General features: G+C 43.0%; 2 protein-coding genes across 3 annotated transcripts; one reads left to right on the top strand and one right to left on the bottom strand.

The window, feature by feature from the left end:
• Positions 1-6,659: 6,659 nt before the first annotated feature.
• Positions 6,660-26,142, bottom strand: LOC115109727 (endoplasmin-like). Of its 2 annotated transcripts, XM_029635002.2 has the most exons (16): positions 26,016-26,142; positions 25,259-25,361; positions 20,981-21,122; positions 17,235-17,351; positions 16,631-16,962; positions 16,297-16,408; positions 15,932-16,036; positions 15,669-15,785; positions 15,253-15,468; positions 15,011-15,076; positions 14,495-14,764; positions 13,798-14,043; positions 10,098-10,234; positions 9,832-9,910; positions 7,140-7,373; positions 6,660-7,051 (listed from the first exon to the last, which is right to left on the bottom strand). In XM_029635002.2, exons 1-16 carry the CDS (start codon positions 26,062-26,064, stop codon positions 7,028-7,030), a joined length of 2,349 nt encoding a protein of 782 aa, XP_029490862.2. In that variant the 5' UTR covers positions 26,065-26,142; the 3' UTR covers positions 6,660-7,027. The 2 variants fall into 2 exon arrangements, with proteins under 2 accessions (XP_029490862.2, XP_064865971.1); XM_065009899.1 differs by lacking the exons at positions 6,660-7,051; positions 7,140-7,373; positions 9,832-9,910; positions 10,098-10,234 and adding an exon at positions 11,440-11,613.
• Positions 26,143-28,775: 2,633 nt separating this feature from the next.
• On the top strand, positions 28,776-53,313 carry LOC115109005 (5'-nucleotidase domain-containing protein 3-like). The gene is made up of 14 exons (XM_029633548.2): positions 28,776-29,386; positions 30,205-30,389; positions 32,856-32,930; positions 33,689-33,744; positions 35,008-35,098; positions 35,461-35,598; positions 41,834-41,894; positions 42,289-42,391; positions 42,878-42,979; positions 43,184-43,265; positions 43,368-43,454; positions 43,594-43,734; positions 49,056-49,120; positions 49,404-53,313. The coding sequence occupies exons 1-14, from the start codon at positions 29,074-29,076 to the stop codon at positions 49,666-49,668; spliced, it is 1,764 nt and encodes a 587-aa protein (XP_029489408.1). The 5' UTR covers positions 28,776-29,073; the 3' UTR covers positions 49,669-53,313.
• Positions 53,314-54,322: the final 1,009 nt, after the last annotated feature.

The following is a 54,322-nucleotide window of genomic DNA, read 5'->3' as shown; positions in this document are numbered from 1 at the left end:
CGCAGGGGACGTAAACAAAATAATTAGCATAGTCGGCGCTACACAAAACGCACAAATAAAATATAAAACATTCATTACCTTTGACAATCTTCTTTGTTGGCACTCCTAGATGTCCCATAAACATCACTATTGGGTCTTTTTTTAGATTAAATCGGTCCATATATAGCCTAGATATCGATCTATGAAGACTGTGTGATCAAGGAAAAAAACAGCGTTTTATAACGCAACATCATTTTTTTAAATTAAAAAAGTTGACGATAAACTTTCACAAAACACTTCGAAGTACTTTTGTAATGCAACTTTAGGTATTAGTAAACGTTAATAATCGATCAAATTGATCACGAGGCGATGTATATTCTATAGCTGTACGTCTTGAAATAATGTCCGGGTAAATCTCAACCAAAATATCCGGTCGGAGACCGGAAGAAATGGGCTGTCTCTTGTCCGTTTGACCAAGAAACAAATCCTAGGCAAATGACAAGACTGTTGACATCGTGTGGAAGCTAGGTATTGCAACCTCTGCTCCAGTTAATGTGGTTTCTATTCAACAATACATTCAAGTGGCGCATTGATATATTTTCCAGTTTTCAGTGATCAGATTTTCCTGCGCTTTTCGATGAAACGCACGTTCTGTTATAGTCACAGCCATGATTTAACCAGTTTTAGTAACGTCTGAATGTTTTCTATCCACACATACTAATCATATGCATATACTATATTCCTGGCATGAGTAGCAGGGCGCTGAAATGTTGCGCGATTTTTAACAGAATGTTCGAAAAAGTAGGGGGTAGGATCAACAGGATAAATTGTTTTCCCCCCTCATCAATCTACACACAATACCCCACAATGACAAAGCAAAAACAGGTTTTTAGAAATGTTTGCAAATGCATAAAAAAACTGTCACATCTATATAAGTATTCAGACCCTTTACTCAGTACTTTTGTTGAAGAACCTTTGGCAGCGATTACAGCCTTGAGTCTTCTTGGGTCTGACGCTACAATCTTGGCACACCTGTATTTTGGGAGTTTCTCCCATTTTCTTCTCTGTAGATTCTCTCAAGCTCTGTCAGGTTGGATGGGGAGCGTCGCTGCACAGCTATTTTCAGGTCTCTCTAGAGATGTTTGATCGGGTTCAAGTCTGGCCTCTGGCTGGGCCACTCAAGGACATTCAGAGATTTGTCCAAAAGCCTCTCCTGCGTTTTTTTAGCTGTGTGCGCTTAAGGTTGTTGTCCTGTTTGAAGGTGAACCTCAACCCCAGTCTTAGGCCCTGAGTGCTCTGGAGCAGGTTTTCATCAAGGATCTCTCTGTACGTTGCTCTGTTCATCTTTACCTCGATCCTGACTAGACTCCCAGTCCCTGTTGCTGAAAAACATCCCCACAGCATGATGCTGCCACCACCATGCTTCACCAAAGGGATGGTGCCAGGTTTCCTCCAGATGTGGAGCTTGGCATTCGGGCCAAATAGTTCAATCTTGGTTTCATCAGACCAGAGTATTGTGTTTCTCATGGTCTGAGAGTCTTTTAGGTGCCTTTTGGCAAACTCCAACTGGGCTGTCATTTGCCTTTTACTGAGAAGTGGCTTCCGAACTGGCCACTCTTCCATAAAGTCCTGATTGGTAGAGTGCTCTAAAGATGGTTGTCCATCTGGAAGGTTCTCCCATCTCTACAAAGGAACTCTGGAGATCTTTCAGAGTGACCTTCCGGTTCATGGTCACCTCCCTGACCAAGGCACTTCTCCCCCGATTGCTCAGTTTGGCTGGGCGGCCAGCTCTAGCAAATGTCTTAGTTTTTCCAAACTTCTTCCATTTAAGAATAATGGAGGCCACTGTGTTCTTGGGGACCTTCAATGCTGCCCTTCCCCAGATCTGTGCCTCGACATAAGTCTCAGAGCTCTGCAGATAATTCCTTCAACCTCATGGCTTGGTTTTTGCTCGGACGTGCACGGTCAACTGTGGGACCTTATATAGACAGGTGTGTGCCTTTCCAAATCATGTCAGACCAATTGAATTTACCACAGGTGGACTCAAATCAAGTTGTAGAAACATCTCAAAGATGATCAATTTCGAGTCTCATAGCAAAGGGCCTGAATCGTTATGTCAAGGTATTTCTGTTTTTTATTTTTGATGAACTTGCCAACATTTCTAAAAACCTGTTTTCGCATTGTTATTGTGGGGAATTGTGCAGTCGCAAAAACTGTCTCTGAGGACCGCCACAGGAAAAGAAGACCCAGAGTTACCACAGAGGATAAGTTCATTAGAGTTACAAGCCTCAGAAATTGCAGCCCAAATAATTGCTTCAAATAGTTCTATTAACAGACACATCTCACCATCAACTGTTCAGAGGAAATTGTGTGAATCAAGCCTTCAATGTCAAATTGCAGCAAAGAAACCACTGCTAAAGGACACCAATAAAAAGAAAAGACTTGCTTGGGCCAAGAAACACGATCAATGGACATTAGACCGGTGGAAATTTGTCCTTTGGTCTGATGAATCCAATTTTGACATTTTTGGTTTCAACCGCCGTGTCTTTGTGAGAAGCAGAGTAGATGAACGGAGGATCTCCGCATGTGTGGTTCCAACCGTGAAGCATGAAGGAGGTATGATGGTGTGGGGGTGCTTTGCTGGTGACACAGTCAGTGATTTATTTAGAATTCAAGGCATACTTACCCAGCATGACTAACCACAGCATTCTGCAGCGATACACCATCCCATCTGGTTTGCGCTATTAGTGGGACTATCATTTGTTATTCAACAGGACAATGACCAAACACACCTCCAGGCTGTGTAAGGGCTATTTGACCAAGGAGAGTGATGGAGTCCATCAGATGGTTTGGGATGAGTTGGACATCAGATTGAAGGAAAAGCAGCCAACAAGTGCTCAACATATGTGGGAACTGCTTCAAGGCTGTTGGAAAGCATTCCATGTAAAGCTGGTTGAGAGAATGCCAAGCCTGTGCAAAATCTGTCAAGGCAAAGGGGGGCTACTTTGAAAAATACTTTTTGGTTATTACATGATTCCTTGTGTTATTTCAGTTTTGACGTCTTCACCATTATTCTACAATGTAGAAAATAGTACAAATAAAGAAAAACCCTGAGTAATGAGTAAGTGTGTCCAAACTTTTGACTGGTACTGTATACAGTTTAAGTTGGAAGTTTACATACACCTAAGCCGAAGACATTTAAACTCAGTTTTTCACAATTCCTGACATTTAATCCTCGTAAAAATTCCCTGTCTTAGGTCAGTTAGGATCACCACTTTATTTTAAGAATGTGAAATGTCAGAATAATAGTAGAGAGAATGACTTATTTCAGGTTTCATTTCATTCATCCCATTCCCAGTGGGTCAGAAGTTTACATACACTCAATTAGTATTTGGTTGCATTGCCTTTAAATTGTTTAACTTGGGTCAAACATTTCAGGTAGCCTTCCACAAGCTTCCCACAATAAGTTGGGTGAACTTTGGCCCATTCCTCCTGACAGAGCTGGTATGACTGAGTCAAGTTTGTAGGCCTCCTTGCTCGCACATGCTTTTTCAGTTCGGCCCACAAATTTTCTAATGGATTGAGGTCAGGGCTTTGTGATGGCCACTCCAATACCTCGACTTTGTTGTCCTTAAGCCATTTTGCCTCAATTTTGGAAGTATGCTTGGGGTCATTGTCCATTTGGAAGACCCATTTTTAACCAAGCTTTAACTTCCTGACTGACGTCTTGAGATGTCATCTATTTTGTGAAGTGCACCAGTCCCTCCTGCAGCAAAGCACCCCCACAACGTGATGCTGCCACCCCCGGACTTCACGGTTTGGATGGTGTTCTTCGGCTTGCAAGCATCCCCCCTTTTCCTCCAATGACGGTCATTATGGCCAAACAGTTCTATTTTTGTTTCATCAGACCAGAGGACATTTCTCCAAAAATAACGATATTTGTGCAGTTGCAAACCGTAGTCTGGCTTTTTTATGGAGGTTTTGGAGCAGTGGCTTCTTCCTTGCTGAGGAACCTTTCAGGTTATGTCGATATAGAACTCGTTTTTACTGTGGATATAGATACTTTTGTACCTGTTTCCTCTAGCATCTTCACAAGGTCCTTTGCTGTTGTTCTGGGATTGATTTGCACTTTTCGCACCAAAGTTCATTCATCTCTAGGAGACACAGCGTGAGCGGTATGACGGCTGCGTGGTCCCATGATGTTTATACTTGCGTACTATTGTTTGTACAATTTTTTTTCTGAGGTCTTGACTGATTTCTTTTGATTTTCCCATGATGTCAAGCAAAGAGGCACTGAGTTTGAAGGTAGGCCTTGAAATACAGCTACAGGTACACCTCCAATTGACTCAAATGATGTCAGCCTATCAGAAGCTTCTAAAGCCATGACATCATTTTCTGGAATTTTCCAAGCTGTTTAAAGGCACAGTCAACTTAGTGTTTGTAAACTTCTGACCCACTGGAATTGTGATACAGTGAATTATAAGCGAAATAATATGTCTGTAAACAATTGTTGGAAAAATTACTTGTGTCGTGCACAAACTAGATGTCCTAACAGACTTGCCGAAACTCAAGTTTGTTAACAAGACATTTACAGTGGTTGAGAAATTAGTTTTAATGACTCCAACCGAAGTGTATGTAAACTTACGACTTCAACTGTATATACCAGGGGTGCAACTTTTGTTTTAGAATTCGGGGGACAATTATTCTGATAAAAAAAAATATCCTGTCGGAAAAACACTCCAAACAGCCTACCCGACCGCTTGGAGATGCCCATATTGTCCGAAATCCCAATTTAATTTCCATCCCTGCCTATACCCAATTAAATCAACACAATCCTGAGTCTCTCCAACACAGAAAAATACCAGGCAAATCAGACGCAAACTCGGTCTCAAGCTTTAAATCTTTACTGAAGACTCATCTCTTCAGTGGGTCATATGATTGAGTGTAGTCTGGCCCAGGAGTGTGAAGGTGAACGGAAAGGCTCTGGAGCAAAGAACCGCCCTTGCTGTCTGCATGGCTAGTTCCCCTCTCTCCACTGGGATTCTCTGCCTCTAACCCTATTACAGGGGCTGAGTCACTGGCTTACTGGTGCTCTTTCATGCCGTCCCTAGGAGGGGTGCGCCACTTGAGTGGGTTGAGTCACTGACGTGATCTTCCTGTCTGGGTTGGCACCCCCCCTTGGGTTGTGCCGTGGCGGAGATCTTTGTGGGCTATACTCGGCCAGGATGGTAAATTGGCGGTTGAAGATATCCCTCTAGTGGTGTGGGGGCTGTGCTTGGCAGTGGGTGGGGTTATATCCTTCCTGTTTGGCCCTGTCCGGGGGTATCATAGGATGGGGCCAGTGTCTCCTGACCCCTCCTGTCTCAGCCTCCAGTATTTATGCTGCAGTAGTTTATGTGTCGGAGGGCTAGGGTCAGTTTGTTATATCTGGAGTACTTTTCCTGTCTTATCCGGTATGAATTTAAGTGTGCTCTCTAATTCTCTTTCGGAGGACCTGAGCCGTAGGACCATTCCTCAGGACTTCCTGGCATGATGACTCCTTGCTGTCCCCAGTCCACCGGCCGTGCTGCTGCTCCAGTTAACTGTTCTGCCTGCGGCTATGGAATCCTGACCTGTTCACCAGACGTGCTACCTGTCCCAGACCTATTATTTGACCATGCTGAACATTTGAACATCTTGGCCATGTTCTGTTATAATCTCCACCCGGCCCAGCCAGAAGAGGACTGGCCACCCCTCATAGCCTGGTTCCTCTAGGTTTCTTCCTAGGTTTCGCACTTTCTAGGGAGTTTTTCCTAGCCAACGTGCTTCAACACCTGCATTGCTTGCTGTTTGGGGTTTTAGGCCGAGTTTCTGTACAGCACTTTAGATATCAGCTGATGTATGAAGGGCTATATAAATGAATTTGATTTGAAGTTAATTAGATTTCTTCATCTTGCGAGATAGCTTGGTAAAGCACTTAGTGTTGTGTGCATTGTGCTGCACTTTGTACCCCATTTGTTTCATATGAAATATACCGAAGTGACTTTTTCATAGCAGTTTAGGAGACTGAGGTTAAGGTTAGGAGAAATGATCTAACCTGCTATGAAAATCCCTTTGTGACAAGCCCCCCCCACCTCTTTAGCTAGCGAACTAATGAGCAGGTGCACATTATGAAACTGAACCTAAAAGAAAGTTCCTTCAAGCGCAAAACTCAATCCCTAGATATAAATGGTCAAGAGTATAGCCTATTCTTATTGCCAGATCTGTTTTGTGTCAGCCACTGCATGTGCTTCTTAAAGAGTAAAAAAAAATAGAGGGCCTCCAGAGTGGTGCAGTGGTCTAAGGCTGTTGGGGAAGCTATTCTTAAGAGCCGTCACTACAGATCCAGGTTCGATCCCGGGCTGTATCACAACCGGCTGTAATCGGGAGTCCCATTGGGAGGCGCACAATTGGCCCAGCGTCGTCTGGGTTAGGGGAGGGTTTGGCCAGGGTAGGCCGTCATTGTAAATAAGAATTTGTTAACTACCTAATACACTTTTTTTTTTTAAACAAAATATAAAAAGTCACTCTTTTCCCAATAAATATTTATTTAACGGGATCAAGTGACAGTATCGATCACATCTTTCATCTTTTCCAAAGACAGCTCAGTGAAATATTAACAAATTTACAATCATGAGGAATGTAACAAAACAAAACCAAAGCCTTAAATAAAAAATTTATTAAAAAAAATCAGATCAGGACCTTGAGTGAGTGAAAGGTGGCCAATGGCCATCAATGTCTTGACTTAGCCTGATCTGTTGGGCAAGACCACACAAACCGATCTGGGACCTGGCTAGTCTTCACTGACCATTGGTGTTCTTGGCCAGCTGGTGGTGGTCTTGGCTATCCAGACTGAATCACACGGTTTCACTGTCGTAATGACTAATTCATAGATAATGGAGTGAAACGTACAGAATGAAGCTCAATTCGGTCTGAATTTCAAGGCTAGGACTTGGTTGGCCATGGGTGGTCTTGGTTGTGGCTCAGCTCCAGGATAGGTCCATCATGATACCCACACTCATTTAATGCTTTATAATTCATCTTTATCTGTTACCTGTATGGGAAAGAGGAAGGAAAAGTTAGTAACAGGACTTAATGTGTGGATACTGGCCTAAACATAGTTGTGGTACTTAAAAACATACCACTTCATCCTCATATTGAATTTCCTCTTCTTCCTCAGCCTCTGCGGCCTCTTCAGGCTCCTCCTCTGGCTCCTCAACCTGTTCGTTGAGATCTACGTTCATACTGAGCCGCAGCATGCGTTCAATCCTGTCTCCATAGGCCTTGGTGTCTTGAAGCTGGTAGCCTGAACGCAGCGTGGCCGTCTCAAACAACACCATGGCCAGGTCTGAGGCAGTCTGGTCTGAGGCATCAGTCTATGGGGCGAGGAATACAAATAAGTTATATTTACAGTTCGAGTCATTTAGTAGCAGTGTTGGGGAAGCTATTCTTAAGAGTTTACCAAGCTACCAATTACTTCACACTGAAAGTTTAGCTTAACTAAAGCGAACCTTAAAAGTAAACTATTTAACTGAAATTCTCTTTGAAAAAAAAGCAGTTTACTACATCCAAACGACTTAATTTAACCATCATATGTTGATCGGAAATGTCAAGACTACAAATGGTCACTTTGGGGCCATATGTTAACAGAATGTGTAACAACCTAAACACCAAAAACAAATGGACTAAGTGAGAATTAGGCAGGGCCCGGTTTCCCAGATAGTGACGGAACTTAGGCTCACAAGTGTTTTAAAGATGAATCGTTCCTACAACGGCCCGAAGACGTAACATGCGTTACCCAAAACACCACACAGATAGAAAAGTCAAAGTGAGTCATTGGAGCATGTGTCGATGCCGACAGGTTCGAAAAGGGAGCGCTGCCCTCCGATCCACTTTCTCCATTCAAATCTTACCTTTACATTATTTCACAATACTGACGAGGGATCAGCTCCTAGAGAAAAACTACCAATATTAAAGCTTATTATTATAATGGCTTATTATAATACTTAATTTTAAAAAATGCACTAAATCCCCGATTTGGCACATGTTCAGCTACACATGAAATATATTGGAGACAAATTACAGACATAGCCCACAAGTAGCAAAATAGAACATGAAATGCATTCCAATATGACATAAATAGGCCTATATTCTAGCGTTCTATATTCTAGCGTTTATATTTTAATTCAGCCATCTCAGTTGATTTGAAGAATCTTTTTATTGGTTGGTTGTAATTAAGACATTGACAACTTTCTTTTCTTGTCAATTTTGTTCTGAAGTTAAGCAGTCAGAGAATCACATGGTTTATATTTGATTACGGGCATTTTCAAGAACGATAATAACGATGATTTTGGGAAACAGCTCTGAGATTTAACGATGCTACTACGAAGGTTCTAACGACCAACTTAGCCTTAAATATGCTTTTGGGAAACTGGGCCCGGGTCTGATGCAGAAAAAAAGGAAATAGCCTACTTCACAACTTTTTTAGCAGTTTGTAGTTTGCTACACTGTTACATGGAGAAAATTTTTAACTACTGAAAACACTACCTAGATATGAATTTTGTTCAACTACCGCCAAGCTACTGCAAAATTAAGTTAAATTACATGTAGTTCACTACTCCAACACTATTAGCAGACACTTGTCTAGGGTGACATCCAGTTAGTGTATTAAACAAAAAACTGTAATACCTGCCCACAGATCAGACTGACAGCAACATTTACCATTTCAGTTGTCAGTGTCTATCAGTGAGCTCCAAAAGTATTGGGAGAGTGACACGTAATGGAAGGATAAAATTAGGTTAAAGTGCAGACTCCGCTTTAAATTGGAGGCCATCCATATCGGTTGAACCATTTAGAAATTACAGTACTTTTTGAACCTAGTCACCATTTTAGGGGACCAAAAAGTATTGGGACAATTTTACTTGTGTATTAAAGTAGTAAACCATTTAGTATTTGGTCCAATAGGCATAGCACACAATGACAAGATCAACCTTGTGAGTACAAATTTGTTGGATGCTTTTTGTTTTTTCAGATTGTGCCCAAATATAAATTAAATGATTAATTATGTATTGTGTAATTTTGGAGTCACTTATTGTAAAGAATATATGTTTCTAAACACTTCTACATTAATGTTGATGCTACTATGATTATGGAAAATCCTGAATGAGTGCGACGCACAAAAACTACTCCATTACAAAAACGTTATCCTCCCGTTATTGTAATGGTGAGATGTTAGCATTTCTTTGGGCGTATGATGTATTTAACTTTCTCACCTCATTATTCACGATTCAGTCAGGATTATCCGTAATCATGGTAGCATCCACATTAATGTAGAAGTGTTTAGAAACATCCTATTCACAATAGAAGTGACTGCATTTACCATTCACTTCTAATCGGGCACAAAATAAAACAAAAACACATTTGTAGAGTCACAAGCTTAATGTAGTCATTGCATGTTATGAACATGGGACCAAATACTGAACTTTAATCCACACAAGTGAAATTGTTCCAATACTTTTGGTCCCCTAAAATGGGGAGGGGGGGGGCAATTATGTACAAAAATACCCTCAGATGAATACTGACAGTCTGCACCTTAACCAAGTCATAACATAATTTCAAATCCGAAGTCAACACAAAAAAAAGGGTACTGTCCCAATACCTTTGGAACGCTGTATAGTGTATAGATCAATAATATTGTGTTATATTACAGACATCACTCAAATGATGAGATGAGGAACTTTCTCTGGCTTGGACCACATTGGCACCACTCAATAATCAGGTTGAGATGGGAGTATTATGAACACAGCTTCACATGGTTGTGTATGTGATACTTACAGAAACGCGTTTCAGCATTTCCTTGATGAGAGGGTGCTTTGGGTTGATTTCTAATGTTTTCTTCTGGCTTGCATAATAACTGGAAATACAAAGCAGAACACAATATAAAGGAAGAGATCAAGAAGTGTCACAAAACAAAGGGTGGTATTATAAAGTGAGATCCAGGTTTACCGCAAATATTCATGCAAGTCTCCCATTGACAGATTGAGCTTTTGTGTAACATCAACACTTCAGAATGCTACCTGAAGTGCATAGTGATCACTCACTTTGTGGAGATGTCTTTTCCTGTCTGGTAGGCCTGTGCCTTCATGATCCTCTCCATGTTACCAGACCAGCCGTACTGGCTGGCTACCAGGGCACAGGGAGACTTGGTCAGCCTCTGGGACAGGATAGCCTTCTCAATCTAAAGAAAAAATTAAATTGGCAAATAAGAAAAGGTTTCCCACTGTTACGGATACAGTTATCCTGTGTGTGTGTGTGTGTATCCTGTGTGTGTGTGTGTTTCTTTTCTCTCCTTCTCCCCTCACAGGTGAAAATCATCACTCCCCAATCAGTCAACAATCAATCATCAATCAGAAGACACACCTCCTCCTACTTCCTATCCTATTACAGTTCCTTCCCCATGGTTTAAAAACCCCATCATTTGTTTGTTCTAGAGCTCAAGCTCAATCTCTAGCTCAATCTCTAGCTCAATCTCTCTGTAAATGCCATGTCTGTAGGTCTCTGTGTTTCACTCTCGCTTTGTGTCTTAACCTCTTTTGTTTAAACACCTCATAGCACTTTGTCATCACCTGTGAGTATTGTTTTTGGTATAGTGTTTGTTTGTTGCTGGTGGGAAAAGGGGGAAACCAAGACAAGTCGCCCATGGGCATACACTACCCGTAGGTGAACTTTGTTAAATACACTAGTTAGAACTGGGCGGACCACCCACTGTATTTTTGGTTAGTTAGTTAGCTGTTGTTAAAGTAGGCTAGTCTAGCTTAGGGGTGTTTTTGAATACTTATTGTTTCTTTCCTTGGGTCCAGCTCAGCCCCTTTTCCTGCTCCCCCCATTACCGTGTGTTTATAAATAAACCTGGAGTTTGACGGTAGATTTCTGTTGTCGTGGTTATTTCGTTCACACTTTTACTTTGTCACAATAATAATTTGCATGAGTTATGTTACGGGTCTCATTACCATCCCCCCTAGACTGTCGGGCCAAAAGGGATTCGTAACACCCACAATATATGACAAGTAGCCTAGTGGTTAGAGCATTGGGCCAGTAACCAAAAGGTTGCTAGAGCGAATCCCCGAGCTGACAAGGTACAAATCTGTCATCCCACTGAAGGCAGTTAGCCCACTGTTCCTAGGCAGTCATTGTAAATAGGAATTTGTACTTAAGACTTGCCTAGTTAAAAAAAAAAATACAATTAAACATTTCATCCCAAGACATTTAGGGTCGGATTCACCGTTGAGCATGTTTTTAATCATGACAAGGGCTGTTGCGGTGACCATATCACTGCCACACTGGCAGTGAGTCATACGTTGTCTTCGGAAAGTATTCAGACCCCTTGACTTTTTCCACATTGTGTTACGTTACAGCCTTATTCTAAAATAAATTAAATTAATACAAGTCTTCAGTAATCTACACAATATCCCATAATGACAGAGCAAAAGCAGGTAAAAAGAAAAAAGAAATACCTTCACATAAGTATTCAGACCCTTGGCTATGAGACTCAAAATTGAGCTCCGGTGCATCCTGTTTCCATTGATCCTTGAGCTGTATCTTCACCTTGGAGTCTACCTGTGGTAAATGCAATTGGCTTGGACATGATTTGGAAATGCACACCTGTCTATTTTAAAAAGGTCCTACAGTTGGCAGTGCATGTCAGAGCAAAAACCAAGCCATGAGGTCGAAGGAATTGTCCATAGAGCGCCGAGACAAGATTGTTCAGATTACAAATATGGGGAACGGTAGCAATACATTTCTGCAGCATTGAAGGTCCCCAAGAACAGTGGCCTGCATTCTTAAATGGAAGAAGTTTGGAACCACCAAGATGCCTAGAGCTGGCCGCCCAGCCAAAATGAGCAATCGGGGGAGAAGGGGAACATTATGTCAATGTAATATTTCAGTTTTTTATAAATAAGCAACATTGTCTTAACCTGTTTTTGCTTTGTCATTATGGGTTATTGAGTGTAGGTTGAGGAAAAAACTATGAATACATTTTAGAATAACGCTGTAACATAACAAAATGAGTAAGTCACAGGGTCTGAATACTTTCCCTAGGCACTAACTGCAGTAAAATCCCATGTAACCGTTGAGTCACAGTAATGTATTTTTATGCACTCTGGACATCATTTGGTAGTACCCAACCTGCTTAACGACCATCCTGTCCTTATGGCCTGGTACTTCGGGCTCTATCGTCCTAACCACCGACGTCAATGCTAATGAAAAATCTAAATGTCTATCCACGAGTCAGAATGTATAGCCTTAGGGGCTGCTGTTGGTTCATTGTGCAGGGCGGCTTATGGATTTAAGCAAAAATTTGTGAATTTGAATAACCTAGCAATTGGGCATTTTTTTTCTTCTTTTCAGTAAGGATGTATCGATCCTGTGCAGGTGTTGTTACACATGGTCTGCCACTGCGAGGAAGATCAGTTGTCCGTCCTGTCTCCCTGTAGTGCTGTTTTAGGCGTCTCACAGTATGGACATCGCAATTTATTGCCCTGGCCACATCTGCAGTCCTCATGCCTCCTTGCAGCATACCTAAGGCACATTCACACAGATGAGCAGGGACCCTGGGCATCTTTCTTTTGGTGTTTTTCAGTGTCAGTAGAAAGGCCTCTTTTAGTGTCCTACGTTTTCATAACTGTGACCTTAATTGCCTACCGTCTGTAAGCTGTTAGTGTCTTAATGTCCGTTCCACAGGTGTATGTTCATTCATTGTTCATGGTTCATTGAACAAGCATGGGAAACAGTGTTTAAACCCTTTACAATGAAGATCTGTGAAGTTTTGGATTTTTACAAATCATCTTTGATAGACAGGGTCCTGAAAAAGGAAAGTTTATTTTTTGCTGAGTTCATTTAATTTTCCAAATTAAGCACTGGGTAGCTGCAAGAACAGGGTTAGAGAGCCCATGGCATACAATTTGAGCAGTTTGGAGAGCATGCTCTACAAACAGTTGTTGATGCATGGAGTGATGTCTACCCGGCATCATTGAAACACTAGCAGGAAAGCGTGCAGCCTCCATTCTCGTGCATATGGATATGGCCATTCTAAATCTAAACTAATTTGACATAATATTGAAGACAAAATTAAATTGAGATCAATCTGATTGGTGAAAAGATGATCACTTACGGGAACAGCTGTGCAGCCTGAGGCAAGGAACAAAGCGCAAGCTTTTTTTTTTCTCCCAACTTTCTCAATAGTCAATGGTCTAGTCACATCATGCAACCCATATACATTTAGATTAAGTTTGTATCATTCACAACTCAATTCACAGAATAACTGAATCTAGCCTATAGGACCCGTTTCAAATGATCACTTTTCCACTCAACATAGCCACTTCATATGCACACTCCACAGGAGGCTTCTGAGGGAAGAACAGCTCAATGTCTGGAATAGAGTGAATAGAATGGTATCAAAAGCATGTATTTGTGGAACGACTGATACCATTCTAATTATTCCATTCCAGCCATTACGATGAGTCCATCCTCCCCACTTAAGGTGCCACTGGTCACATGCACTCCGGAATGTGAAACATATCCCTCCTATTTTATTCCGCTAAGTTTAATTATGTGTGGAGGCCTGGAGATGCTAAACGTGTTTATTAGAAGGTAAATTACCGTGAGATCGGCAGTCTTTTTCATGACAACCAGCTGACAAAATGTCATGACCGCCACAGCCCTAATCATGACTAAACATTCTGGGAAAAAAAAAAAAGTTCTCTGAAGTCTGGTCTTTCACATTCATTATCTGCACGTTACCTTGTCCTTGAGGGCGCTGTCCTTCATCCAGGTGGTGAGGGGTTCGTACTCCTTCTCCAGGACCTCCCTGGTCTCCTTGGCCTTGTCGCTCTCGTCAAACTTAATGCCCTCCTTGGCCACATTCTGGAAGCGCTTACCGTCGAACTCTGGCAAGGCCTGGACACAGTACTCATCCACTGGCTCTGTCAGGTAGATTACCTCATAACCCTTCTTCAACAGACTCTCTACGAAGGGAGAAGACTCAGCCTGGGGAGAGGACATTCCACAAGGGAAGACAAGGGTTAGGAACATTAACCTTGACTATATTACTCCTTACAGAGCTGCAAACAAAGGGCCAAGGGGAAGGAGTAGTGAGCGAATTGGGACCAGCTGAGAGTGGTTGATTCAGATTTTCGGGGATGTGACTTTCTTCCTTACCTTGACCTCGGTTGAAAATATCAGAATTCAAGGTAAGGGAGGAAAAGTCAAGGGAAAATTTAGAGGGTAGTGTTTTAATTCATCCAGTTTATGGTCCACCCTCTACCCACTTGCTTGTAGCTGGTTCTGGCCTTGAAGTACAGCGGGCACCTGTTCTCCTTCATCTGTTATACATACCATTACATCAGAGTCACCTATACCTACAGTACCTCCAAGTACAAAAACCTGTAATTTGGCTCTATACTATACAGAGGGGAGTGTTCAAAGTCACTCTACCCACCTCCCTGCGGCTGGTTCCGGCCATGAAGTAGATCTTGTCCTGCTTGTCCTTCATCCTCTCTACGTACTGCTCCAGGCTGGCCAGCACCGTGTCGCTGTTGGAGGTCTGAAAACGCAGCAGTTTGGCCAGACGAGTCCTGTTGGAGTGGTCCTCGATCACACCCAGTTTAATGTTGGTGCCAAACTCCTTCCAGAACTTCTCATTGTACTGCTCCTCTGCAATCTTCTTTATCATGTCCAGGGTCTTACGCACCAGCTTCTTACGGATGACCTGGATGGAGGGGAAACGTAAGGGAGGAAGGGGCTTTAATTATGAAGTTCACATCATTCACTACATTGGTTAATGATACATTTACATTTAAGTAATTTAGCAGACGCTCTTATCCAGAGCGACTTACAAATTGATAAGTAATTATGTTCAAATCATCATCTTCTGTAAGCACCAAAGAGAAGAGATCTGACCGAAACCTGTCAGTTAACAGTCTGAACTTGCTTATTTGAGATTAGAGAGGCTTACCTTGAGCAACTTGTGCTGCTGCAGGGTTTCTCTTGATACATTCAGTGGCAGATCATCAGAGTCCACCTAACCAAACAATCACAATCATAAATCAGAAAAACTGAAGTAATTAAATGAACTATCATTCAAATGTACAGCAGGGTCAAATACATTTCTATTCAGGCAATTCAGATCGTAAACTAACGTTTTCAATTTCCTTTATTGATCCAAGCCTGCATAGCCCTAGTAGCTACGTCACTCACCACTCCCCTGACAAAGTTCAGGTATTTGGGCATCATGTCATTGAAATCATCAGTGATGAAGACTCTACGGACAAAGAGCTTGATGAAGTCGTTCTTCTTGGTTCCATACTCGTCGAACATGCCCCTGGGGGCAGCAACGGGGACAAACAGGATGGACTTGAAGGTGACCTCACCCTCAGCTGTGAAGTGGATGTGGGAGAGGGGCTCATCTGTGTCCTGGAGGGAAGACTGAAAAATCAATACAATTCGAACACCAATCAAATGTATTGATTTATAAAGCCCTTTTTACATCAGCAGTTGTCAATGATTTACAGTAAACTAAGACAAGACCCCAAAGAGAAAAAAATAAAAAGGCACATTAGCTAAAAAAAACCAGTGGAAGGAAGAAATGTCAAAAGGAGGTGCAGACTGCATACCTTAGAGAAAGTCTTGTAGAAGGCTTTGTACTCATCCTCCTCTACTTCTTTGGCTGGTCTCGTCCAGATAGGCTTGACGTCGTTCATCAGCTCCCAGTCCCACACGGTCTTCTCAACCTGGACGAAAGGAATGAAGTTGCTTGGGTACTTAAAAAGTCACTTATCAAAATCAAGTTGATGGCTTAGGTGTGCTAGTATTGGAATGGATCAAATAAACTGAAGGAGAATTTAGGGAAACAAAATAAAAACTCATTTGTTTTAACCTTCTTGGGCTTGTCCTCCTCTTCCTCCACCTCTACCTCTAGCTCATCCTCAGTGTCATCTTTCTCCACATCGGTGTCCTCGATGGGCTCCTCAACAGTCTCTGTCTGGGTAGGGAGAGAAGGGAACATGGTAAAATGTTATTTCTACAGCTCACTGCTGTAGAACACCATGGGTTGTGCCATTGACAACGAACTATGACGCCCTCAATTGTCTCAAATCCATCCTCTCCATCTGCAATGATCTGAAAACAGACCACATGAAAGCCAGTCTAATGATGAGCAACTACCAACATAATGTTTCTAATCAGTGCAGATGAGAGGACAGGAGACAATGAACAGTAAATGATATAGTTCCACTCCTATACCTTGCTGGCCCAGATGTAGATGGGGAAGTTGATGAACTGTGAGTATTTCTTGACCAGGTTCTTGATGGTTTCCAGCTCCAGGTAGTCTGTAGCCTCCTCCTTCATCACCAACCTGGAAGAGTAAAACAAATGCGAAATGCAAGGCTTTGTACATTGGATTTCATTGTGGGATTTTGTCCCGTGTCATCTCATCTTTCAATGCTACATAAGTAGTTCATTGAAATCATGGCCACAATATGAATACCATCACCTAGTATTCAAAACTTAAATACTTGGAGCACTGCCAGATGGGCGGGATATTCACTTTTGGGAGTATGCCATTGGAGCCACTTACGTGATGGTGGTGCCCCTGCCGAGCGTATCCCCGCGAGGGTCCTCAATGACAGAAAACTCATTGGAGTCAGACTCCCAGATGTGCTGTGTGCCGTTGTTGTGCTTTGAAGACACGATCACCTTGTCGGCAACCAAGAAGGTAGAGTAAAAGCCCACGCCGAACTGGCCAATAAGCTCAGAGGTGGACTGGCCCTCGGTTTCAATCTCCGTCATCTTGTTGAGGAACTCGCTGGTGCCCGACTTGGCGATGGTACCCAGGTTCTTGACCAAGTCCTCTTTGGTCATGCCGATGCCCGTGTCAGTGATGTGGAGCATGTTCTTCTCTTTGTCCATCTGGGGAAAAAATTAAGATAAAAGCTCAAGCTCAGAAGTCCTACGAGTATTTATCTTATGATTTCCATGTCTTGTGGAATGGATCAGTCAAAAACATTTACAAAGTTAAGGCGTTTGGCTCTTCCTCAATTCAGCTTTACTTGATTCCTTGCATCCGCTCCTAACAGTCTCAAAACCCAAAACCCACTGGAGAAGGTCTGAAAGGAGGAACTTTGGACATTCTCCAGTACGGAATGCGAGTTGAGATTGAACCTGTGAGGACCATAAAACACCTTGATCTTGATGGTGAGCTCCTCATTGGCTGCCAGTGCATCCTCGTTGGTCAGAGACATCATTCTGATCTTATCCAGAGCATCAGAGGCGTTGGATATCAACTCCCTCAAGAAGATCTACAACACACAGGAGTAAATAAATGGTTATGGTTGACTTATACCCATTTGCCCCCTTGGTTTGATTAAATCCACAATCTGTATTTAGGGACCACTCTTTCAAAATAGCCTACACAGTTCATATCAGGCAGGTGTGCTATTAGCAATAAGCATTATTCTGTAGGCTTACTGATGTAGCATAGTGGTTAGGCCAGTGGCTCCCAAACTAGGGCTTGGGTCACCTGATAAAAAAAGTATTAATCATTGTAATGTGGTTCAATTCAGCCAGAGAGCACCCTTAGATCATGGGAAAAGGCTACACTTGAATCATCCCCAAGGTGAATGGCTAAACCCACTACGTTATGAAACCACACACTAATTGCAGAGACTTTGATATTACCGGCCGTAGTTGATTAGGGATGGTCATATGACCTTTGTCATAAGTACTGACAATTTTTTTGGAGGACTACAAAATAAAAAATAAACTTATATAAGCCATTTTTAGAAAAGCAACATTTCACACTACATGCCAACAATGCCTAATTTATCATAACAATTACAGATAACGAATCCTAATGGCCTGAAACTAATATCAACTGGTAATATTGTGAAACCACAGTGTACCACTTGTAGAAGCCTATGGTTGTGCAACGGCATGGCCTTGTTTTGTAAATTTAACAGACAATCCGCTATTATTTCCCGAGATCACATTCAAGACACATTTTTGGTTAAAAAAAAAGTTAACCAATTAAAATGAGGTCAGATTAGACCGAAGTGATTCACATCTCATGTCAAGAACAGTTATTCAAAGAGTAATCATTTGAAACAGGGCTCAATTTGAAAGTTGAAAGAAATCTCATGGTTACAAACCAAAAATCGGTCTTTCCAATATACAGACGATCGATTAGGTTAATTAAGCCTGTTCTGAATTTTCTAAATAGATTAACAATTCTACATTGAATTCTTTGAAAGACAGGGTCCTGATTCGAACACAGCTACTCATTTCCAACGGAATGCTGCGTCTGCCTTGCAGCATTGGGTTGCAGTGTGTCCTGCATATGTTGGATTTATCAAGCGCATACATCAAACTATGCGTAGACCGCTTGACAAAAATGGTAGCAGAAGGTGAATGTTGAACTTTGTTGCGCCCCGGTACTATTTTGCACATGACGCTACCAGTGTGATCTAGGCCGATGAAGTCATGCGGCAAAATAGTGTGCCGTATCTGGATGTGCGCAAGAGTGCTTCTGGTGTACCAAAATGCAATGACACCGTTGGTGTGATCGAGGCGTGAGGAGAATTACGCAATTCCAAAACTGTAGTTCATTGTAGGAACACATTTCCCAACTTCAGTCAACCAGCATTTAGAACGTGATAAAACTGCAAGACATGTCACTTGTGAAGCCCATCACTTTACAGGCATTCATTTCTGTAGGCTCACGGCACAGGCGTGTGCAGAGGGAGCGGTTGGAACACAATTGAGTGTAAAGGAATTTAGGGAGCAGAACTGTGATGCTTGGCTTGTTTTATTGTTTGTTGTGTCCTGCAAATGCACACATTAAATTCTAGAGTAACGTGGTCTTCAACACAACAGACCAAATATAGTTACAGTAATTAGTTGAAGATCGTTCGAGCACTCATGGCCTACGATTGATATGGTGAAAACAATGTTCCGGGCAGGCAGAGGCAAAGTCACATCAACACCTTTGTCAGATAACACAAACGAATAATTGACACTATAGCTAGCAATCATGATGATAATGACTTAACTCAAACCACATCTTGTGCACTACAAATGGATGTTAGCTGTGAGGGCCGATACGCCCACGCATTGACACTTGTTAGCTACATTTCGGGGGGTGCTATTCATGAGGACATATTTTTCCGTCTCATGATTCCAGAGCATGAAACAGCACATGGGATGTTCAGTGTGCGGTTTCACTATATTGACAAAAATATTCCAATGGGGGCGGTGTTGCGGTCTATATTCAGAAGCACATTCCTGTAAAACTTAGAGGGGATCTCATTAAATACTGTTGAAGTAATATGGCTACAGGTTCATCTGCCTCACCTAAAGCCCATTCTTGTGAGAAGCTGCTATAGACCACCAAGTTCTAACAGTCAGTATCTGGATTCCATGGGATTCTGCACAGATGGGGCTCCATTGATCACGGGGGCAGTGGGTCGGCCTCTGCACTCTAGTTATTAACGAGTCTTCCCCTGCAAGCCTTGTATGATACACCCACTGAGCTACTATAATGGATACAATGAGACCAAATGGCAGCAATAGAGCAGAAATCAGATGACTCAGGTAACGCTTGTCATGCATCAAACTATGTAGAGATATTTTATCAGAGCATGACAATATTCTATTTCCCACCGAGGCTTGGTGGTTAGCGAGGGGGAATGTTGGAAAGATTTTTGGAATTGGGGGGGGATTGACTCGTTATGACCCAAAAAAAGTTGGCTAATGAAAAAAGAAAAAAAAGTATCCTTGCTGACGTAGCAGGCATTGCAGGAACTCAACACAAGCATGTAGAGCAAATACAAGAGATGATTGACAAAGTGCAAAATCCATTTGAATGTGATCATGGCTCAGTTGATGTGCAGGTTCGATTTCACTTGTAGCTGATCAGCAGTCATGTGACCAAATGTTGCAGACAACTTGTCACTATGGAGGAGTTTTGCTTCTTGACTCAAAAGGGAATACTGTGCCATCTCCCTCTGAGCATTAAAACGCATGGTGTGCCGATTCAGTGCTCTTCTCTGCATGAAAAAGCAATGCGTCCAGATTGGATGTGACAGGAGAGATGTGTGCACTGTCGACCACTGACTTCGAGACGCTCCGACGCATACATTACATTTTACATTTAAGTCATTTAGCAGACGCTCTTATCCAGAGCGACTTACAAATTGGTGCGTTCACCTTAAGACGCAACATGCATCAGGCACACGCATCTTAGTGGTTGTGAGATTTGTCTTATGTCAGACTAATTTGCAATTGACAATCATAAACCCACATTAAAAAGTATGTGGAGTTAAGAACCCAAATCCAAAATACTGTTAGAATGTTTGACTACCATAGCCCCAATTATGTAATTTTCCGTCACATGGTTGTAGTCTTGATAATTTACACATCAAAATGAGATTGTGGGCCAAAATAGTTGGGGAACCCCTGGGTTATGCTACAGATGGCTGAAACATGGGGTTGCACATCTGCATTTGTTTAGGCTACCCCAATGGGCTAATCATTAGCTTGAAGTGTAGCGGCAAAACCATAATTTTTACTTCGATACCAATATCATAAAATATGCCTAAGTCAAAAATACAGCACTGTTACTGTATAAGACACTCAACTTTCCATCTGGAGATCTGGGTTACTGGTGTGCAGGCTTTTGATTTGTAGAATCTGATGCGTTGGAGCAGGGCTGGAACAAAAGGGTGGAGTTCACACCCAGTGCCTGACAGAGCTCCAGACTAACCTTTCCCCCGTGCAGTGTGAGGATTACCAGAATCAGGAGGGAATAATCAGGAAGAGAACCCTTCCAATTTTAGGGATGTTTCCATTATCTTTCAAGTCTACAACAGCATAAAGACTGTTCCCCAGCATGTTTGTGCGTGAGTGTTTGTCCCCAGCCACCACCACTCACCTCCTTGTTCTTGTAGAGTGAGTTGATGATAAGCTTCATCATGCGGTTGACCTCTGCCTGGAAGACATGCTTCTCAGATTTCTCTCTGATCTCTTTTATCTGAGCTGCGTTCAGCCCGTCCAGCTGGATAGACTCCTCCTCCCTGGAGGAGGAGCAGAAAATTAGTGATATTGAAAGGATTAAGCACTTAAGTCAATGACCACTGTCATCACATTTCTGTTCCCTAGACAATGCTTTAAACATTGCTGACAAGAATTTGATTTAATGATGGGCTGATTCACAGTCAGCAATGTAGACCATGGGCATGACTCCTGGAGAGGGTGCGTCAAGCATCTACCACCAGGGGTATTTTTTTTATTTATCCTTTATTTACCTAGGCAAGTCAGTTAAGAACAAATTCTTATTTACAATGGCGGCTGACCCCAGCTAAACCTTCAACTAACCCAAATGACACAGGTCCAAGTGTGCACCGCCCTACAGGACTCCCGATCACAGCCGGTTGTGATACAGCCCAGGATCAATCCCAGGTCTGTAGTGACACCTCTAGTTACTTCCGGCGCCATCAGAGATGGCCACCTCGCTTCGCGTTCCTAGGAAACTATGCAGTTTTGTTTTTTGTACGTGTTATTTCTTACATTAGTACCCCAGGTCATCTTAGGTTTCATTACATACAGTCGAGAAGAACTACTGAATATAAGATCAGCGTCAACTCACCATCAGTACGACCAAGAATATGATTTTCGCGAAGCGGATCCTGTGTTCTGCCTTTCAACCAGGACAACGGAATGGATCCCAGCCGGCGACCCAAAAAAACGACTCCGTAAAAGAGGGAAACGAGGCGGTCTTCTGGTCAGACTCCGGAGACGGGCACATCGTGCACCACTCCCTAGCATTCTTCTCGCCAATGTCCAGTCTCTTGACAACAAGGTTGATGAAATCCGAGCAAGGGTAGCATTCCAGAGGGACATCAGAGACTAACGTTCTTTGCTTCACGGAAACATGGCTCACTGGAGAGACGCTATCGGAGGCGGTGCAGCCAGCGGGTTTCTCCACGCATCGCGCCGACAGAAACAAACATCTTTCTGGTAAGAAGAGGGGCGGGGGCGTATGCCTTATGGCTAACGAGACGTGGTGTGATCACAGAAACTCAAATCCTTCGGTTCACCTGATTTAGAATTCCTCACAATCAAATGTCGACCGCATTATCTACCAAGAGAATTCTCTTCGATTATAATCACAGCCGTATATATTCCCCCCCAAGCAGACACATCGATGGCTCTGAACGAACTTTATTTGACTCTTTGCAAACTGCAATCCATACATCCTGAGGCTGCATTCATTGTTGCTGGGGATTTTAACAAGGCTAATCTGAAAACAAGACTCCCTAAATTGTATCAGCATATCGATTGCGCAACCAGGGCTGGAAAAACCTTGGATCATTGTTATTCTAACTTCCGTGACGCATATAAGGCCCTGCCCCGCCCTCCTTTCGGAAAAGCTGACCACGACTCCATTTTGCTGATCCCTGCCTACAGACAGAAACTAAAACAAGAAGCTCCCACGCTGAGGTCTGTCCAACGCTGGTCCAACCATGCTGATTCCACACTCCAAGACTGCTTCCATCACGTGGACTGGGATATGTTTCGTATTGCGTCAGATAACAACATTGACGAATACGCTGATTCGGTGTGCGAGTTCATTAGAACGTGCGTTGAAGATGTCGTTCCCATAGCAACGATTAAAACATTCCCTAACCAGAAACCGTGGATTGATGGCAGCATTCGCGTGAAACTGAAAGCGCGAACCACTGCTTTTAATCAGGGCAAGGTGACTGGTAACATGACCGAATACAAACAGTGCAGCTATTCCCTCCGCAAGGCTATCAAACAAGCTAAGCGTCAGTATAGAGACAAAGTAGAATCTCAATTCAATGGCTCAGACACAAGAGGTATGTGGCAGGGTCTACAGTCAATCACGGACTACAAGAAGAAAACCAGCCCAGTTACGGACCAGGATGTCTTGCTCCCAGGCAGACTAAATAACTTTTTGGCCCGCTTTGAGGACAATACAGTGCCACTGACACGGCCTGCAACGAAAACATGCGGACTCTCCTTCACTGCAGCCGAGGTGAGTAAAACATTTAAACGTGTTAAACCTCGCAAGGCTGCAGGCCCAGACGGCATCCCCAGCCGCGCCCTCAGAGCATGCGCAGACCAGCTGGCCGGTGTGTTGACGGACATATTCAATCAATCCCTATACCAGTCTGCTGTTCCCACATGCTTCAAGAGGGCCACCATTGTTCCTGTTCCCAAGAAAGCTAAGGTAACTGAGCTAAACGACTACCGCCCCATAGCACACACTTCCGTCATCATGAAGTGCTTTGAGAGACTAGTCAAGGACCATATCACCTCCACCCTACCTGACACCCTAGACCCACTCCAATTTGCTTACCGCCCAAATAGGTCCACAGACGATGCAATCTCAACCACACTGCACACTGCCCTAACCCACCCATCTGGAGAAGAGGAATACCTATGTCAGAATGCTGTTCATCGACTACAGCTCGGCATTCAACACCATAGTACCCTCCAAGCTCGTCATCAAGCTCGAGACCCTGGGTCTCGACCCCGCCCTGTGCAACTGGGTACTGGACTTCCTGACGGGCCGCCCCCAGGTGGTGAGGGTAGGCAACAACATCTCCACCCCGCTGATCCTCAACACTGGGGCCCCACAAGGGTGCGTTCTGAGCCCTCTCCTCTACTCCCTGTTCACCCACGACTGCGTGGCCACGCACGCCTCCAACTCAATCATCAAGTTTGAGGACGACAACAGTGGTAGGCTTGATTACCAACAACGACGAGACGGCCTACAGGGAGGAGGTGAGGGCCCTCGGAGTGTGGTGTCAGGAAAATAACCTCACACTCAACGTCAACAAAACTAAGGAGATGATTGTAGACTTCAGGAAACAGCAGAGGGAACACCCCCCTATCCACATCGATGGAACAGTAGTGGAGAGGGTAGTAAGTTTTAAGTTCCTCGACATACACATCACAGACAAACTGAATTGGTCCACTCACACAGACAGCATCGTGAAGGCGCAGCAGCGCCTCTTCAACCTCAGGAGGCTGAAGAAATTTGGCTTGTCACGAAAAGCACTCACAAACTTCTACAGATGCACAATCGAGAGCATCCTGGCGGGCTGTATCACCGCCTGGTACGGCAACTGCTCCGCCCACAACCGTAAGGCTCTCCAGAGGGTAGTGAGGTCTGCACAACGCATCACCGGGGGCAAACTACCTGCCCTCCAGGACACCTACACCACCCGATGTCACAGGAAGGCCATAAAGATCATCAAGGACAACAACCACCCGAGCCACTGCCTGTTCACCCCGCTATCATCCAGAAGGAGAGGTCAGTACAGGTGCATCAAAGCTGGGACCGAGAGACTGAAAAACAGCTTCTATCTCAAGGCCATCAGACTGTTAAACAGCCACCACTAACATTGAGTGGCTGCTGCCAACACACTGACTCAACTCCAGCCACTTTAATAATGGGAATCGATGGGAAATTATGTAAAATATATCACTAGCCACTTTAAACAATGCTACCTAATATAATGTTTACATACCCTACATTATTCATCTCATATGTATACGTATATACTGTACTCTATATCATCTACTGCATCCTTATGTAATACAACTATGCCACTTTGTTTACATACTCATCTTATATGTGTATACTGTACTCGATACCATCTACTGTATCTTGCCTATGCTGCTCTGTACCATCACTCATTCATATATCTTTATGTACATATTCTTTATCCCCTTACACTGTGTATAAGACAGTAGTTTTGGAATTGTTAGTTAGATTACTTGTTAGTTATTACTGCATTGTCGGAACTAGAAGCACAAGCATTTCGCTACACTCGCATTAACATCTGCTAACCATGTGTATGTGACAAATAAAATTTGATTTGATTAGCACTGAGATGCAGTGCCTTAGAACACTGAGACACTCAGGGCCTTCCGAGGCCTAGTCCAAAAGGTCATGGCATAGTGACATGTCGAAGTGTAAGGTGTCATTTTCTGTCATCTGTTCAAATACTGTACACAGATCAAGGTTGAGTTCATTAGGGCACAAAACAGAAAACGTTGTAAAGCATCCACTTGTCAGTTTTCTTTCTTTTGGTGCCTAATGAATACAACCCAGCTGTGAGATGCTATGACCTCCCCTATGAATCAAGTTCCTCTCAAGTTTCTTCCTCTGACCTACCTCTGCACCACCTCATCATCTGTTTTGGAACCATCTCTGCTTTTTCCCAGATCATCTTCCACAGTCCCATCAATGTCAAGTCCATCTTCTGCTCTCACAGATGCTGAAATTAGAACAGATTAGTTCGGAAAAGACTTAAGTGAATGGACTTATGTGAAGGGCCACCTATTCAGAGGCTGAATGTGTATCTAGTTACATTTATCTATCTAACATGTATCTATCTAGTTAGCTGGATTGAAACATAGTTAATGGCATGCAATCTATGTAGGGGGGGGGGGGGTAATTGCACTTAATACAGCAGATTAAAACTATTCATTAATGGGCTATAACTAAACAGCTTTATTATTTAGATGAATTTCCTGTATTCTGGTTAGAACAAACTGAGATAACTAGGATGAGCAAGCCAAGAAATACTGTAATCCGAGAGGGTGTAGGGCTATGGGGTTACTAGTTAATCAACTATAAAGCTAGGAAAAGGAACGATATTTGCTTGTATCTGTAAGGAGACTTTCAGAAACACGTGTGAAGTGAACAAATCTCCTTGAATCAATTCCAATTAATAAAACGTTAATTCATACAAATAAAAAACCCAATGATACCCATATCTAGGTAACTATTCGTTTGAATTGCAAGCTTGAATTTTAGCTAGCCAGCCATCTAGTTTACCTGGCTACAAATGAAGGAACTCGAGTTCAAGAGCTAGATAGCTCATGTGGATGAATACCGTTAATAATACAACATATCCTCAGATACTCACCGAAAGCTAAATGTGCACAGAGCAGCCCAATAAACCAGATCCGCTTCATTTTGTGAAATATGATTGAATGAAGCCCAGCTCTTCAGACAAGCAGGAAGAATAACAAACTCGCACTCCCACCAACAGCGCTCCATTTAATACCCCCCCATAACGGAGCAATCACAGGACACCACGCACAAACCTCAGCCAATAGCAGCAGGACATTTCACTATCTACAGCACATTTTCTCCCAATAAATGTCTTCCATGTACAATTTAACACGTGTCTTGTAACCATGAGCAAAATAATTATTTTAGCGCTTCTAGTTGAGACAGCAAAGATTATTGCTCAACAGACAATGTCTACGCATGTTGCTCAATCAGTGGTTGTAGATTATAAATTGTATTGTAATGATGATTATTGATCAATGTTCTATTTATTTTCTATAATGATGTTTTGTTCACTTAGAGAAGCTCATAGCCTACCAGACATTCATAATGCAAAACATAAGAAACATTTATTCACGCAATAAAGAAAAGCAGAGGGATAGGATATTTTAGGGACATAAATCTATGCATGTGCAGGAGGCATGAGCCGACATGTAATCCACGGTCAGCTCAGTAGCATCTAGGTTTCTGGGATAACCTGAAATATTTGATATGATTAATGGATAGATAATTGTATCTACAGTAGACTGTCCGTTATCTGCAGCTTCAACAACCAACCACAAGGTGGTGGTCAGGAATAAAACCATTTTTTAAAGTGGTGATAATGCTGTGTGTGTGTGTGTGTGTGCGTGTGTGCGTGTGTGTGTGTGTTTGTAGCCTATTTTGAAGAACATGAGCTGTATATATCCCTTCAATTACAACCTCTGAATTTTCTGCATGTCATGCTGTGTTCAATATTGTAGAAAACTGAAAATTGGTTAAATTGCTCTTACACAGCCTGGAGGTGTGTTGGGTCATTATCCTGTTGAAAAACAAATTATGGTTATTCTAAGGGCAAACCAGATGGATGATGTGGTAGCCATGCTGGTTAAGTGTGCTTTGAATTCTAAATAAATCACTGACAGTGTCACCAGCAAAGCATCCCCACACCATTACAAATCCTCCTCCATGCTTCACGGTGGGAACTACACATGCGGAGGTCATCCATTCACCTACGCTGTGTCTCACAGAGACACAGCAGTTGGAACCCCCAAACATTGGACTTATCAAGGACAGATTTCCACCGGTCTAATGTCAATTGCTTCTGTTTCTTGGCCCAAGCAAGTTTCTTCTTATTGGTGTCCTTTAGTAGTGGTTTCTTTGCAGCAATTTGACCATGAAGGCCTGATTCACAGTCTCCACTAAACAGTAGATGTTGAGATATGTATGTTACTTGAACTCTGTGAAGCATTTATTTGGGCTGCAATTTCTGAGTCTTATAACTCTAAGGAACTTATCCTCTTCAGCAGATGTAACTCTGGGTCATCCTTTCCTGGGGCGGTCCTCATGAGAGCCAGTTTCATCATAGCGCTTGATGGTTTTTGCGACTGCACTTTTCAGTATTGACTGAACTTCATGTCTTAAAGTAATGATGGACTGTCATTTCTCTTTGATTATTTGAGCTGTTCTTGCCATAATATGGACTTGGTATTTTACCAAATAGGGCTATCTTCTGTCTACCACCCCTACCTTGTCACAACACAACTGACTGGCTCAAACACATTGTGAAAGAAATTCCACAAATTCATATTTACAAGACACACCTGTTAATTGCAATTCATTCCAGGTGACTACTTCATGAAGCTGTTTGAGAGAATGTCAAGTGTGTGCAAAGCTGTCATCAAGGCAAATTTGAAGAATCTCAAATATAAAATATATTTTGATGTGTTTAACACTTTTTTGGTTACTACATGATTCTATATGTGTTATTTCATAGTTTTGATGTCTTCACTATTATTCTACCATGTAGAAAATAGTAAAAATAAAGAAAAACCCTGGAATGAGTAGGAGCGCCCAAACTTTTGACTGGTACTGTACGTCTCGTGTCTGAGCCGTTGAATTGCAACTCCGCTTTGTCTCTTTACTGACGTTTTGCATGTTTGATTGCCTTACGGAGGGAATAACTACAATGTTTGTAGTCAACCGTTTTCCTAGTCACCTTGCCATGGTTAAATGCGGTGGTTCGCTGTGATGCCCCTCAGCCTGCAGTGAATGTCATTCATCAGAGGTATCCTGGGATACTAATAGTAAAGAAGGTAGACTTTGTTGTGTTTATTGCGCAAATGATAAATTAAACTGGGCAAACTAAAACTTTATTTTTTAAATAATAGAAATCATTGTGAAGGTGGCCAAAATATTTTGGGATCTTCAGGACTTCACGGAGGAAACGTTACAGGGAATAATGAATGAAGAGTTTCCCCCCTCTCAGGTTCCTGAGCCTGTGTTGGTATGTGAGTAGACATTTGAATCTTCTTCAAGGAGGAAAGCTTTAATTTTTGTTCCTCCTTCCCCTTCCCCTATTATTCCTGTATTAAAGTGTATCCGTTGTCACCCCATCCAATAGGTGGCGGCACGCACCTGTAACGTTTGTTTGCAAAATGCTATAATATTTTTTAAGAAGAAGACGAAGAATAATTAGGTCTGTCATTTTGAGTGTTGACCATAGAGAATGATTAGAAGCCTCTAAATGGCCAAAAAGTGCCATTTGAGGGCTTTCACCATTTTCACGTAGTCAACTGGGCGGTACATCCAACTTCATTTGGCTGATCCCTCCTGGTGACCCTGTTGGAATAATGTCCTAGGTCATCAGGAGGTATCAGCCAATCGTGAAGAATAAACTTTACTACTTCACCATGGAGACAGCCTCAATGGCTCTGCCCATGCCGTCGCAGACGCTATAATGACTCAGATTCAAAACTTAGTCCTCTATCTATATCTACGGTGTTGTGAGTTGAACCAAGGAAGTGACGTTGCCACGGAAGAGCATGGACCGATTCGGTTTATGTATTTACAGAAGAGTGCTCTAACCGAGTGCATTTACGTAGAGCCCACTACCTACACGCTGGTTACTGACAAACCGAAGGCGACTAGTCATGACGCCGTTGTCACTGTACTTGTGTAGTCTGTTAAAAAATAATAAGTTGTTAATTTGCTACAACTACATACATACGCACGGAACACCACTTCACCTCGTCGATCGGGTGGCGCGGAAGACTCGACTCGCTCGGTTATTGGATATGAATTTCCGTGCAGTGTTCCGTGGTAGGGTCACTGGGAAGGTTTTGGCGCAACAATCCGGTGCCAAAATCTATAGGGAGGCTACTATGTGTACCAGTTCCGCAAGTGGCCAGGACATGACCAACTGGTTATGGTCTATTTACAACGAAACCAAAAAACAGACCGAAGGTAGGGCATGCATTTGTTGAATTCAATGAAAACAAGTGTGGTTTAGGATGCAAAACAACATTGTCCAATAACTCATTACTCTGTAGCATATTCCTTTGAAAGACTCGGCGTAACTTGCACTTAGCTAGCCACTGTACCAGGCGTGTCATGTCAATAATAAGTACTTATTGTATGCCAGTTATTGTACCAGTTAAAAACGGGTACCTATTATTGTAGCTACCACTTACAAGTATTTATTATTGTACCAGAGACACTGGACATTTCACCTGCTGGTGACCACTGTCAATGGCACAATGTCAAAGGCATCCTGAACTGTTGTTGACTGACTGAATGGACATAGACTGTGACACTGGCATGTTGTTTTACACTGTGATTGCTTGCTCTCCCTCCCGTAGTCTCTGGAATACAGGCTTTTGAGACCCAGCAAATGGGCAGTGGACTCATCGTGTCCAACATAGAAGGGGCCAGGGGTCACCAAGCTCTTGAAAACCCTTCTCTGTATGTTGGGTTTTTAGCAGTTACATTCACCCACATTTGGCTCCATGTGAACTACATTTCCAACTATGTGTTTTAAAGTTTAGAAAAGTAAATGATTATCACTTTCAAACCGGTTTTGCACAGATCCACAAGCTGTGTGCCACCAGTTGACTAACTACACCTCCCCAGTTACGCATACACACACAGGTGTTTGGAGCACACTATATAGTGTCTTCCGTCTGTCTTCCGTAAACAAGCGATGTAACATGGAGATATGGCCATATGGGGACACTAACCCTAACCATATAAATGTCTTCACCCTATTCTTCCTTCTATTTTAGCCTTGATCCCAGTGATATCTAAGAACAGTGTGAACCCCAACACTATCTTTGCCAATAATGAGATGAGTCTGCACGATATAGAGATCTATGGGTTTGACTATGACTACACCCTGGCTTTCTACTCCAGACACCTCCACACCCTCATCTTCAACATCGCACGGGACATCCTCATCCAGGAGCACAGGGTATGTAGTCTGTTCCTCCAGTCTAGGCTGAACTCAGATCTGTAGCAGAGGGATCTTTCATGTGACAGGGATGCAGAGGAACAGTAGTCTGATCCCGGATCTGTTAAGGCTCTCTTGACAACACTTATGTTAATTGTCATACCAAGTTTGTGCAATATTGCCAATTGCTCACTGGGGCCATGGTTTGCTTGACAATGAATGGCAAGATAGCACAAACTGATCTGGGACCAGAGTCTGTTCCTCTAGCATGGTGTCCCAGATATGTTTGTGCTGTCTTATCAGTAGGACTTGGCAAGAAGGCAGATACAAAATAGCCAAATGTTATGGTCATTGTCATGCCAAATCTATTTGTGCTGTGTAGCCATCTCCTACAGTCATTGTCATGCCAAACTGCCACTGGCATGACAATAACCATATGTGACTTGTTTCAGGAAACTAGGCATATGGCGCGCGTCACTACTTCGCAGGAGAGCCATTTGAATGCGTTTTTTTGGCAGAAATGCCGTTCAAACATGTGAACTTTCATGTGCCTTAATAACAAACATGTATGCCTTCTGTAAATACGAATGAATTGTTAAATTACGACCCTAGTTGGTTTAGCCACAGAAAAAGAGAGCAACCTTCCCACTAGCCATGATTGGCTGATATAACGAGTGGCCTGGACATGCCTGCCATGTAGCACCCTTCTGTCTATTTGAGCTGGTCATGTGTGGGTAATCCTGTCTAACGCGGCTTTTAAAAACATATATTGCACAGTAGAACTGCATAAGTGTTGCGCTCCACTTTCTGGAGGACCGAGTTTTGAAATCAGTGCAATTAGAGTATGATAGCTAAGGAGATAAAGAAAACGCCCGTTTCTGGATTACATCTTCAAACTAAGGGCAACCATGGCATCTGTGGCAGAGAGGGAAGTGTCCATCCATGTATATGGATAAGATAGTCTAGCTGGCTACATTTTCAGATATTACACGTTTCTAATTTTGTCAGTGGTTTTCATTTCAAGTTAGTTAGCTGGCTGGCTGGCTGGCTCGCTAGCTAACGTATGTGATCTGTGTAGCAATATTATTTGTATCTCAGAGCCATTTGCTTTGCTAGTTATAGACTGTTAGCTAGCTAACATTGAACCTGGGTGGTTAGCTACCTGCAGATTCATGCAGGGTAGTAACGTCATGATTTGGAATTATGGTTCATTGTTTAGCTAGCTAGCAACATGTCTTAACAAAAGACTCCGCTATGCAAGTAGAATGTTAATGATCTCACTGCAAAAACTGTTGATAGACTTAGCCAGAGTGAATTTACCAGATATCTACTCCAATTTCAGAGCACTCTCATCTGAGTGTACCAGAGCACAGAATAACTGACGAATATACGAACGCTTACCACCCTTTGAATATGGCCGGTGTCAGTAAACGTTGGCAAAAAAGCTTGAATTGTTGACAGCAGCACAGTTGCTGTCACCAACGCTCTGGATAGCATAAAAACTGCCTAACGAGCTCTGCTATGGCGAGTTAAATGGTCAGTGAGCTCTTCTCTTATTTGTGTCTGGAAGTGGCTAGCCAACATTAGCCAGTTAGCTTGGGTGCTTGACTGCTGTTAGGACAGAACGGTCAGATCAACCCTTAAAGAGATGGGTGGGGCTAAAGCTTAAGCGGGTGTGAACAATGCTGAATGGGTGTAGACAAAGAAGAGCTCTCCTGTAGGTGTACCAAAACATTCAAAGGACATTTTCTCAAAAGTGAGGTTATAAGTTTATCAACTTTCAAAGCAGAATTACCTTCCCATTGTTCCTTAACTGTAGTGTATGATATACCATTGTGTAGCTCTGAGTCTCTACTTTTATCCAATGTAAAAAATAAAATAAAAACACTATATCATATTTTGCCACATAAGACTGAATTGAGCCGGTTGGTCACATATGAGTTGGTAAGAAGACAGAAACAGCTTTTCTAGTCCTTGGCATGCCAGATCATAGGAGTTTACAAGACAGCATTAACAAATCTGACCAGGTTTCTTTTTCTCTGCTTTTCCTCTGCTCTTTCATGTGATGATGAAATCTGCTCCAGATACATAATAATCATAGAAACAGAAATCTATTTTATTAGGCTATGTAATTCTGTTGTACTTGACAGACCACAGTCAGGCCTAGTTTTGTTTGTAACCGTGACAATTCTCCCCCTCCATTTGATTCAACACTCACAATTTTTCTTCCATAGTGAGATATTCTATTTGGTGTCAGTGTCACCCTATTCAAGTTGACAAATAATTTTTTCGTAGTCGTGGGAAATTCTCTGGAGTCTCTTGCCTTTCAATTCCTTTCAAGGTCTTCTATGATGAGTTTTTCTTCAATGATTGAATGACACTGACGTTAACTTTTTCAGTAGACTCTGCACACTTCTCAATTAGTTGATATGAGACATTTGTGTTTCACTCAAAGCTCTGAGAACATCTATTTTCCTTCCTCTTTAGTACCCCGAGGGCCTGCGTGAGTACGAGTACATCCCAAACTTTGTTGTCAGGGGACTGCACTATGATGTCCAAAAGGTGAGCATGGTTGATATGTATAATGGGCAACTGGGCATTTTTATACATGACTCTGCTGGGATGTTAATTACTTAACTCACAGACCAGACCTGTGTGGAAGCACCTGTTTTCAATATGTACTATATATACACAAAAGTATGTGGACAACCTTGTCAAATGAGTGGATTCAGCTATTTCAGCCACACCTGTCGCTGGCAGGTGTATAAAAGTGAACACATAGCCATGCAATCTCCATAGACACACATTGGCAGTAGAATGGCCTTACTGAATAGCTCAGTGACTTTCAACATAGGATGCCATCTTTCCAACAAGAAAGATGTTCTACCCTGCTAGAGCTGCCCCAGTCAACTGTAAGTGCTGTTATTGCTGTTACTGTTATTGAAACGTCTAGGAGCAACAACAGCTCAGCCAGTGAACTGGAAGGCCACACAAGTTTCACAGAGTGGGGCAGTCGAGTGCTGAAGCGCGTAAATCGTCTGTCCTCGAATGCAACACTCACTACCAAGTTCCAAACTATCTGGAAGCAACATCAGCACAATGACTGTTCGTCGGGAGCTTCATGAAATGGGTTTCCATGGCCAAGCAGTGCCACACAAGCCTAAGATCACCATGCGCAATGCCAAGCATATCCTTTATTTTTCCAGTTATCTGTAGCTGTTATAAGGCTTTATATCACTGCTTGTGTGAATATTACATTTCTGATTGGCTGACAAGTACCAATCTTTTTCTAATTTGTGTTAATCAATTATTTGTTCCAGGCATTACTGATGAAGATAGATGCCTTTCACTACATCCAGTTGGGAACAGTATACAGGTATGTACTATCACAGTTTACAATCAATACCTTTACATTCAACACTCTTTTGGATTTAAACATATGGATGGAGTGGTATATTGGAAGTGTATGATAGTACAAACTTGTATTTTTATTTTTTATTTTACCAGGTAGGCCAGTTGAGAACAAGTTCTCATTTACAACTGCGACCTGGCCAAGATAAAGCAAAGCAGTGCGACAAAAAACAACACAGAGTTACACATGGGATAAGCAAATGTACAGTCAGTAACACTATAGAAAAATATATATACAGTGTGTGCAAATGGAGTAAGGAGACAAGGCAATAAATAGGCCATAGTAGCGAAGTAATAACAATTAAGCAAATTAATTAATTGATGTGCAAGTAGAAATACTAGTGTGCGGAAGAGCAAAAAAGTAAATAAAAACAATATGGGGATGAGATAGGTAGTTGGATGGGCTACTTACAGGTGGGCTATGTACAGCTGCAGCGATCGGTAAGCTGCTCAGATAGCTGATGCTTAAAGTTAGTGAGGGAGATATGTCTCCAACTTCAGCCAATCATTTTTCATTTGATTTTTTGCAATTTGTTCCAGTCATTGGCAGCAGAGAACTGGAAGGAAAGGTGGTCAAAGGAGATGTTGGCATTGGGGATGACCAGTGAGATATACCTGTTACGGCTGGGTGTTATGGTGACCAGTGAGCTGAGATAAGGAGGGGCTTTACCTAGCAAAGACTTATAGATTGGGGCGGCAGGGTAGCCTAGTGGTTAGAGCGTTGGACTAGTAACCGAAAGGTTGTAAGTTCGAATCCCCGAGCTGACAAGGTACAAATCTGTCGTTCTGCCCCTGAACAGGCAGTTAACTCACTGTTCCTAGGCTGTCATTGAAAATAAGAATTTGTTCTTAACTGACTTGCCTAGTAAAATAAAGGTAAAAATAAATAAAAATAAATACCAGACCTGCAGCCAGTGGGTCTGGCGACGAATATGTAGCGAGGGCCAGCCGACGAGAGCGTACAGGTCGCAGTGGTGGGTGGTATATGGGGCTTTGGTAACAAAACGGATGGCACTGATAGACTGCATCCAGTTTGCTGAGTAGAATTTTGGAGGCTATTTTGTAAACGACATCGTCAAGGATCGGTAGGTTAGTCAGCTTTACGAGGGTATATTTGGCACCATGAGTGAAGGATGCTTTGTTGCGAAATAGGAAGCCGAATTCTAGATTTGATTTTGGATTGGAGATGCTTAATATGAGTCTGGAAGTGTTCTCTTGTCACATGTAGGGGTCTTCACCCGGTGCCAGACAAGGAGGTGATTGCCATGTACGACGGCTGCCACGTTCCTCTGGAGAATATGAGTGACTTTTATGGCAAGGTAGGGCTCATCTCCTCTACCCTTCTACATTCACTATATACAGATCAGCCTAATTTACCGTGATAAACTTACCCTTTTACATTTCGCAGCAAGGCCACTCTGTTTATCCCAGTCACTGTGGTCATGAACTTTTTTCACCACTACGATACTGTAGTATTATGTTTCTACCCTGTGGAGCCCAATTATAGGTAATCAGTCAACCCAGAAGCAAATCTTACATGTGCTTGCTAACTATATACAAAATGTACTTCTGTGGGCAGAGGTTAGGGATACACTTCTCTTTTGCATATCCTAGTAACACCTCACTTTACTAGTGTCTTGTCCTATCTGATCTTTAATAATCTCCCCTCTATCCTCCACAGAGTTCCCATGGCCACACTATGAAACAGTTCATGGATATCTTCTCCCTTCCAGAGATGAACCTACTGTGCTGTGTTAATGACTACTTTATGAAGCACAACATCGACTACGAGCCTGTCCACCTCTACAAAGACGTCAAGGTAAAGAGACCAGAACAGTGGTGTTCCAAAGACACCTTCTTTGGACTGGAACTGCAGCCGATGGGGGGAAACCTCATAGGGAGAGGCAGTTTCCCAGACACAGGTTAAGCCTAGTTCTGGACTAGTTAGAATCATGTTCAATGGAGAATCTCCTTTCAAATTGGCTTGTAGACCAATTACTGTTCAAAAAGGTTTTAATGAAATAAAGATCAGAAAATGGTCTGAAATGTTACCTGATGGTGGAGCTCTAAACATGCGCAAATTCCCATAGGAATTTTAAGTGCAGAGCTTCTGCCTTCATTTTTCATCTTACAGGAATTATATACTACTGTACATGTGCGGAGCAAGCGGAAGGCTCTACCTATCCTTTGATGTAAATAACCCCTGTTTGATTCCCAGGTCGTCCACTAGATAGCAGTTGCATTTGGTTTGGGTAGTCAGTCACTGTGCCAAAAACGGCTGAACGGATCTTCAAGCCGACATCTTAAAATGGCCGTAGCAATCAGGGCTTTGAAGCTATAGTTATTTAAAATAAGGCACAGGCAGATGAGGGAATTTCTTACTTCTTGTCCCATTCAAGGATTTGTACGACATTGCCAGCAGTAAGATTTGAGTTCGATTTCCAAAAGACAAGAACTGTAGCTTTTCAAATGATATCACTTTTCTTTTTTCTGGTACCAGGTCCAAAACAACCACTCAGAGTTGAATAGGTTAAAACAGCTACAGAGTTCAATGGCTGTGAAGGAAGAAAACTGAGGATGGATCAACATTGTAGTTACTCCACAATTATGACTTAAATGACAGCGTGAAAAGAAGATTACAAATATTCCTAAACAAGTCACTAAAGTAATACTGCAAATAAACATGGGGCTCCCAAGTGGCGCAGCAATCTAAGGCACTGCATCTCAGAACAAGAGTTCGAATCTAGGCTGTATCACACCGGCCATGATTGGGAGTCTCATAGGTGCGGTGCACAATTAGCCCAGCGTCGTCCGGGTTTGGCCGGGGTAGGCCGTCATTGTAAATAAGAATTTGTTCTTAACTGACTTGCCTAGTTAAATCAAATAAAATAAACACTTTTTGGCTTAAACGCAAAGCCTTAATTATGTTTGGGTCAAATACAACACATAACTGAGTAACTGTCTCCATATTTTCAAGCATGGTGGTGGATGCATCATGGTTTTGATATTTTATTTATTTCACCTTCATTTAACCAGGTAGGCAAGTTGAGAACAAGTTCTCATTTACAATTGCGACCTGGCCAAGATAAAGCAAAGCAGTTCAACACATACAACAATAGAGTTACACACGGAGTAAAACAAACATACAGTAGAAAAATAAGTCTATATACAATGTGAGCAAATGAGGTGAGATAAGGGAGGTAAAGGCCATGGTGGCGAAGTAAATACAATATAGCAAGCAAAACACTGGAATGGTAGATTTGCAGTGGAAGAAGGTGCAAAGTAGAGAGAAATAATGGGGTGCAAAGGAGCAAAATAAATAAATACAGTAGGGGAAGAGGTAGGTGTTTGGGCTAAATTAAAGATGGGCTATGTACAGGTGCAGGAATCTGTGAGCTGCTCTGACAGCTGGTGCTTAAAGCTAGTAAGGGAGATAAGTGTTTCCAGTTTCAGAGATTTTTGTAGTTCGTTCCAGTCATTGGCAGTAGAGAACTGAAAGGAGAGGCTTGTTATGCTTGTAATCGTTAAGGACTAGGGAGTTTTCAGGATTAAAAAAAACTAAATGGAGCCCAGCACAGGCAAATCCTAGGGGAAACTGAGATTTTGCGGAAAAAGATCAGGGTGCTTTGTGAGGATCAGGCGACAAGTGGCTAATCTGCCTTTGCCTTCCATCCTGCTAGCTAACGTTCAATCGCTGGAAAATAAATGGGACGAACTGAAAGCACGTATATCCTACCAACGGGACATGAACTATAATATCTTATGTTTCACAGAGTCATAGCTGACTCTTAAAGACTACAAAGGAAGCTAAACAACTTGTATGCTCGCTTCGAGGCAAGTAACACTGAAAACATGCATGAGAGCATCGGTTGTTCCGGACGACTGTGTGAACACTCTCCGCAGCTGATGTGAGTAAGACCTTTTAAACAGGTCAACATTTCTCAAGGCCGCAGCGCCAGACGGATTACCAGGATGTGCACTGACCAACTGGCAAGTGTCTTTACTGACATTTTCAACCTCTCCCTGTCCGAGTCTGTAACACCAATGTGTTTCAAGCAGACCACCATAGTCCCTGTGCCCAATAACTCTTAAGGTAACCTGCCTAAATGACTACTGACCCATAGCACTCACATCTGTAGCCATGAAAGCCATGCTTTGAAAGGCTGGTCATGGCCCACATCAATACCATTATCCCAGAAACCCTAGACCCACTCCAATTTGCATAGCATCCCAACCGATCCACAGATGATGCAATCTCTATTGCACTTCACACTGCCCTTTCACACCCGGACAAAAGGAACACCTATGTGAGAATGCTATTCAGCTCAGCGTTCAACACCATAGTTAAACACCATAGTGCCCTCAAAGCTCATCACTAAGCTAAGGACCCTGGGACTTAACACCTCCATCTGCAACCGGATCCTGGATGTCCTGACGGGCTGCCCCCAGGTGGTAAGGGTAGTCAACAACACATCCGCCACGCTGATCCTCAACACGGGGGCCCCTCATGGGTGCATTCTCAGTCCCCTCCTGTACTCCCTGTTCACTCATGACTGCATGGCCAGGGATGACACCAACACCATCATTGTTTGCTGATAACATAACAGTGCTAGGCCTGATCACCGACAACAATGAGACAGCCTATAGGGAGGAGGGTCAGAGACCTGACCATGTGGTGCCAGGACAACAACCTCCCCCTGCCAGGACAACAACCTCTCCCAACCTCCCCCTGATTGTGGACTACAGGAAAAGGAGGACCGAGCACGCTTCCTTTCTCATCGATGGGGCTGTAGTGGAGCAGGTTGAGAGCTTCAAGTTCTTTGATGTCCACATCACCAACAAACTAACATGGTCCAAGCACACCAAGACAGTCGTGAAGAGGGCACGACAAAACCTGTTCTCCCACAGGAGACTAAAAAAGATTTGGCATGGGTCCTCAGCACAACCCCCACCTGTGGACGTCGGGCCCTCATACCACTCTCATGGAGTCTGTTTCTGACCGTTTGAGCAGACACATGCACATTTGTGGCCTGCTGGAGGTCATTTTGCAGGGCTCTGGCAGTGCTCCTCCTGCTCCTCCTTGGACAAAGGCGGAGGTAGCGGTCCTGCTGTTGGGTTGTTGCCCTCCTACGGCTTCCTCCACGTCTCCTGATGTACTGGCCTGTCTCCTGGTAGCGCCTCCATGCTCTGGACAATACGCTGACAGACACAGCAAACCTTCTTGCCACAGCTCGCATTGATGTTCCATCCTGGATGAGCTGCGCTACCTGAGCCACTTGTGTGGGTTGTAGACTCCGTCTCATGCTACCACTAGAGTGAAAGCACCGCCAGCATTCAAAAGTGACCAAAACATCAGCCAGGAAGCATAGGAACTGAGAAGTGGTCTGTGGTCACCACCTGCAGAACCACTCCTTTATTGGAGGTGTCTTGCTAATTGCCTATAATTTCCACCTGTTGTCTATTCCATTTGCACAACAGCATGTGAAATTTATTGTCAATCAGTGTTGCTTCCTAAGTGGACAGTTTGATTTCACAGAAGTGTGATTGACTTGGAGTTACATTGTGTTGTTTAAATGTTCCCTTTTTTTTGAGCAGTGTATTTACGTCGGTAGCCATGAAGTGCTTTGAAAGGCTGGTCATGGCTCACATCAATGCTATCATCCCGGAAACCCTAGACTCACTCCAATTCACGTTCCGCCCCAACAGATCCACAGACAACGCAATCTCAGTTGCACTGCACATTGCCCTTTGCCAAAAAAGGAACACCTATGTGAGAATGCTGTTTGTCTACAGGTCAGCGTTTACAGGTCACCGTTGTGCCCACAAAGCTCATCACTAAGCTAAGGACCCTGGGACTAAACACCTCCCTCTGCAACTGCATCCTGGACTTCCTGACAGGCCACATCCAGGTGGTAAGGGTAGGCAACAACATCTGCCACGCTAATCCTGAACACTGGGGCCCCTCGTGTACTCCCTGTTCACCCACGACTGCGTGGCCAAACACGACTCCCAAGACCATCGTTAAGTTTGCTGACCACACAACAGTGGTATGCCTGATCACCGACAATGATGAGACCGCCTACAGGGAGGAGGTCAGACACCTGGCAGTGTGGTGCCAGGACATCAACCTCTCCCTCAATGTGAGCAAGACAAAGGCTGATTGTGATCTACAGGAAAAGGTGGGCCTAACAGGCCCCCATTCTCATTGACGGATTTGTAGTGGAGAGGGTGAAGAGTTTCAAGTTCCTTGGTGTCCACATCACCAACGAACTATCATGGCCCAAACGCACCAAGACAGTCGTGAAGAGAGCACGACAACACCTTTTCCCCCTCAGGAGACTGAAACAATTTACATGGGTCCCCAGATCCTCAAAGTTCTGCAGGTGCACCATCAAGAGCATCCTGACCGGTTGCATCACTGCCTGGTTTGGCAACTGCTCGGCATCTGACCGTAAGGCGCTACAGAGTGTAGTGCCAAGCTTCCTGCCATTCAGGACCTACATACTAGGCGGTGTCGGAGGAAAGCCCAAAAAATTGTCAACGACTCCAGTCACCCAAGTCATAGACTGTTCTCTCTGCTACCGCATGGCAAGCGGTACTGGGGCGCCAAGTCTAGGACCAAAAATCTCCTTAACAGCTGTAATATTTGTGTTGTGGAGAAATGACCAGGCAATAAGTAGATGGGAGTACAGTTAGTTTCCTTTAGTCAAAAAACTCATGCTCTACAGCCCCCGGCCCAATAGTGCACATGTGCATTTCCAATTAGGTGTAGTAACAGAACACAGCTGTAATACATTACTGTTTAGTAACAGCATAGTAACTAATATAAACAGCTGTAGATCACAAATACTACAACAGCTTCTACCCCCTAGCCATAAGACTGCTGAACAATTTATCAAATGGCCACCCAGACTATTTACATTGACACCCCTTCCCCATATGAGTTTTTTCACTGCTGCTACGTGCTGTCTATTATCGATGCATAGTCACTTTACCCATACCTACATTTAAAAATGACCTCGATTTAACCTGTGTCCCCGCACAAATTGTTAACAGAATTACCCCAAAATCTGTAACAAAAAGACTGCAACTGAATTAGTAGGCACAAACCACAGTTTGGTCACCTGTTACTAGCCTCCCTTCCACTGACATACTGTTATGTTCAGCTCAATGTTTTGTTTTGCTTTCTGTCACATGGTGGTCAAAGCAAGAGTGTGAAAACGGTCTGGACAACCTCTCCCTCTCCAGTTAATGTCACCTTTCCCGGCTCTTACTGACACCAACCCATGAGCCCCTTTTTAAATTCCATTTACTCTAATCAGCCCTTTCACCCACTGAGCACTGACTGACACCAGACATCCGTTGAAAAGTAATTGATATTTAGTCCAGATCTGAACCAGTCAATGTTTCACATGTTTATACACCACAGTAAAGAAAAGTAAAGTAGTTTAGTACAGTAGAGCACACTATAATTTACTGTACTGAACTATACTCTACTGTGCTATACTGAACTCTACTTTACTGTGCTGTATGTACTGTGATGTCCAAACTTGTGAAACATAGATGTCTATGATTAGTACAGGTATGGTCCAGCCCAGAGCAACCACATTTGGTCTTGTTTGGGTGCGGAGCTCATTAGAATAATACCCAAACATGCAAAAGAGGATATGACATTTTTCTACCTTTGTGTACCTATTCAGGATATATCACCATGAAGAGAATGATATGCATTTCTGTATTGTACAGATCAGGGACCCATGATGTCATTCTGTTACCGGGTGTTAATCCACTTCTCTTACTGTAGCTCAATAATCAAAATAGATTTTTGGTCACATCATAAACTGCAGGAGTTTTTACCATCATTCTGTTACCAAACTTTCCATCTGCACTGTTCTTCGAGTAAATGTGTTTTTGTAAAATGTTGTATGGTTTGTTTAACTTTATTTCTGTCCCTCTCACTGTTTGTAAAAGTGCTGTATTTTGTGAAAAAGATTCCTCCTTCCTGCCACAAAATACTACCATTGTAACATCTCATCCTCTCTCTGTGTTGACAGGCAGCGATAGGAGATGTCCATATGAAGGGTCTTATGTATCGAGCTGTGGAGGCAGATATGGGTAAGGATAACAACGATCTCTGCGTTGTTCTCTAAAATAGTTACTTTATGATCATTGGAAAGAGGGGAGTGTATGCTCTGATTGGGGCAACGCAGTCTGTTATGTTATATGTGGTATCTTTACAAATTATCTCAGGTGTTTGTGCTAATGTATATGAGTGTCTGTGAGAATGTGAGGAGAGTTCTACATCAAGTTCATTGCCATTGCTCGTATCTTCAAAGAGATTACTATGAATTAGTATTATTGTAGTTCATAGAAAGAATGTATTTTCTGTAGACAATAGCAATCGTCTGACAGTGTAGATCAGTTTTACTATATTTTCACTACCCCCCTATATCTTTCTCTCCCTTTATTTTTTCTCTCTCTCTCTCTCTCTCTCTCTCTCTCTCTGTAGAGAACTATATTTCCTATGGGGAACAGACTCACGCTGTGTTGAAGAAGCTCTATGAGGATGGCAAGAAGATGTTCCTCATCACCAACAGCCCCTTTGACTTTGTGTGAGTGTCAACTGTCAACCTGTGTTCAGGCGTCTTGTGGTCCTGTGTGGCTCAGTCGGTAAGACTTTGGCACTAGCAAACGGCAGTGTTGTGGGTTCAAGTTCTGAAGATATCACATGCAATACAAAAAAATGTATCACTGTACTGTAAGTTACTCTGAGATTTCCGTCAGTACTGAGCTAGGCTTTTACAACCACATTTGTTAGATTCACAGGGAGGCTTGACTCAAATCCACTGGTCTAAATCAAAGAGCTTCCATCACCTACTCATGTCATGGTTACAGGAATGTTAGCTACATTCAGTCCTTACTGTGATGAAATGGCAACGGCTTGAAACAAGACTGATTTAAAAAATGGAACAAACGGTTGATGAACTACCCTCATGAGTGTGCAGATATGTTTGATACTGGCAGAGTGTGCTGTGTGTTCTATATTCTGTTGTGGACTGTGTGAATTCTAATATAACATCTAATATGTGAATTCCCAGGGACCGGGGAATGAACTACATCGTGGGGAAGGACTGGAGAGATTTGTTTGATATTGTCATTGTGCAGGCCGACAAACCAGGCTTCTTCAACGACAGGAGGAAGTAAGTATTGGAACTATATAAAGACCTTTAAACTTCTTATGTCCCTTTTGGTCTCCACAGGGTACCTACATAAAGACTTCATGACACATTCATAAGCAGTACATGAGCGTTCCATAAATGCTTATGTCAACAACCGCAAGTCCTCATGAAAGTAAGTACTCTTCAATTAAAGTGTTAGCGTTTTTCTTCCTCTGTCCATCCTAGGCCCTTCAGACGAGTAACAGATAAAGGGGTGCTGCATTGGGACAGGATTCACAAGCTGGAGAAGGGGAAGATCTACAAACAGGTACAGGACAATTCAATTTAGCTATTGAATGTGAGTTTAAACTCCTTTGTGGGGTCTGGAATTATTGCATTTTTCTTTGATACAGGTATGTGTTTGTTTCAGGGAAACCTATATGAGTTCCTGAGACTCACTGGTTGGAGGGGGTCCAAGGTGCTGTACTTCGGAGATCACATTTACAGTGACCTGGCTGTAAGTGCAACAACAATTTGCAAATGCTTTAGCTACAACAAGCAGTCATTCAAAGTGACAACATTTCCACATACAGTACAAATACAATGTACGTCATAAAAGTAACTGGTTATTTGCGGTGTTATGCGTCTCCCTGTAGGACCTGACTCTGAAGCACGGCTGGAGGACAGGAGCCATCATCCCAGAGCTGAGGAAGGAGATCAAGATCATGAACACTGAGCAATACGTCCACCTGATGACCTGGCTACAGGGCCTGACTGGACTCATAGAGCACATGCAGGTAGGTGGGGGCGGGGAGAGGTGTGTGTGGGGTGTGTTGAATACTGAGTACATCCACCTAATGACCTGGCTGCAGTTACTTTTGCCTTAAAATATCCCCCCCCTCCCCCAGAGGAAGTTGGGGCCACTATTTCAACATAGTTTTCTGTCCAATAGATGAAATGCACATTTAGGTTCCACCTGCAAAGAATGACGAGGGCTGTTTATACATATTCACGAATGTGGGAATTTCCACGTGGAGTTGATAAACATCAACAAATAGGGCACTGACAGTTCTCAGTGTAGCTAGCTACCATGCTAACCTTTTCTAGCTAGCTAGCTATCTTGCTAACCGTATCTCCCTAGCTAATATTATGTTTGTTTTTTTACTACGCCATATTCAAAAGATTAGCCAACTGGCCCTATGGCTGGTCCTGGAGCTGAATCTGTCATAAGCATTGATTTAGGCCATCCCTGGCGAAGTTCACCCTATCTTTTTCCAAGATGGCGTAGCAGTGCAGACGTGGTTTGTCGTCCTCATGTCATTTTTGTATTTTTCGTCTTTTTTTCTTTTTTTTCAATTTATTTTCAATCTCAATATACCTTCCGGTAACCCGCCTCACTCAATGTGATCTGGATCCGCTATTTTTTTAGACCTTATAGCCAGAACCACCATCAGAAGCTAACCAGCTAATTAGCTACTAGCTATTTAGTCATTGTCTGCCACTGCTAGCGGCCTTTACCTTCTGCAGAGACACCAGCTGTTTTTTAGCCAGGATAATACTTGCCAGCCTACCAGTATTGGACTGTTCTCTCCACTACAATGCTGGATTCCTGCCGTAAACCCTGGACCATTACTCCTGATCATCACCGCTAGCTAGCTGCCACCAAGTGACCCAGCCCCGAAGCTAGCCCTGAGCCAGGTCCACCTCCCAACCTACTCAGTGATCACTCGGCTACACATCTGATGCCTCCCGGACTCTACCCCAACACAGCTAGAATCCACTACTCCACCGGATCCTTGCCGTAAGCTCTGGACCTTTGCATCAGATCAGTGTGGCTATAGTGGCTAACGCCCCTGCCCTGAATCTAGCACCAGTTAGCCGTGAGCCAGGCAATGACTACAACTACAATACCTCTCTCACCATCTGGCCTGGACCCTTTGTCGACACGGCGCCCCGCCATACCACCACGACTGGTCTGCCGATGTAACTCCATCCGCTGTGCCCTCAACCGGCCTTTGCCCGACATCGGAGCAGATGCTTCTACTTACCCCAGCCTGCTAACTTTAAGCCCTCGTGCTAGTGTAGTAACGACTTCCCTGCGGCTTCCCTGTTCCATCTATTGCTGTTCACTGGACCCTATGATCACCGGGCTACATAGCTGATGCCTGCTGGACTGTTCATTAATCACGGTACTCCATTTAGTTTATTTTTTGTTTATCTGTCGGCCCCAGCGTCGAACTCAGGCCCTGTGTGTAGTTAACCGAACCTCCCTGCCCATTCATCGCCATTTTACCTGTTGTTGTTGTCTTAGCTGTTGTTGTCTTACCCGTTGTCGTCTTAGCTAGCTCTCCCAATCACCACCTGTGATTGCTTTGTGCCTCGCTTTATGTCTCTCTCAAATGTCAATATGTCTTGTATACTGTTGTTTAGGATAGTTACCATTGTTTTAGTTTACTGCGGAGCCCCTAGTCCCACTCAACATACAACAGATAACTCCTTTGTCCCACCTCCCACACATGCTGTGACCTCACCCAGCATAACTAGCGTGTCCAGAGATGCAACCTCTCTTATCATCACTCAGTGCCTGGGTTTACCTCCACTGTACCCGCACCCCACCATACCCATGTCTGTGCATTATGCCCTGAATCTATTCTACCACGCCCAGATATCTGCTCCTTTTATTCTCTGTCCCCAACGCACTAGATGACCAGTTTTGATAGCCTTTAGCCGTACCCTGATCCTACTCCTCCTCTGTTCCTCGGGTGATGTGGAGGTTAACCCAGGCCCTGCGTGTCCACAGGCACTCTCATTTGCTGACTTCTGTAACCGAAAAATGCATGCATGTTAACATCACAAGCCTCCTCCCTAAGTTTGTTTTACTCACTGCTTTAGCACACTCCGCCAATCCTGATGTCCTTGCCGTGTCTGAATCCTGGAAGGCCACCAACATTTGGGAGATTTCCATCCCCAACTATAACATTTTCCGTCAAGATAGAACTGCCAAAGGGGGAGGAGTTGCAATCTACTCCAGAGATAGCCTGCAAAGTTCTGTCATACTTTCCAGGTCTATGCTCAAACAGTTTGACCTTGTAATTTAAAAAATTAATCTCTCCAGAAATTAGTCTCTCACTGTTGCCGCCTTTTATAGACCCCCGTCAGCTCCCAGCTGTGCCCTGGACACCATATGTGAATTGATTGCCCCCCCCCCCCCCCATCTATCTTCAGAGTTCGTTCTGTTAGGTGACCTAAACTGGGATATGCTTAACACCCCGGCAGTCCTACAATCTAAGATAGATGCCCTCAATCTCACACAAATTATCAAGGAACCCACCAGGTACACCTCTAAATCCGTAAACATGGGCACCCTCAGATATTATCCTGACCAACTTGCCCTCCAAATACAATCAGGTTCTCAGCGATCACTGCCTCATTGCCTGCATCCGCTATGGGTCTGCGGTCAAATGACCACCCCAAACGCTCCCTAAAACACATCTACGAGCAGGCCTTTCTAATCGACCTGGCCCGGGTATCCTGGATGGATATTGACCTCATCCCGTCAGTTGAGGATGCCTGGTCGTTCTTTAAAATGTATTTCCTCACCATCTTAAATAAGCATGCCCCTTTCAAAAAATGTAGAACTAAGAACAGATATAGACCTTGGTTCACTCCCGACCTGACTGCACTCGACCAGCACAAAAACATCCTGTGGCGGACTGCACTAGCATCGAATAGTCCCCGCAATATGCAACTTTTCAGGGAAGTTAGGAACCAATTTACGCAGGCAGTTAGGAAAGCAAAGGCTAGCTTTTTCAAACAGTCTTGCATCCTATAGCTCTAACTCCAAAAAGTTTTGGGACACTGTAAAGTCCATGGAGAATAAGAGCACCTCCTCCCAGCTGTCCACTGCACTGAGGCTAGGTAAGACTGTCACCACCGATAAATCCATGATAATCGAGAATTTCAATAAGCATTTCTCTACGGCTGGCCATGCTTTCCTCCTGGCTACCCCAACCCCGGCCAACAGCTCTGCACCCTCCGCAGCTACTTTTCCGCCGCCATTGTTGCAACCCCTATTACCAGTCTGTTCAACCTCTCTTTCGTATCATCTGAGATACCTAAAGATTGGAAAGCTGCTGTGGTTATCCCTCTCTTCAAAGGGGGTGACACTCTAGACCCAAATTGTTATAGGCCTATATCCATCCTGCCCTGCCTTTTCCAAAGTCTTCGAAAGCCAAGTTAATAAACATCACTGACCATTTCGAATCCCACTGTACCTTCTCCGCTGTGCAATCTGGTTTCTTAGCCGGTCACGGGTGCACCTCAGCCACACTCAAGGTACTAAACGATATCATAACCGCTATCGATGAAAGACAGTACTGTCCAGCCGTCTTTATCGACCTGGCCAAGGCTTTAGACTATGTCAATCACCGTATTCTTATCGCAGACTCAACAGCCTCGGTTTCTCAAATGCCTGCCTCTCCTGGTTCAACAACTACTTCTCAGACAGAGCTCAGTGTATCAAATCGGAGGGCCTGTTGTCTGGACTTCTGGCAGTCTCTATGGGGGTACCACAGGGTTCAATTCTCGGGCCAACTCTTTTTTTTAATGTATATATCAACGATGTTGCTCTTGCTACGGGTGATTTCCTGATCCACCTCTATGCAGACAACACCATTCTGTATACATCTGGCCCTTCTTTGGACACTATGTTAACTAACCTCCAAACGCGCTTCAATGCTATACAACACTCCTTCCGTGGCCTCCAACTGCTCCAAAATGCTAGTAAAACCAAATATATGCTTTCCAACCGTTCACTGCCTGCACTCGCCCGCCCGACTAGCATCACTACTCTGGACGGTTCTGACTTAGAATATGTGGACAACTACAAATACCTAGGTGTCTGGCTGGACTGTAAACTCTCCTTCCAGACTCATATTAAACATCTCCAATCCAAAATTGAATCTAGAATTGGCTTCCTATTTCGCAACAAAGCCTACTTCACTCACGCCGCCAAACATATCCTCGTAAAACTGACTATCCTACCGATCCTCGACTTCGGCGATGTCATTTACAAAATAGCTTCCAATACTCTACTCAAAAAACTAGATGCAGTCTATCACAGTGCCATCTGTTTTGTCACCAAAGCCCATTATACCACCCACCACTGCGACCTGTATGCTCTAGTTGGCTGGCACTCGCTACATATTCGTCGCCAGACCCACTGGCTCGATGTCATCTATAATTCTATGCTAGGTAAAGCTCTGCCTTATCTCAGCTTACTGGTCACCATAACATCACCCACCCGTAGCAGGTATATCTCACTGGTCATCCCCAAAGCCAACACCTCCTTTGGCCTCCTTTCCTTCCAGTTCTCTGCTGCCACGAATTGCAAAAATCGCTGAGACTTATTTCCCTCACTAACTTTAAACATCAGCTATCTGAGCAGCTAACCGATCGCTGCAGCTCTACATAGCCCATCTGTAAATAGCCCACCCAATCTACCTACCTTATCCCCATATTGTTTTTATATACTTTTCTGCTCTTTTGCACACCAGTATTTCTACTTGCACATCATCATCTACTCATCTATCACGCCAGTGTTCATTTGCTAAATTGTAATTACTTCGCTACTATGGCTTATTTATTGCCTTACCTCCTCACACCATTTGCACACACTGTATATAGACCCCCCCCCCCCCCATTGTGTTATTGACTGTACGCTTGTTTATTCCATGTGTAACTCTGTGTTGTTGTCTGTGTCGCACTGCTTTGCTTTATCTTGGCCAGGTCGCAGTTGTAAATGAGAACTTGTTCTCAACTAGCTTACCTGGTTAAATAAAGGTAAAATTATTTGTTTTTAATTTAAAATATCTTTGACTTTTTGTATTTTTTCACAAACATCCTTTCTGAATTCAAAAGTAATCCAATAATTCATAATCTAGTTTTTTTTAAGTATCTATAATCTGATTACAATATTTTTGCTGGTAATGTACTGATTACACTTAGTTTGTAATCAGTTACTCCCCAACCCTGTCCCTACTTCCCAGCTCCACAGATATGTATTCTCAGTATGTATGTAAACAGTTACACAGTATGTCTTCTTCTCCCTCCGTTCCAGGTCCACAGAGACCCAGCGTCGCAATCTGTTGTCCAGGAATGGATCAAAGAGAGAGAAGCCATGAGGTACCATGGGGAATTACTTTTAATGTGTATGAACCTTTCAAGAGAAGCATTATGTAATTTGTAATGAGTCCTCTTATTTGTTCAAAGTCTAGAAGTTATGCTATAGATATTTTACTTTCTTTGAAAGGCACCTTCACTACATAAGGAATTCATAACACATTTATAATCTACATATGAATGTAGCTACCCTTCAAATAAAGTCTTAACAATATTTTCCTTGACATGCAATGCAAATGAGCACTGTCACTTGATAACATATCTTACGTGTTTTATCATACAACAGATCGCAGACTAAGGACATCTTCAACAGCCAGTTTGGGAGTCTCTTTCGAACGTACCACAACCCCACCTACTTCTCCCGCCGCTTGTCTCGTTTCGCTGACATCTACATGGCCTCCCTCAGCTGTCTGCTGAACTATGACTTCCAGCACACCTTCTTCCCTCGCCGCACCCCCCTGCAGCACGAGTCACCCTTCTGGCCCGAACAGACCAGCGCCGGAGCCCTGAAGATGCCCTTCATACCCCACAGGACCACCACTGAAGAGTAGAGGGAGGTAGGGATCAGTGTAACACCCCATCCGGACCTGCTCAAAGTAGAGGGGCACGGGTTTCATTGCGACACACTCCGCCCGGACCTGGTCTGGACACAGAGCTCTCTGTGGGCCCTATTCAGAGTTGAATAGTGTGCACAACTCAGTTTTGCGCCGATCATTCATTCATTCGTGTAAATTGGAGACTGCCACAAAATTGTAAGTTAAGTGCGTTGTCTTCAAGTCAGAATACTGTCCTGAGATGGGTTCTGGACATGGCTGACTTGGACTTCAACCGTTCATTACATACAGTGCCTTGCGAAAGTATTCGGCCCCCTTGAACTTTGCGACCTTTTGCCACATTTCAGGCTTCAAACATAAAGATATAAAACTGTATTTTTTTGTGAAGAATCAACAACAAGTGGGACACAATCATGAAGTGGAATGACATTTATTGGATATTTCAAACTTTTTTAACAAATCAAAAACAGAAAAATTGGGCGTGCAAAATTATTCAGCCCCTTTACTTTCAGTGCAGCAAACTCTCTCCAGAAGTTCAGTGAGGATCTCTGAATGATCCAGTGTTGACCTAAATGACTAATGATGATAAATACAATCCACCTGTGTGTAATCAAGTCTCCGTATAAATGCACCGGCACTGTGATAGTCTCAGAGGTCCGTTAAAAGCGCAGAGAGCATCATGAAGAACAAGGAACACACCAGGCAGGTCCGAGATACTGTTGTGAAGAAGTTTAAAGCCGGATTTGGATACAAAAATATTTCCCAAGCTTTAAACATCCCAAGGAGCACTGTGCAAGCGATAATATTGAAATGGAAGGAGTATCAGACCACTGCAAATCTACCAAGACCTGGCCGTCCCTCTAAACTTTCAGCTCATACAAGGAGAAGACTGATCAGAGATGCAGCCAAGAGGCCCATGATCACTCTGGATGAACTGCAGAGATCTACAGCTGAGGTGGGAGACTCTGTCCATAGGACAACAATCAGTCGTATATTGCACAAATCTGGCCTTTATGGAAGAGTGGCAAGAAGAAAGCCATTTCTTAAAGATATCCATAAAAAGTGTTGTTTAAAGTTTGCCACAAGCCACCTGGGAGACACACCAAACATGTGGAAGAAGGTTCTCTGGTCAGATGAAACCAAAATTGAACTTTTTGGCAACAATGCAAAACGTTATGTTTGGCGTAAAAGCAACACAGCTCATCACCCCGAACACACCATCCCCACTGTCAAACATGGTGGTGGCAGCATCATGGTTTGGGCCTGCTTTTCTTCAGCAGGGACAGGGAAGATGGTTAAAATTGGGAAGATGGATGGAGCCAAATACAGGACCATTCTGGAAGAAAACCTGATGGAGTCTGCAAAAGACCTGAGACTGGGACGGAGATTTGTCTTCCAACAAGACAATGATCCAAAACATAAAGCAAAATCTACAATGGAATGGTTCAAAAATAAACATATCCAGGTGTTAGAATGGCCAAGTCAACATCCAGACCTGAATCCAATCGAGAATCTGTGGAAAGAACTGAAAACTGCTGTTCACAAATGCTCTCCATCCAACCTCACTGAGGTCGAGCTGTTTTGCAAGGAGGAATGGGAAAACATTTCAGTCTCTCGATGTGGAAAAACTGATAGAGACATACCCCAAGCGACTTACAGCTGTAATCGCAGCAAAAGGTGGCGCTACAAAGTATTAACTTAACCTCTTCAGTCGACCCTCTACTTTTTTGAACATTTTGTTAAAAATCGCGCAACATTTCAGCGCCCTGCTACTCATGCCAGGAATATAGTACGTTCATATGGTTAGAATGTGTGGATAGGAAACCCTCGGACGTTTTTAAAACTGGTTAAATCAGCTATTACATAACGTGCGTTACATCGGAAAGCGCAGGAAAACCTGATCACAGAAAATGGAAATAAATATCCTTGCGCCACTTCCAGCATTTGTTAACAGTGAGCCGAATTAGATAAGACCGAGCATTCAACTCCCACAGCATCCCCATGTTGTCTAGAGTCTTGTGAATTGAATCCTCTTTGATTCTTGGTTGAACCGAAACAGGGGCACCACTTACCTCCGGTCTCCGCCCAGATCATTCCGGAAGAGCTCTCTCGTGAAATTTTTTCCAAGACGACAGCTAATGATTTTGACATCGCCTATGGATGATTTTTATCGCTTATTAACGTTTACTAATACCTAAAGTAGCATTACAAACTTATTTCGAAGTGTTTTGTGAAAGTTTATCGTCTACTTTTTGAATTTTAAAAAATGACGTTACGTTGTGAAATCGCTGTTTTTTTCGTTTATCACACAGTCTACATATAACGATATCTTGGCTTTATATGGCCCGATTTAATCGAAATAAAGACCCAATAGTGTTTATGGGACATCTAGGAGTGCCAACAAAGAAGATGGTGAAAGGTAATGACTGTTTTCTATTTTATTGTGCGGTTTGTGTAACGCCGAAATGCTAATTATTTTGTTTACGTCCCCTGCTGTGCTTTTCTGTTGTAGTGTATTGGTGCATGCTATCAGATAATAGCTTCTCATGCTGTCGCCGAAAAGCATTTTAAAAATCTGACTTGTTGCCTGGATTCACAACGAGTGTAGCTTTAATTTGATACCCTGCATGTGTATTTTAATGAACTTTTGAGTTTTAACTAATACTATTAGCATTTAGCGTAGCGCATTTGCATTTCCAGAGCTCTAGTTGGGACGCAAGCGTCCCAAGTAGAGGCAAGAGGTTAAGGGGGCTGAATAATTTTGCACGCCCAATTTTTCTGTTTTTGATTTGTTAAAAAAGTTTGAAATATCCAATAAATGTCGTTCCACTTCATGATTGTGTCCCACTTGTTGTTGATTCTTCACAAAAAAAATACAGTTTTATATCTTTATGTTTGAAGCCTGAAATGTGGCAAAAGGTCGCAAAGTTCAAGGGGGCCGAATACTTTCGCAAGGCACTGTATGTAATGAACTGTCTGCATTATCTGTAACATTCATGGTAATCATATATTTATGTAAATGTATGATATGCACTTGTATAGTTAGTTACCTGTGTATTAAGATGCTGTTGGCCTTTTTAGCTATATACAGTATCTGTAAAAAGTTGGTTATAAAGGGGTAATAAGGGATGACCACCTAAAGCAGGTTGTCTCTGAACCTGTAAGCACAGAGAAACACAGACTCCGGATATTATCTAGCACAGGAGTTTTGTGTGATGTTGAATTGTTTGAAATTATGACTTGACATTTTCAAAGACATGCCTTACACGTCTGTCACTAGAACTGCACTGTAGATCATATATTAGTGATGCTTTAGTTTAGAATATATATATTATTCCCTGGTAATAAGGGAGATAGGCCTACCCTAAAATCATATTTTTCACAAAGGCTTTACTGTTATTAGTAGTCCTTACTAGTTCAGGTAGCCACATTAATAGCACTCCGACACAACCGACATAACTGTCAGTTTATTTTTCATAGAAAAGGGTAATATGCTGTATTTCATTGACAAATGTATGTTTCATCGTCCAGTGTTGCGTGGCTATCTTTTTTGTTTGTTTTCTTAAACATTGTGCTTTAAAAAGTATAAAATGTAAAAGTGTGTTCAAATAATTTACTTTGCATTAAAATGTTCAGATATTAGATTGATTTGTTTTTGGGGGAAACGAACAAGAAAATGACATTGTTTATGATCATCGATGAGGCTTAATGTTTTAGAAATCTATTGTTTGATATATACAGTGTGGTCTGAAATGATTGACATCCTTGATAAAGATGAGTAAAAATGACTTCATAAAATAAGTTATTAAATTCAAATACTGAGCTATACTGAACAAAAATATACATGCAACAATTTCAAAGATTTACTGAGTTACATAAGGAAATCCGTCAATTGAAATAAATTCCTTAGGACCTAATCCATGGATTTCACATGACTGGGAAAACAGATATGCATCTGTTGGTCTCATAACTTTTTTTTAAATGTAGGGGCTTGGATCAGAAAACCAGTCAGTATCTGGAGTGACCACCATTTGCCTCATGCAGCGCAACACATTTCCTTCGCTATGAGTTGATCAGGCTGTTGATTGTGGCCTGTGTAATGTTGTCCCACTCCTCTTCAATGGCTGTGCGGAGTTTTTGGATACTGTCGGGAAATGGAACACGCTGTCATACACGTCGATCCTGAGCATCCCAAACATGCTCAATGGGTGACATGTCTGAGTATGCAGGCCAGAACTGGGACATTTTCAGCTTTCAGGAATTGTGTACAGATCCTTGTGACATGGGGCCTTGCATCATCTTGCTGAAACATGTGGTGATGGTTGCAGATGAATGGCACAATGGGCCTCAGGATCTCATCACGGTATCTTTGAGCATTTGAATTGCCATCGATAAAATGCAATTGTGCTTGTTGTCTATAGCTTATGCCTGCTCATACCATAACCCCTCCCCCACCATGGGGCATTCTGTTCACAATGTTGACATCGGCACACAGCTTGCCCACACGACGCCATACACATGGTCTGTGGTTGTGAGGCCGGTTGGAGGTTCTGGCAAATTCTCTAAAATGACATTGGAGGTGGGTTATGGTAGAGAAATGAAAATTAAATTATCTGGCAACAGCTCTGGTGGACATTCCTGCAGTCAGCAA

The sequence above is a fragment of the Oncorhynchus nerka genome, linkage group LG25 (genome assembly GCF_034236695.1).
Source record: "Oncorhynchus nerka isolate Pitt River linkage group LG25, Oner_Uvic_2.0, whole genome shotgun sequence".
Classification (NCBI taxonomy): Eukaryota; Metazoa; Chordata; class Actinopteri; order Salmoniformes; family Salmonidae; genus Oncorhynchus; species Oncorhynchus nerka.
The sequence above is the reverse complement of the archived record's forward strand: the minus strand, read 5'-3'. Positions and strand labels throughout refer to the sequence as shown.

Bases quoted from the DNA above. Each gene is read 5' to 3' on its own strand.
- LOC115109727 (XM_029635002.2), bottom strand. From the start codon at position 26,064: ATGAAGCGGATCTGGTTTATTGGGCTGCTCTGTGCACATTTAGCTTTC. The intron at 21,123-25,258 runs GTAGGTCAGAGG...CTCCTCCTCCAG, and splicing joins GATGATGAGGTGGTGCAGAG to GGAGGAGGAGTCTATCCAGC. The intron at 16,409-16,630 runs GTAAGTGGCTCC...TTACTCTTCCAG, and splicing joins GGCAGGGGCACCACCATCAC to GTTGGTGATGAAGGAGGAGG.
- LOC115109005 (XM_029633548.2), top strand. From the start codon at position 29,074: ATGACGCCGTTGTCACTGTACTTGTGTAGTCTGTTAAAAAATAATAAG. The intron at 29,387-30,204 runs GTAGGGCATGCA...CTTCTATTTTAG, and splicing joins AACCAAAAAACAGACCGAAG to CCTTGATCCCAGTGATATCT. The intron at 42,980-43,183 runs GTAAGTATTGGA...TGTCCATCCTAG, and splicing joins TTCTTCAACGACAGGAGGAA to GCCCTTCAGACGAGTAACAG.